Source organism: Helianthus annuus, chromosome 6, assembly GCF_002127325.2.
Source record: "Helianthus annuus cultivar XRQ/B chromosome 6, HanXRQr2.0-SUNRISE, whole genome shotgun sequence".
NCBI classification, from domain to species: domain Eukaryota; kingdom Viridiplantae; phylum Streptophyta; class Magnoliopsida; order Asterales; family Asteraceae; genus Helianthus; species Helianthus annuus.
This window is the reverse complement of record NC_035438.2, coordinates 18,488,776-18,560,573: the sequence shown is the minus strand read 5'-3', so window position 1 is coordinate 18,560,573 and position 71,798 is coordinate 18,488,776. Positions and strand designations below refer to the sequence as shown.

General features: G+C 38.1%; 3 protein-coding genes and 3 long non-coding RNA genes across 10 annotated transcripts; 4 read left to right on the top strand and 2 right to left on the bottom strand.

The window, feature by feature from the left end:
* The first annotated feature begins 26,287 nt into the window (after positions 1 to 26,287).
* On the top strand, positions 26,288 to 33,665 carry LOC110864851 (heat shock 70 kDa protein 17). 2 transcript variants are annotated; one of them, XM_022114015.2, is made up of 14 exons: positions 26,288 to 27,301; positions 28,090 to 28,322; positions 28,791 to 28,950; positions 29,177 to 29,422; positions 29,786 to 29,922; positions 30,006 to 30,345; positions 30,435 to 30,596; positions 30,683 to 30,757; positions 31,540 to 31,640; positions 31,710 to 31,779; positions 31,902 to 31,958; positions 32,033 to 32,094; positions 32,378 to 32,450; positions 33,234 to 33,665. In XM_022114015.2, the coding sequence occupies exons 1-14, from the start codon at positions 26,507 to 26,509 to the stop codon at positions 33,441 to 33,443; spliced, it is 2,721 nt and encodes a 906-aa protein (XP_021969707.1). In that variant the 5' UTR covers positions 26,288 to 26,506; the 3' UTR covers positions 33,444 to 33,665. The 2 variants fall into 2 exon arrangements, 1 of the variants encoding a protein (XP_021969707.1); XR_004860210.1 differs by lacking the exons at positions 32,378 to 32,450; positions 33,234 to 33,665 and having other exon boundaries at positions 26,467 to 27,301; positions 31,718 to 31,779; positions 32,033 to 32,054.
* Positions 33,666 to 33,814: 149 nt separating this feature from the next.
* LOC110864850 (DExH-box ATP-dependent RNA helicase DExH6) lies at positions 33,815 to 41,296 on the bottom strand. The gene is made up of 14 exons (XM_022114014.2): positions 40,935 to 41,296; positions 39,680 to 39,770; positions 39,228 to 39,546; positions 39,054 to 39,128; positions 38,930 to 38,974; positions 38,019 to 38,109; positions 37,856 to 37,914; positions 37,596 to 37,757; positions 37,299 to 37,351; positions 37,155 to 37,188; positions 36,957 to 37,046; positions 35,847 to 36,860; positions 34,406 to 35,479; positions 33,815 to 34,331 (listed from the first exon to the last, which is right to left on the bottom strand). The coding sequence occupies exons 1-14, from the start codon at positions 41,083 to 41,085 to the stop codon at positions 33,975 to 33,977; spliced, it is 3,615 nt and encodes a 1,204-aa protein (XP_021969706.1). The 5' UTR covers positions 41,086 to 41,296; the 3' UTR covers positions 33,815 to 33,974.
* A 1,255-nt stretch (positions 41,297 to 42,551) lies between these two features.
* On the top strand, positions 42,552 to 44,305 carry LOC110863793. Its single transcript, XR_002549370.2, has 3 exons — positions 42,552 to 42,688; positions 43,203 to 43,269; positions 44,071 to 44,305. It is a non-coding gene; the product is annotated as an uncharacterized LOC110863793 (long non-coding RNA).
* A 5,066-nt stretch (positions 44,306 to 49,371) lies between these two features.
* On the top strand, positions 49,372 to 51,119 carry LOC110863792. The gene is made up of 3 exons (XR_002549369.2): positions 49,372 to 49,508; positions 50,017 to 50,083; positions 50,885 to 51,119. It is a non-coding gene; the product is annotated as an uncharacterized LOC110863792 (long non-coding RNA).
* A 545-nt stretch (positions 51,120 to 51,664) lies between these two features.
* On the bottom strand, positions 51,665 to 55,093 carry LOC110864849 (succinate--CoA ligase [ADP-forming] subunit alpha-1, mitochondrial). The gene is made up of 7 exons (XM_022114013.2): positions 54,797 to 55,093; positions 54,079 to 54,288; positions 53,801 to 53,971; positions 53,368 to 53,491; positions 53,084 to 53,145; positions 52,718 to 52,799; positions 51,665 to 52,060 (listed from the first exon to the last, which is right to left on the bottom strand). Exons 1-7 carry the CDS (start codon positions 55,007 to 55,009, stop codon positions 51,924 to 51,926), a joined length of 999 nt encoding a protein of 332 aa, XP_021969705.1. The 5' UTR covers positions 55,010 to 55,093; the 3' UTR covers positions 51,665 to 51,923.
* A 581-nt stretch (positions 55,094 to 55,674) lies between these two features.
* LOC110864847 lies at positions 55,675 to 59,471 on the top strand. Of its 4 annotated transcripts, XR_004860208.1 has the most exons (8): positions 55,681 to 56,088; positions 56,205 to 56,301; positions 56,516 to 56,852; positions 56,991 to 57,072; positions 57,308 to 57,486; positions 57,836 to 57,946; positions 58,138 to 58,274; positions 59,411 to 59,471. It is a non-coding gene; the product is annotated as an uncharacterized LOC110864847 (long non-coding RNA). The 4 variants fall into 4 exon arrangements; XR_004860209.1 differs by lacking the exon at positions 59,411 to 59,471 and having other exon boundaries at positions 55,675 to 56,088; positions 56,429 to 56,852; positions 58,138 to 58,471; XR_002550114.2 differs by lacking the exon at positions 59,411 to 59,471 and having other exon boundaries at positions 56,988 to 57,072; positions 58,138 to 58,471.
* Positions 59,472 to 71,798: the final 12,327 nt, after the last annotated feature.

The following is a 71,798-nucleotide window of genomic DNA, read 5'->3' as shown; positions in this document are numbered from 1 at the left end:
TGAAATTGTATGTGATAATGGCTCCCAATTCATTGGAAGCAGAACCACTAACTTTTGTGACAGTTGGGGAATCAAGATGATAACATCAACACCAGTTCATCCACAAGCCAATGGTCAAGCAGAATCATCCAACAAGATCATCATCAACAATCTGAAGAAGAAGCTAGGATCCAAGAAGGGGAAATGGGCAGAGGAGTTACCTTATGTGCTATGGGCTGATAGAACAACTCCCAAGAATGCCACTGGTCAAACACCTTTCTCTTTAGTATTTGGGGCAGAAGCAGTGATCCCAACAGAAATGGTGATCCCAACTGCTAGAACAAGTACTCGTGATCCTGAAGAAAATGCTACAATTCTAGCTCAGGATTTGGACACTATTGAAGAAATCAGGGATCTAGCTAGGATAAGGATGGCAAGCTACCAACAAAGAATGGCTGGTGCCTACAACAAAAATGTCAGATTAAGGAAATTCCAAGTCGGAGATATGGTGTTGAGAAAAGCATTTCAAAATACTATCAATCCTGCTGACGGGAAGTTAGCACCAAAATGGGAAGGTCCCTACTTGATTGAAGCTTGTTAGGGCTGGATTTTTATTATAGGTGATCCTTACACATGATCCTAACCAGTGATCCTTGTTTCTTTGGCAGACAGTGATCCTCAGCAGAACTTCAGGATCAGGATCATGGGACATTATGGTGATCCTCATACTAACGACCACTTCCGCTTAATACAATATTGTTTTGCAGGAACATCTAGCAGGATATGCTCTAGACACCATGATCCAGGGACGCGTCTTCACAAATATGGCAAGAGCTTAATCGAAGAAAGACGTTGCACAGGATATGGAAACTAGGCTTGATTTATGGGCGGCTATTTAGGCTAGATTGTATCTCATTTCTAAAGGGGTAATGAGCTGAATATTAGTTTAGCTACCTAAAATAGGTCACCAACACATGTATAAATACCATTCTTCCTCATTCGGAAGAACACACACGAGACACACGACATACAACGCAACTCTCACACACTTAGACACCAAAAGCAATAGTGATCCTTGTACTCAGCTCATTATCATCCAAAGTTGTAATCATATTTTTGTTATATTGAAGTTGGTGATCGGTAGTTGCCATCACCCGAGGTTTTTTATGCCGGAGATCATTCATTGATCAAGGGCTTTTTCCTCGTATAAATCATTGTGTCTTTGCATCTTTTATCACGGAAGTGATCCTTAATTTTCATAATTAACCAAGCATCATACCCCGTTTACATAAAGTTTGGTTACATTATCCTTGTGTGATTTTTGACCAAAACAGTTTGGCGCCCACCGTGGGGCAATTGGTGCTTCATTCATAAGAAAATCTTTTGTTCGAAATCATTTCAAAGAGTTACATGGCTTCATCATTGAAGAACACGTCCACGGCGATGTCTGCAGTCACCTCATCACAGATCACCTTGCCTCCTCCACCGGCAGGATCTCAAAAAAATACTGAGAAGAGATCAACTCCCACTTCCTCTAAACCTCTATCTTCTTCTGCTATGAATTCTTCTATTCCCAGTATTAGTGATGTATTTGCTTTAATTTTGCAGATGAAGGATCGTATGCAGCGGAAAGATGAAACTAACGAAAGGATCCTCAGGGAAATTGGAGATCTCAAAAGACAAAAGAAAGCGGCAGAGGATCATTCTCCACTGATGCCCAAATCCTTGAGCTTCGATACTCCAATGATCACTTCCCAGCCATCAGGGATCCCCGACGTGCAAATCATAGGGGAGTCAAGAGGATCACGTCTCAACTCGGCAGCAATGACTCAGACATCAGATTCACATTTTCAGCCAATAGGATCCTATCCTCAATACATGGGATCCTTCATGAATCCGGGAGCCTATCCGGGGGCACAGCAGTTTCAAGGATCCTACTTTATTCCAGGATCATTCCAGGGCCAAGGATCCTCCTTTGTTCCAGGATCATCCCAGGTTCAAGGATCCTCCTTCATTCCAGGATCATCCCAGATACCAGGATCCTTACAGATGCCAGGATCCCTAAAAAGTTTGCAAACAGGAAGTCTAGATGTCCATCAAGGGGACTTCATTCCAATGCAGACCATTGCTTCCACTGGTCCCGCCGTTGTTCCAGAATCCCAGCAATATGGATTCCCTAACTTGAACCCAATGGGAGGTAACACTTTAAATAATTATCCTACCACTAACCTTGGATTCATGCAGGATACAGGTACCAATCATGCTATGGCCAGGGAATTACAGAAACTAAAGGACATGATCTCAAGTGTTCCAGGGGTAGTCAAGCCTATCCTAGAGATTGCAGATGGAAGCCACAAGGTATCTCGCTTTGCACCACCAATTTGTGATGCAGAGGTACCCAAAAGGTTCCATATCCCTACCATGAAGCTGTATGATGGCACAACGGATCCGGAGGAGCATATAGCACAATACAGGGAAAGGATGGAAATCAATCCTATCCCAGAAAAGTTGAAGGAAGCATGCCTATGTAAAGGATTTGGATCCACTCTAACTGGATCAGCTCTTAAGTGGCTGCTAAGTCTTCCCCCCTACTTTATTACTTCATTTGCTAATTTAGTTAATTTATTCAATAACCAATTCTCTTGTAGTAGAAAATTTGAAAAATTAACTAGCGATTTATACAGGATAACTCAAAATCATAACGAATCATTAAGGGATTATATAACTAAATTTAGTAAAGAATCCTTGGATATTCCCAACTTAGATATGGCTACGGCTGTTGAAGCCTTCAAAATGGGACTGCTTAAGGATTCATTATTCTATGATGATCTTGTTATGACACCATGCAGGAATTTAGATGAAGTAAGAACTCGAGCACTCAGGTTTATCCGGCTAGAGGATGACAAGAGGATCCAGGAAAGACAAGTAGGATCCTCAAAACAAGATAAGCAAGGATCCTCCTTCAAAAGCAACAAGTTCAAATCCTACCATAGAAACGAGAACAAGAATGTGCATGCTGTTGACCAAGAAGAGGATGATGAAGAATATCCTCCAATCTCAGAATATTGTTTTTCCGTCGATAATCATGAACTGATCCTTGCAATGCAGAATCTAGGTGAAAAAGCTAGATGGCCCAGGAAGAATGATAAACCATCCGGAACTAAAGATAAGTCCAAATGGTGTGCATACCATGAGGATTTCGGGCATCTAACTGAAGATTGCATAGCCTTAAGAAAAGAAATTGGATACCTGCTAAGCAAGGGGCATCTAAAAGAATTATTGGGGAGAAAAAAGCAAAGGACCCAGGATCCTGAAAGGATCCCTGAAAAGGCTCCAGCACCTCTGGCAGACGCACAAGTGATTAACTTTATATCCGGAGGATCAGACATTTGTGGTACATCCTTTTCAGCGGCCAAAAGACACGCAAAAGAATCAAAAATGGATAAAGGAGAAAGGCCTATTAGAACCTCAAGTGTCTCAGAAGGGAAGATGATAACATTTGATGAGGATGATCGCATTAACATTCAGGATCCTCACCATGATAGTTTAGTTATCACTCTCTTTATCTCTAACCATTTTGTCCGCAGGATCCTTATTGACGGGGGAGCTCAGTGAACATTATCCAGCTTGATGTCCTGAAGAAGATGGGAATCCCAGAATCAGACATCACACCAAGATCCTCCGTGCTTGTAGGATTCAGTGGGGAAACGAAGAAAACTCTGGGGGACATCAAACTCCCAATCTACGTGGAAGGATTACATAATTACCAAAAATTTTGTGTTATTGACTGTTTATCTTGTTGCAACGTTATCCTTGGCAGGCCTTGGATACATGACATGAAAGCAGTTCCATCTACCTACCATCAATGTGTGAAGCTTCCTAGCCCATGGGGGATAATCAAGATCGACAGTGATCAGCAAGAGGCTAAGGATTGCTATACCTCATCCATGAAGCCAACCTCGAAGCCAAGAGAGCAATAGCAATTACAGTATCCTCCGAGGAATGTCTTGGAGGCAAGGGAACAAGATGTGGACGAAATCCTCTTGGATCCTAGTGATCCTGAATCAAAAATCTATATTGGATCAGGGATCCTTGGCAAGATGAAAGAAGACATGATATCCTTCCTCAAGAGAAGAAAATCTACCTTTGCTTGGAAACATGAAGATATGACAGGTATATCTAAGGATATTATTACTCACAAACTTGGCATTGACAGGTCTATCAAACCAATCCATCAAAAAAGGAGGAAGTTTGCACCAGAAAGGAATGCCATTATCCAAGAAGAAGTAGAGAGATTACTTCGAGCAGGTATGATCAGAGAGGTAAAGTATCCAAAATGGTTAGCCAATGTGGTTGTTGTCCAAAAGAAAAACGGAAAGTGGAGGGTATGTGTCGATTTCACTGATTTGAATAAGGCATGTCCCAAGGATCCTTTCCCATTACCCCACATTGACTCCATGGTGGATGCAACAGCGGGGCATGAACTGTTAACCTTTATGGATGCATCATCCGGGTTCCAACAAATCCAGATGGAACCATCTGACCAAGAGGATACAGCCTTTATGACCCCAACCGGTTTATATTGTTATATTGCCATGCCTTTTGGACTAAGAAATGCAGGTGCAACATATCAAAGGCTGGTAAATATGATGTTCAAAGATCAAATTGGAAAAACTATGGAGGTGTACATAGATGATATGGTGGTCAAGTCAAAGAAAGCTGAGGATCACCTAAGGGACTTGGAAGAAGCATTCGATATCCTTGATAGTTACAACATGAAACTTAATCCTTCAAAATGCCATTTTGGTGTTAAGGCAGGAAAGTTCTTAGGATACATGGTAACCCAGAGGGGCATTGAAGCAAGCCCGGAACAAATCAAAGCATTAATAAATATCAAATCTCCTGCCAATGCCAAGGATGTTCAAAGATTGACAGGCAGGATAGCAGCATTGAACAGGTTCATATCGAAATCCTCAGAAAAATGCAAAGAATTCTACGATATCCTAAGGAAGAATAAGAAGTTTGAATGGACTGAGAAACATGAGAATGCTTTACAAGCCCTAAAAGAGTATATGTCCTCAGCACCAGCATTAGCAAAACCGGAAAAAGGAGATGTGTTATCCTTATATCTGGCGGTATCCTCAACCGCTGTAAGTGCTGTCCTTGTTAAGGATCACGAAGGTACACAATATCCTATCTACTATGTAAGTAAAAGTCTACTTGATGCCGAATCCAGGTACTCACACCTCGAAAAACTTATCCTTGCATTAATCATGGCATCGACTAAGTTAAGACACTATTTTGAAACCCATACTATTGTTGTTAGAACTAATTTTCCAATTAAGAATGTCCTCAGGAAACCAGATATGTCAGGGAGAATGGCTAAGTGGGCAGTGAAGCTTAGTGCCCATGATATAAGATACGAACCAAGAACAGCCATTAAATCTCAAGCACTAGCTGACTTTGTGGCTGATTTCAGTAGTGATCTACAAAAAGAAGCAGAACTGGAGGTCCAGCAGCTGGATGAAACCAAGGATCCTTGGATACTACACACTGACGGATCCTCAAATATCAAAGGCACAGGGCTAGGGATCCTACTAAAATCGCCACAGGGGGACATAATACCCCACTCCATAGCCTGTGAGTTCCAAGCAACTAACAATGAGGCTGAATATGAAGCCTTAATTGCTGGCTTACAGATTGCTAAGGATATGGGGGTAAGATATCTCGAAGTATATGTAGACTCATTATTGATCACCAATCACTTTAATGGATCCTATGCTGTTAAAGGTGAAAAACTAACCAAATATTTAGAAATAGTCAAAGAATTGGCACTCTCTTTTGTTTCTTTTAGCATAACACAGGTACCAAGGGAGGATAACACGGAAGCTGATGCATTGGCCAACCTAGGATCATCCTTAAAAATTCCAGAAGACATAAGTATCCCTATCATCCATATCCTGGCTCCTGCTATTGAAAATCAAGTAGCCATGGAAATAGAAGAGGATATTGCAGTAATCCCTAGTGAAGAAGCTCAATCCTATTCAGGATCATGGATCCCACCAATCGTGAAATATTTGCAAAACGGAGAGATCCCAATGGGAGAAAATCCTAGAGCTTTCAGGATCAAGGTATCTCAATTTACGATCTTAAATAATGTGCTATATAAACGATCCCTTGCAGGACCATATTTGAGATGTATTGAGGATCCTGAAATTGAAGAAGTGTTGAGAGACTTCCATGAAGGAGATTGTGGAAACCACACTGGGGGCAGGGCATTATTTTCAAGGATCCTTAGAACAGGATACTACTGGCCAACCATGAAAAAGGATGCTGTGGAGTATGCTAAGAGATGTGATCCTTGCCAAAGACATAGCAATATCCTTCACCAACCAGCTGAATTACTACACCCCATACCATCCTCTTGGCCATTCATGAGATGGGGAATGGATATAGTTGGCAAGCTCCCTAAAGCACCTGGTGGAAAAGTATTTATGCTTGCCATGACTGACTACTTCTCTAAATGGATAGAAGCTGAAGCCTTTGCTCAAGTCAGAGAAAAAGAAGTTATATCCTTTATCAAAAGAAATATTATAACTAGATTTGGCATTCCCTCTGAAATTGTATGTGATAATGGTTCCCAATTCATTGGAAGCAGAACCACTAACTTTTGTAACAGTTGGGGAATCAAGATGATAACATCAACACCAGTTCATCCACAAGCCAATGGTCAAGCAGAATCATCCAACAAGATCATCATCAACAATCTGAAGAAGAAGCTAGGATCCAAGAAAGGAAAATGGGCAGAGGAGTTACCTTATGTGCTATGGGCTGATAGGACAACTCCCAAGAATGCCACTGGTCAAACACCTTTCTCTTTAGTATTTGGGGCAGAAGCAGTGATCCCAACAGAGATGGTGATCCCAACTGCTAGAACAATTGCTCGTGATCCTGAAGAAAATGCTGCAATCCTAGCTCAGGATTTGGATACTATTGAAGAAATCAGGGATCTAGCTAGAATAAGGATGGCAAGCTACCAACAAAGAATGGCTGGTACCTACAACAAAAATGTCAGGATAAGGAAGTTCCAAGTCGGAGATATGGTGTTGAGAAAAGCATTTCAAAATACTATCAATCCTGCTGACGGGAAACTAGCACCAAAATGGGAAGGTCCCTACTTGATTGAAGCTGAAGCAGGAAAGGGGGCATATAGGTTGCTAACCATGGAAGGAAACTTGTTACCAAGAGCCTGGAATGCTGTTCACTTAAAGAAGTATTTCATGTGAACATGATCCTTCATGCATGTGATCCTTACATTGAAGTATCCTTGAAGGATCCCGGAGATATCAGTGATCCTTACTCTGGTAATATGCTTATCCTAAAATTATTGCATTTTCTTACTTGTTGCCTAAGGATAAGGATCATGTATCCTTCATCCTCTACTCACAAACCATTTGAGTTATGATAGTTCAGGTATCTTCAGCAAATCGTCGAAGATCTCCAAGAGCACCACAGATCCTTGGGTCCAACCCCAGTTATCCTTGGGATTATCCCCAGTTTCCGCCAGCAGCGCACGATGATCCTGGTATAGTTCACGTCTTTGGGACCAGTACCCACTTTCGGGGCTGACAACCTCATTGTACTGGCTATATTTAGGATCCTACGTATAATGGTAGACGTACCATACATCCGTTCCTAAGGTTTCTAACGTTTTCACGTTAGCTAAGGTTTTGACATTTTCATGTCACTAAGTTTGGATAGTTGCCAGAAAAGGGCCATACTCCAGTTTACATACGATCCTTTGGGCTTGTCCCCAGTTATCCTTTGGGCTTGTCCCCAGTGATCCTCCGGGATCATCCCCAGTTATCCTTTGGGCTTGTCCCCAGTGATCCTCTGGGATCATTCTCAGTTATCCTTTGGGCTTGTCCCCAGTTACTAACTTATCTTTTATATTGGCTTAGTCCCAAGTTATATTCCATTTTTTCAGGTTTTCGAAGTTAAACAATTAAGGATCCTTAATCCTTATTATCCATTAAAGTTTTACCTATGGTTGTTCCGATTAAAGGTTAGGATCCTAACTTGGATCCTCAGGTATGATCCTTAACTATTTTTTAATTTCATTATTCATTATCCTAACCAACCCTTATACTTTGACAACCAAACCTATGATCCTTGAACTAAAATACTTTGAATAATTTCAAATATCAGGATATTTGATCTAGGATCATATCCTAAATTTATTAAATATATTTTCAACTCTTGCAAATATATTACAAAGACAACTAAGAAACAATAAGATAAGGATAACAACACGAGATAAGCCACAAAAGTTAAAGTTATATTATTAAACAAAAGGATCATTAACCCTTTCAAGAAAGTTGTCAAAATTGCCAACCCACGTTTCTACCAGCAAAACGTGGCCCGTCCACATGGGTTGGCAAAAGGGTGTCCATTGTCTATGCGGTCTTAGCATTATGCAGGAAAATTAAAGCGGCAGGATCACAAAGGCTTCATCCCCCAAACAGAGGATCCCTCCACCTTTTGTAATCCTACCTATTGTTCAAAGGATCTAGGATCCTTAACCCTAAGAAACTATTGTTCAGAGATTACAAACCATAAATTGTCTCAAACCATCAACAACCACAAAAAACACTACCAAACCTAAAAAATTGGGCTCCGGCCTAGTCAACAATATCCATCATCGCCCAATCATGCAGCCTACTCCTTTGCTGCTCCATCACCACCGGCTGCTCCACCTTGATCCTTCTCAACATCACCTCCCTCCAGCATTGGGATATCTTCAGCCTCATCCTCGTCCTCCAGGTCTGCCAACCTTGCCTTCCAACCCTCAACATCCCACGAGCTTTTGTCAAAGGTAGGATCCTGAGCCTCCTCGGCCATCTGAAGTTGTATCTTATACATAGCAATTGCCGCGGACACCTTAGCATCTTGGGTGATCTCCTGCTTCTCGTTATCCATATCGATCAACCTCTGAGCAGCCTCAGCCTTCATGACCCGGAGTTCCTTCTCAAGATCTCCTATCTTGAGATCCTTTAACACACCCATTTGCTGGAGATCGGCAATTTGGCTCTCCTGGTCCTCAACATGGCCAAGATAGGTCTCAATCTCGGCAAGTTTCTGCAGCAGGAGAAAAAAGATAAGCTTAGGATCAGATGATCCTCAAGAAAAGCAGAATATACAAACAGGATATGCGAGACGGATAACCAACAGGGGCAGTGATCCTTACCTCATTCACGTAGTCGAGGAATTGCTGACGGAGGAGGGGAAATCCTTGGAGATCTTCAGAGGTTTTCCTCTTTTTTCCCTTGCCCCGGATAGACGCTTTGGGAGCTGATGCTGAAGGACTGGCAGCAGGAGCCTTCTTCTTCTTTGAAGACGTGACATTGGCAAGATCACTTATCCCAAATATGGAGGCAGATTTAACAGACCTGGCAGACTTTCCGGCACCTACACAATCAAAAAACAAGATAAGTTGCTTTATTAATCAAACAATCCTACATATAATTTATTTTCTGTAAGGATACTTACTTGACATAGTGGCAGATGCAGAGGATACTTCTTGAGAATCTTGGACGGTGACCTGGAAACTTCTGACTTCAGGTTTAAGCTTTTTAAAAGCTAGAACTCTCTCTTTTGCAGCAGGGCTTAACTTGAGATGAGCGATAGAAATAGCTGTATAAAAGACAAAGGAAAAAAGACATCAGTGATCCTCATCATATGAGACAGGACTGATAGTGATCCTTCGAGGATCCTCTACCCTACCATGAGTGGCCCATTCTTTGGGCAAATCCTTCCCGTCCGGGATGGAATCCCTTCTAACGAAGAAAAAACGACGCTTCCAGTTTGTATCATTCTTGGTGACCTTGAAGACAGGGTGATCCTCACCGGCTTTCCGTTTCAGCAGATACCGGTAAGAACCAAAAGTAGTAAGATCGTAAAACTCGGCCAACTCCGTCATCCCCAGATCAATCCCTCTCTGCTCAATGATCCTTTCGAAGGTGTACAGAACCCTCCAGATCATCGGCATAGCTTGGATGTAAGAGATGCCGGTTAGAGAAAAGAAGGATTGGGTGAAGGATGGAAAAGGATATGAATACCCTATGGTGAATGGAGTAGCAGGAAAAGCCACCCAGACATCTGAGACAAATTCGCTCAAAGCAGTAGGATCAAAGGATTTAAAAACGGCATTCGCCGGAAAGCAATGACGAATTTTGTCTACGTGAGCATCACTAAAGCAACATCTCTCCATAGGAGAATCCTTGATAATCCCCTGGCTTTTTAAGGGACTATCCTTCTTGGAATCTTTGTGCGGAGAATTCCGGAGCAACATGTTTGGAACAGAAACAAAGTAGAAATGGAAAACAGAGCAAAGAAAAGGAAGAAGGGAAAGAGAGAAGAAGAGGATACCTGAACAACCTTCGGTGCAGAATATAAGGGGAGTGTATCTTGAATTTAAATACAAACTGATCCTGACCCTATCTCCTATTTATAATGATGATTTGCAGGGATTGTCACATCTATGACGTAATGATCACAACGGCTAGTCCATGTGTAACGGCTAGTTATTCGGAATCGCCCGTTAGAGATAAGATCGAAACAAAATATAACTCGTCTATTTACAATTAACTCCTTATATTTTGGGGGCAATTGTTAGGGCTGGATTTTTATTATAGGTGATCCTTACACATGATCCTAACCAGTGATCCTTGTTTCTTTGGCAGACAGTGATCCTCAGCAGAACTTCAGGATCAGGATCATGGGACATTATGGTGATCCTCATACTAACGACCACTTCCGCTTAATACAATATTGTTTTGCAGGAACATCTAGCAGGATATGCTCTAGACACCATGATCCAGGGACGCGTCTTCACAAATATGGCAAGAGCTTAATCGAAGAAAGACGTTGCACAGGATATGGAAACTAGGCTTGATTTATGGGCGGCTATTTAGGCTAGATTGTATCTCATTTCTAAAGGGGTAATGAGCTGAATATTAGTTTAGCTACCTAAAATAGGTCACCAACACATGTATAAATACCATTCTTCCTCATTCGGAAGAACACACACGAGACACACGACATACAACGCAACTCTCACACACTTAGACACCAAAAGCAATAGTGATCCTTGTACTCAGCTCATTATCATCCAAAGTTGTAATCATATTTTTGTTATATTGAAGTTGGTGATCGGTAGTTGCCATCACCCGAGGTTTTTTATGCCGGAGATCATTCATTGATCAAGGGCTTTTTCCTCGTATAAATCATTGTGTCTTTGCATCTTTTATCACGGAAGTGATCCTTAATTTTCATAATTAACCAAGCATCATACCCCGTTTACATAAAGTTTGGTTACATTATCCTTGTGTGATTTTTGACCAAAACAAAGCGGAAGCAGGAAAGGGGGCATACAGGTTGCTAACCATGGAAGGAAACTTGTTGCCAAGAGCCTGGAATGCTGTTCACTTAAAGAAATATTTCATGTGAACATGATCCTCCGTGCACGTGATCCTTACATTGAAGTATCCTTAAAGGATCCCGGTGATATCAGTGATCCTTACTCTGGTAATATGCTTATCCTAGAAACTATTGCATTTTCTTACTTTTTACCTAAGGATAAGGATCATGTATCCTTCATCCTCTACTCACGAAACATTTGAGTTATGATAAGTTCAGGTATCTTCAGCATATCATCAAAGATCTTCAAAAGCACCGCAGATCCTTGGGTCCAACCCCAGTTATCCTTGGGATTATCCCAAGTTTCCGCCAGCAGCGCACGATGATCCTGATATAGTTCACGTCTTTGGGACCAGTACCCACTTCCGGGGCTGACAACCTCATCGTACTGGCTATATTTAGGATCCTACGTATAATGGTAGACGTACCATACATCCGTTCCTAAGGTTTCTAACGTTTTCACGTTAGCTAAGGTTTTGATATTTTCATGTCACTAAGTTTGGATAGTCGCCAGAAAGGGCCATACTCCAGTTTACATACGATCCTTTGGGCTTGTCCCCAGTTATCCTTTGGGCTTGTCCCCAGTGATCCTCTAGGATCATTCTCAGTTATCCTATGGGCTTGTCCCCAGTGATCCTTCGGGATCATCCTCAGTTATCCTTTGGGCATGTCCCCAGCTACTAATTTATCTCTTACATTGGCTTAGCCCCAAGATATGTTCCATTTTTCAGGTTCTCGAAGTTAAGCAAATAAGGATCCTTAATCCTTATCATCCATTAAAGTTTTACTTGTGGTTATCCCGATTAAAGGATAGGATCCTAACTTGGATCCTCAGGTATGATCCTTAACTATTTTTAATTTCATTATTCATTTGAAAAACCTTTAGACCTTGACAACTGAACCTATGATCCTTAAAATAAACTACCTTGAAAATTTTCGATTATAGGATATTTGATCCAGGAACATGGTTTGCTTAATTATTGATTACAAATATATTTCTAAAACAATTGGAAACTAAAAACAAAGGATAACAACACAGGATAAGCCAGAAAGATTAAGGTTATATTATTAGCAAAAGGATCTTTAACCCTTGCAAAAAGTTGTCAAAATTGCCAACCCACATTTCTACCAGCAAAACGTGGCCCGTCCACATGGGTTGGCAAAGGGTGTCCATTGTCTATGCGGTCTTAGCATTGTGCAGGAAATTAAAAGCGGCAGGATCACAAAGGCTTCATCCCCCAAACAGAGGATCCCTCCACCTTTTGTAATCCTACCTATTGTTCAAAGGATCCAGGATCCTTTACCCTAAAAACTATTGTTCAAAGATTACAGACCATAAATTGTTCACAAACCACCAACAACCACAAAAAAACCATTACCAAACCTAAAAAATTGGGCTCTGGCCTAGTCAAAAATATCCATCATCGCCCAATCCAGCAGCTCACACCTCTGCTGCTCCATCACCACCAGCATCTCCACCTTGATCCTTCTCAGCATCACCACCTTCCAGCATGGGGATCTCCTCAGCCTCATCCTCGTCCTCCAGGTCCGCCAGCCTTGCCTTCCAACCTTCAACGTCCCACGAGCTTTTGTCAAAGGAAGGATCCTGAGCCTCCGTAGCCATCTGCAGTTGTATCTTGTACATAGCTATCGCGGCAGAGACTTTAGCGTCCTGAGTAATGTCATGCTTCTCATAATCAAACTTGATCAATGCTTTGACAGCCTCATCCTTAACAGCCCGGATCTCCTTCTCAAGATCAGCGATCTTGAGATCCTTCAGCACACCCATCTGTTGAAGGTCGGCAATCTGGCGATCCTGATCTTCAACGTGGCTAACATAAGATTCTATTTCAGTAAGCTTCTGCAAAAACAACAGGATATGACGTCAGACACGGGTGATCCTCAAAAACCATCAGGATAACCAACAGGGGCAGTGATCCTAACCTCGTTGACAGAATCAAGAAACTGTTGGCGAATTAGGGGAAATCCTTGAAGATCCTCAGAAACCTTCCTCTTCTTTCCCTTACCCCTAATGGGTAATTTAGGGGCTGAAGCAGAAGGACTAGCAACAGAAGTCTTCTTCTTCGAAGACTTGACGTTGGCAAGATCATCAATCCCAAACAAGGAGGCAGACTTGGCAGACTTAGCAGATTTCCCAGCACCTACACAATCAAAACAAGATAAGTCCCCTAACTTATTTAATATTTTTACATAGAACTTACTTTTTGGTAAGGATACTTACTTGACATTGTGGCAGATGCGGAGGATACTTCTTGAGAATCTTGGATGGTGACTTGAAAACTTCTGATCTCAGGATCAAGCTTTTTAAAAGCTGACACTCTTTCTCTTGCAGCAGGGGTCAATTTTAGGTGAGCAACAAAAATAGCTGCACAAAAGACAAAGGAAAAAAGACATAAGTGATCTTCATCATATGAGACAAGACTGATAGTGATCCTTCGAGGATCCTCTACCCTACCATGAGTGGCCCACTCCTTGGGCAGATCATTCCCATTAGGGAGGGAATCCCTTCTCACAAAGAAGAAACGACGCTTCCAATTTGCGTCATTTTTGGTAACTTTCATAACAGGGTGATCCTCCCCGGCCTTCCGTTTCAACAAATATCGATGAGAACCAAACGTGGTAAGATCATAAAGCGCGGCCAGCTCTGCCATCCCTAAATCAATCCCCTCCTGCTCGATGATCCTCTCGAAGGTATACAAGACCCTCCAGATCATCGGCATAGCTTGGATATAAGATATGCCAGTCAAAGAAAAGAAAGATTGGGTGAAGGCCGGAAAAGGATACGAATATCCTATGGTAAATGGAGTTGCAGGAAAGATCACCCAGGTATCTGAAACGAAGTCACTCAAAGCAGTGGATGTGAAGGATTTGAAAACAGCATCCGCCGGGAAACAATGACGAATCCTATCTACATGAGCATCGGTAAAGCAACATCTCTCCGTAGGAGAATCCTTAATGATCCCTTGGCTTTTCGGGGGACTGCTCTTCTCGTGATCCTTATGGGGAAAGTTTCGTAGCAACATTCTCACAGCAGAAAAACAGAGCAAGAGAAGGAAGAATGAAAAGAGAAGAAAAGAGAATACCTGATCAATCTTCGGTGGAGAATATAAAGGGAGTATATCCTGAATTTAAATACAGACTGGTCCTCATCCTATCTCCTATTTATAATCATGATCTGCAGGGATTATCACATCTATGACGTAGTGATCGCAACGGCTAGTCCATGTGTAACGGCTAGTTATTCGGAGTCGCCCGTTGGAGATAAGATCGAAACAAAATATAACTCGTCAATTTACAATAAACTCCTTATATTTTGGGGGCAATTGTTAGGGCTGGATTTTTATTATAGGTGATCCTTACACGTGATCCTAACCAGTGATCCTTGTTTCTTTGGCAGACAGTGATCCTCAGCAGGACTTCAGGATCAGGATCATGGGACATTATAGGATCCTCATACTAACGATCATCTTCGCTTAATGCAATGTTATTTTGCAGGAATATCTAGCAGGATACGCTCTTAGCATCATGATCAAGGGACGCGTCTTCACAATTATGGCAAGAGCTTAATCGGAGATAGACGTTGCACAGGATATGGAAACATGGCTTGATTTATGGGCCGCAATTTAGGCTAGATTGTCTTTTATTTCTAAAAGGGTAATGAGCTGATAATTAGTCCTTTTACCTAAAATAGGTCACCTACACTTGTATAAATACCGCTCTCCATCATTTGGAAGAGAGGACACGACATACAACGCAACTCTCACACACTTAGACACTCGAAATAATAGTGATCCTTGTACTCAGCTCATTATCATCCGAAGTTGTAACCATTTTGTTCTTATATTGAAGTTTGGTGATCGGTAGTTGCCATCACCCGAGGTTTTTTATGCCGGAGATCATTGATCAAGGGCTTTTTCCTCGTATAAATCCTTGTGTCACTTGCATATTTTACTTTAAAGTGATCCTTTACTTTATTCAACAAACCAAGCATCATTCCCCGTTTACATAAAGTTTGGTTGCATTATCCTTGTGTGATTTTTGACCAAAACACTTTCAAGGTTTGTCAACTTTAGTCCTTTATTTATTATTTAATGCCACGTGTAAACTCATGACACATGTCAACACATTATTGGACACAAAATTTCGAGGTGTTACATCCTCACCCCCTTAAAATAAATCTCGACCCGAGATTTACTGAAATAAATAAGGGTATTTCTCTTTCATCGTGGCTTCAACCTCCCACGTGAATTCGGGACCTCTACGGGCATCCCATTTGACCTTAACAATAGGTACATGCTTCCTTCGAAGCTTCTTTACCTGTCGATCTTCAATCGACAAAGGTTTTTCCACAAATTTCAAGCTCTCATCTATATGCACATCTGTGTGTGGTATCACCAGTGATTCATCAGCAAAGCACTTCTTTAGATTGCAGATGTGGAACACATTGTGAATACCATTGAGCTCCTCCTGTAAGTTTAACTTGTAGGCAACTGACCCGACACGTTCGATAACCTCGAAAGGTCCTATGTATCTCGGGCTTAGTTTGCGGCATCACCCCCTTCCAGGGTGATACTTTAAGTAACACTTTTTCACCTACTTCGAAGTGAAAATCTTTACGCTTTGGATCTGCGTAACTCTTCTGCCTATCTCGGGCAGCTTTGAGACGGTCTCGAATCTGGACAATCTTGTCCGTCGTCTCGAAGACTATCTCTGGTCCTGATAATTGGACATCTCCAATTTCCGCCCAACAAATAGGCGATCTACACTTTCTACCGTATAACGCCTCGAAAGGCGCAGCCTTAATGCTGGTATGGTAGCTATTGTTGTAGGAGAATTCGATTAGTGGTAGGTTCTTATCCCAACTACCACCCAAATCGATAGCACATGCGCGTAGCATGTCTTCCAACGTTTGAATAGTACGCTCACTCTGACCGTCTGTCTGAGGATGGTAAGCCGTACTAAAATTCAAACGTGTGCCCAAAGATTGCTGGAAGCTTTTCCAGAAATGAGACGTGTATCTAGTATCTCTGTCGGAGATAATAGACACATGTATGCCATGTAAGGCTACAATCTTATCAACGTATAACTGGGCTAACATGTCGGAGCTATAAGTCTCCTTGATGGGTAAGAAATGAGCTGACTTAGTCAGTCTGTCGACTATAACCCATATTGTGTCATTTCCTTTCCTCGTCTTGGGTAACTTGGTAATAAAATCCATAGTTACACATTCCCACTTCCATTCGGGAAGTTCAGGCTGTTGTAGTAAGCCAGACGGCTTTTGATGCTCAGCTTTGACTTGCGTACAAGTCAAGCATTTGGCTACATAAGCGGCTACAGACTTTTTCAAGCCTATCCACCAATAATTTGCCTTTAGATCCTGATACATCTTATCAGCTCCCGGGTGAACAGAATATTTGGAACTATGGGCTTCCTGGAGGATAACATCTCATAGTCCTCCATAAATTGGAACCCATATTCGCCCATTCAATCGTAAAATTTCGTCCTTGCTAAGAGTTAACTGCTCCTCAGTTACTCCTAGCTTTTCCCTAGGATAGTTAGCTTCCAACACAGCTTCTCGCTGTGCAGCTAACAACCTTTCAATCAAATTATTCTTGACTTCAATGCTCTTGGCATTGATTCGGATGGGTTTCACCCTTTCCTTCCTACTTAAGGCATCAGCGACTACATTCGCCTTGCCGGGATGATATCTGATTTCACAATCATAATCATTTAAAGTCTCCATCCAACGGCGTTGCCTCATGTTTAATTCCTTCTGATTAAACAGATGTTGAAGGCTCTTATGATCAGAATAGATCACAAACTTGATACCATACAGATAATGCCTCCACAGCTTTAGTGCGAACACAACGGCACCCAGCTCCAAGTCATGGATGGTGTAATTCTTTTCGTGCACCTTTAACTGTCTCGAAGCATAGGCAATAACCTTGCCTTTCTGCATGAGCACACATCCCATGCCAGTGTGTGATGCGTCGCAGTAAATTACGAACTCCTCGGTACCTTCAGCCAATGTCAGTACAGGAGCGTTGCTCAACATTTGCTTCAGAATATCAAAGGACTCTTGCTTCTTAGGGCCCAAACAAATTTTATCTTCTTCTTGGTCAGGGAAGTTAAGGGCGCAACAATCCTTGAAAAGTTTTCAATGAATCGCCTGTAATATCCTGCTAACCCCAGGAAACTACGAATTTCTGTAGGCGTCTTTGGCTCTTGCCAATTCATGACAGCTTCAACTTTAGCGGGATCCACTTGGATACCACGCTCGCTGACAACATGTCCAAGAAATTGGACTTCTCTAAGCCAGAATTCGCACTTAGAGAATTTGGCATAGAGTTTCTCGTGATGTAGGAGTTTGAGAATACAACGAAGGTGTTTCTCATGGTCAGCTCGGTTCTTCGAGTAGATAAGAATGTCGTCGATGAAAACGATGACGAATTTATCTAAGTACGGTTTGCAAACGCGATTCATGAGATCCATGAACGCAGCCGGTGCATTAGTGAGCCCAAAAGGCATCACTAGGAACTCGTAGTGACCGTAACGAGTCCTAAATGCGGTTTTATGTACGTCTTCATCTCTGACTTTCAGTTGATGATAGCCTGACCTCAAGTCAATCTTCGAGAAATAACTTGCCCCTTGTAACTGATCGAACAAATCGTCGATCCTCGGCAAAGGATATCTATTCTTTATCGTGACCTTATTAAGCTCGCGATAATCGATGCACAGACGCATCGATCCGTCCTTCTTCTTTACAAACAGGACAGGTGCTCCCTAGGGAGACGAACTAGGTTTGATGAAACCTTTAGCTAGCAGTTCATCCAGCTGGGTCCTCAACTCCTTCATTTCGGTTGGTGCCAGCCTGTAAGGTGCTCTAGCAATAGGTGCTGCTCCAGGGATGATATCAATCCTGAATTCCACTTGCCTATCTGGTGGCAGACCAGGTAGATCTTCAGGGAAAACTTCTGGATATTCCGAAATGACAGGAATGTCTTCTATCTTCGGTTTAGGCTCTTCAAAAATCACCTGTGCCATGTAGATGACACAACCCTTCTTTAGACATTTTGAAGCCTTGAGCATAGTCACTTGCTCATGCAATCCGTACTGGGTATCTCCCCGAATGGTAAGCGATTCACCAGACGGAGTCTTTATCACCACTTGCTTTCTGTTGCAGACGATTTGGGCCTGGTTGTGAGATAACCAGTCCATACCCAATACTAGGTCAAAACCGGCCAATTTAAAGGGAAGTAGAGATAGAGGAAAAGAGTGGTTCTTAATGGATATCACACATCCATCTAACACAGTGGAGACGGTTTCTATGGTGCCATCTGCTAGCTCTACCTCGTAATTCACATTTAAGGTTTTGACAGGCATATTCAGCAATTTGCAAAATTTATGATCTACGAAAGACTTATCAGCGCCCGAATCAAAAAGTACTCTTACAAAGATATCATTTACGAGGAAAGTACCTGTGATCACGTTATCGTCTAGCACTGCTTCTTTCGCCTCCATCCTGAAGACTCTTGCATTGGTCTTCTTGGCTTCTTCAGGCTTCTTGGCATATTTAGGGCAGTTGCTTTTAATGTGCCCTTTCTCGTTGCAGCCGTAGCAGGTTGCATCCTTTATCTTTTTGCAATCCACAGTCTTGTGGTCCTTGGACTTGCATAACCCGCAAGCATACGACTTCGACTGAGTCTGCGAGTTTGATTCGAGTCTACACTTTCCAAAGTGATGTCTCTTGCAATTCTTGCACTAAGTCAATATGCTTTAAAGAGGTTGTGGTATCCATAGGATACCTTCCATAATGCCCGTAACGAGTTTAAGTTCATATTATGCCCCGTAGGGGTATTTCGGTCTTTTTAAAGATTATAAAAGAGGTTTCAGAGTTCTACAGGAAATCTGAGTTTCCCGAACAGTTTATAAAGTCTAAAATACTTTATTTAATAATTAAAATCAGTAGCAACTAGAATCGGGTCAAAAGACCTTGTAGAACTCAAGTTATGGCCGAAAAGGGTATATTCGGTATTTACCGAACCGTTGCCATAACCGCAGGTTATGAGCGGGTTAAAAATAATTAAAAATCTTTAAAAATCCCAAAATATTATTTTACATCAGTGCGTAAAAGGTTTGGTGTTGAAATCTGGGTTTAGATAGGCGTTATGCTAATTGCACTATTAAATTACTAAAGTTTCCATAATCGCTATTTAGCATAACTCCTATTCTGGACCTCGGATTGACGTGAAATTTTAGGGACATGCTTAGAAATCAGTAACTAAGGTTATGCTTCTTTCACATGTCTGAAATTCTCGTTTTAAATTAAAAAGGGCGTTACGGTCAACTTTTTAAGCATTTAACGGAAATGTGTAAAAGACTCGGACAAACAACGAACCGGTCACAGAGGGTTATACCATCATGTGACATGTTCCTAAGAGAGTCCTAAGGCATATCTAAATCAAACTTTAACGGGTCAGAACTGAAGTCAAAGCAAAAGTCAAAGCTTTTGCGACTTTCGGCTCCGAACCGGGTCAAAACAGTAAATGGTCGGATCAAACAAGCTTAGACTAGTTAATATACTTATTATCATGTTTTATAAGTGTTTAAACAGGTTACATATCATCTACATTATCGATTATGCAAGAAATCGCAAAATAGCATTTCTGTTGACTTTTTCTAAGCACGTTTGACTTGACTTTTGGACTAGTTAGAGTGGGAATCAGAGGGTGCCCTTTTAGAGGTTTAAAGCCCACATGATTACCAACATATAACTATCTTTGATTCGACAAACCACTGGACCATTTGTGATTTATCGCAAAGTCAATCGTTAATTACGACGGATTGACTTTTAAGCTAAACTATGCATAAACTAAGCCACAAAAGGGTAGACACACTTACAGAAGCTTGGTGCACGTCTAAGGATGATAGAAGAATGGTTTGGAGCTCCAGAGATGGATTAGAATGTAGATTTGAGGTGTGTTTCATTTGTGCACAATGCCTTGCCTTTTATAGTGAAAAATTGGCATAGGATCATTACAACTCAACCTACAAGGGATCATGGATGTTCAGCAGGTGGCCCTGGGTGCTAGGGGGCATGTAGAGGGCGCCCATGCTTCATTAATTGCCTCAATGATCGTTCACAAGCTCAAACAGCAAGTCTGTCCAAAGTTTCTGCATCTGGTGTCCTTACGCGGCCCGCATTAGGATTCAGGCATCATGGACGCGGGCCGCCTGAATCTTCATGTCAGTAAACGAATCAACAGGTGGCTCGCGGCCCGCATTAACTTGCTGGTTTCACTCACGCGGGCCGCCTGAGGCCTGAATTTCAAGATTTTCAAATCTTTTGTCATGATTAACCTGACCTTTCGGTTTCGAAGGGGTAACTTTGCGATTTGGCCCTCGATTATTTACAATTAAGGGCCTCGTGACTTTTACCCGCATTGTTAAGTCCCCGGTTAGTTTAATTACTATCCGAAAAGCCTTAACTTTTATTGTTGACGCTTTTAACCCCTCGCATACGAATTTGATCATAACTTTCTCGTTTTAAAACGGAACTTCGCGAAATTTATATAGTATATTCCAGTGAGCGTATTTTACTGTTACAAAGCCTCGGGCTCGTCAAAGGGTCACTCAGAGGTATAAATTAAACATGTTGACACAATTAACCCCTGTAGCTTGTAATCTCTCACTTTCTCCCGCGTTTCGCCCCGTATGATCCATGATTTATTCGTTTGAAGGTACGAGCATCGATTAGGGTTACTATACAGTATATTTACCCTTCGTTGACATTTATAACCCTCGAATTTACATACTTTCAAGGTTTGTCAACTTTAATCCTTTATTTATTATTTAATGCCACGTGTAAACTCATGACACATGTCAACACATTATTGGACACAAAATTTCGAGGTGTTACATAAGGAAGAGATGCGGACGAGATCCCCAATTATCATACGAGATCTCGTCGAACAGCAAGCGGCCGAACAGCGGTAACAAGTCTGCTTATGACTTTGTTACCCTACTTGTAAGACGGATAGAATAAACAAGGGTGGGCATTACCATGCCTATGACTATGTTTATTTGACCATTATCCAGATTCACATTGTTCGACCAAACATGGCCAACAATGACGCAAGTACCCAACATGGTTCCCACAACCGTGGCCAACAATGTCAAGCAACGAGGTAACCGCAAAGGATGTGCGGTTACTAGAGAGCTAATTGGAAGAACATGAACACCCCACAAAAGGGATCATCATTCGATGTCCAATCATGACAGAAGACAACTCTCTTCTTCATTCACCACCTCAAAGGTTGGTTCGAAGTTTGTGCACACCTTCAACCACCATCTCAGAGATTGGTTCGAAGTTTGTGCATCCGCCCGGCAAGGTCTCAAGGTTGGTTCGACACACCAACAGGTGGCACCCAACCCGAGGCTGAGAATTTCGCATCAGACGAAACATTCTCACCGGTACGGAAGAGGCATCAAATGACCCTTCCAGATCTCCAGCTTGATTTACAAAGAGCAAAGACCATCTACATGGCCTAGGATCTTCTCCAGACTCCAAACTACCTTTTAAACACCATAGTCCAGTACTCCTCCCACATGCAACTTGCATATGGCAGCAACACTAGACTAGGGGGACTTGAAGGGGTATGGTCCCAGATCTCGCGTCAACATCGACCGCGAGTGACCATTACCCTTATCAAAACCCCCACTAGCTAACAGCCTACTTATGTCCGTGCGGGAACGCATCGACACAGTGGTTGAATCCAATCTGTCCAGTGATGGAGGAGGACTTACCTGGAATATGAGAACGGTATAGCGATGCGGCTGACACCGCATCTGGTGTATGAAAACGGAAGTATTCACAGCGATGCGGCCTGGCATCACATCCAGTGAACACTTCTATCAATACAGAGAAGCTGGATAACAGCAACAGTCACCACGGCCGACGATGCGGCCTGGCACCGCATCTCGCGTATTTCTTGATCAGAAGAGTAGGACGCGGGAACATCTACAGTTACCGCAGACAGCGATGCGGCTTGCACCGCACCCTGTCTACTCATCAAGTGGGACTGACACCACAGAGCAAGTAGCACCAATGGCAGCCGCCTATCAGGACTACGTAAGCAGCAGACTGACGTGGCGTCGCCTCCCGGCCGACATGTCTGACACACCTGCAAAGGTGCAGTATGCCGTCAGTCTATCCATCTACCTCCTCCTTCATTCCTCGGCTATAAATACCAACCCTAAACCAGGTTTGAGGTATCTCTTCACAACTCTCTCACTACTACTACCATCATACTTTGCTTCCCAAGCAGACTACTGATTCTCACGCCGGAGAGTGGTAACAAGGAGCACCCCCCACCCCATCCTCCTTGTTACGAGTCACGGTTTGTTTCCTTGTGCAGGAGATCAACCCACCGGTGACCAGCCAGCGATCCTCGAGAGGAAGGGATTAACCCTTCTTGACGAGACCAGTGAGTTAACCCTGCCCGGTTAACCATTGTTTCATCAGGTCGGATAACAATATATATCACAATTAGCAACGGAAGAAAAAATAATAAAGTACAAGTATAAAACTTGACAATATTAAATAAAATTTATAGCGTTGTGCTCGGTACAAATATTTCACAAGGCAGGATCGAAATGAAAAGGGACTTTAGACATCATATGTCTTTAGCCACGGAGTCGTAAATTTCAAAGCGTTATGGCCGAACCGAATCCAGCATACTATTGAGGTTCGTCACCTAAGGTTAATCATTAAAAATAAGTCAATGTTCACTGATAAATACTATTAACCGACACATTTTAAAAAGATTTTTATTCAATAATCACTGGGATAATTTTTTGTTACCGAATTTAAGGCTTGTCGTACATTCGGGAACCGGTATTTGATCAATATACACACCAAAATATTTGTGTCTGTCAGGTGCATGCCTACACCCTGCAATTAAAGGCCATTACCATTAAATGAATCGGGACGCCCGGATGCGGTAGTATTAACCCACAAATGTTTAATATGTTAATCAAGCAAAACGGATTAAAACGAATACCAACATCTGTAAGCATTTGCCCATTTGCGATATCCTACCAAGTAGCATATGCCACATCCCAAGTTTTAATTAAAAAGTGACTAAAAGTATTTGGTTCTCGTAGCAAAGTCTTATTCAAAGTATACTAGGTTAGAACCCTCTGTATTCCACGGGTTGAATAAATATAATTTTATATATTAAATAATAAAAAGTTATATTTTTATAAACCCCGTATATTGTACGGGTTAAATAAATGTAATTTTATATATCAAATAATAAAAAAAGTTATATTTTTAAAAACCATGTGTATTACACAGATTAAATAAATGTAATTTTGTATACTAAATACTAAAAACGTCGTATCTTTAAAAAAACCCATGTATAATCGGGTTGAATAAATCTACCAAATAATTAAAAAAATTACATCCTTAAAAACCCCGTATGATCTAAAAAAGAGATATATCTTTAAAAACCATGTGTATTACACATATTAAATAAATGTAATTTTGTATATCAAATACTAAAAACGTCGTATCTTTAAAAACCCCGTGTATAGTTGGGTTGAAAATCTACCAAATAATAAAAACATTATATCCTTAAAAACTCTGTGTATTACACGTGTTGAATAAATCTAATTTTACATAGCAAATGATAAAAAGTTATATCTTTAAAAACTTCGTGTATTACACGGGTTATATAAATGTAACTTTGTATAGTAAACAATAAAAAAAAAGTTATATTTTTCAAAACACCGCATTTTACACTTGTTAAATAAATATAATTTTGTATGCCAAATGATAAAACAGTTATATTTTTAATAAATTAGGATAACATTTAATATTAATTTATTATTTATATATTTAATATAAGATAAGTAGGAAAGAGAGGTACCTGTTTTAAAAATATATTAAATTAACAATTTAGATTTAAGGATAATATTTTATTAAAGTATGATGAGATTTAATATTAATTTATTATTTATTTAGTTAATATAAGATAAGTATAAATTTGAGAATACCTTTAATGAATAACACGTGTCCAAAAGTTGGTTTTTTATTATAGTAGATAGATTCACTTAGGTGTGATTATCTGGAGGGCTCTATAGTCCGAATTAACATGATTATTATCCGTTAGAATGTCTACGGGTCATTGGTAAGTCTTTTGACTTTGACCCGTTAACGTAGAATTATGCTTGGTTCCTCTAGATTAAGCATTGACCGTATAGAATGTGGTTTATACTCATACGAGTGAGGAGTCTCGTATGATACGGTAAAGGTTTTGAAAATGTTTGACCTGATACGACTAGTTTATATGGTTTATGTCATTTTAAGTATTCGTGCGCGTAAATACAAGTTTGGGTGGTCAAAGGGGTTCGTGACAAGTCTGACATGTCAAAATATATTTAATAGTGGTATATAAATTGTTTTGGTGTCAAAACACTTTGTTATAATATTAAGAAGTTCATTTGTCGCAAATTGCATAAAGCCGCGTTTGACTTTTATTAATACACGTTTGACTCGTCACTTGATCCACTTGAATGTGGTGATAACGGGATATAATTGCAGAGAATTATACCTTATGTTATAATGATCACGTGGGAAATTTTAATTGAACTTTGACTTGATCAAAATGGTCAGAACCGAAAGTCAAAGCAAAAATCAAACTGCTTGACTTTCGGATAAAATTCAACTAAATCTGAAAATGACTAAAGAGAATACTTACTAGGATTTGAAGAAATGCTTAGACTCAGAGATGGAGACTTCTTATAAGCAGAAACCAGCTCAAAAGATATTTTAGAAGTGAAGTGTGAAGATGTGATGAACAACTGAGGTTCTAGTCTTATTTATACTAATATTAAAGTGTTAAGATCATGACAAGTGCTATAAGAGGTGTTAAGAATGAGATTAGTGTCACTCCAGGTTTTACCAAGGTGAGATCAGGTGGCAAGAATCGTGAGAGAGGTGGCACAAGAGCAAGCAGGCTGCTGCCAGCTTGCTGTTTGCTGTCAGCGCACCCCTGCGGACCACAGACGCGCAACAGGTTTAAACATCCTTGCGAACCACAAGGGTTTAAGTGTTGCGGTCTGCAAGGGACCTCCAGTGGCCAAATCATTCTCCTTTTTCACATTTTTAGTCCCTCGAGTATATCCTGACCGTATATATTTATTATGGTTAATTTTTCATTTTTTGTTTTAAAGGTAAAAAAAAAATAAGTGTGTATATACAAATGTGTGTGTGTATATATATATTATTTATAATTATACTTTTGTTTTTTGTTTAAAGATTAAAAGAAAAATTAAAAAATAAAAGAATAAATGGGTAAATTAAGATTAAAAGAAAAAATAAAAAATAAAAAAAATAAATGGGTAAATTGTCAAAATCGTCCATGAGATTTGGAAATTGTCAAAGTTAATGATATATTTTAATGAATTAATGATTTGAATAGAAATGACAACAAAAATAAAAACTTATGAGTCTAACCACAAAATGTTTCATTTTTAGGCTTAATTTTAAAAGTGACCAAAGTTAGGGACGATTTTAGCTGTAAAATAACAACTGCATTTCAGAAATTCCAATTCTTAATCATCTTTTAGCCTTTTATATAATTCAAATTCAAATTCAGAAACAAAAAAAAAAAAATTAGAAATAAAAAAAAAATTCAAAACCTATAAACAGAAACAACTGAATAGGAATTTAATCATCTTTTAGCCTTTTATATAATTCAAAACCTATAAACAGAAACAACTGAATAGGAATATTTGATGATCTTTGACTCAAGAACAACGCATCAGAGAGACCAAAAACCACCACGTGGCACTTTCGCCTACGTGGCAACCTCTTATAGGCAGAACTACCACTGACCACGTTGAGTCAACCTGACACGTCACTAAGTATCAATTACGCTAAAACCTTCTTAAACTCTTCTCTGCAACTCCAAATTCAATCTCACTTTCAGATTCACAGACGCATCTAGGGTTTGTAAACAATATGAACACACATTCATCAAATTATCGTCCTCAAATGCACAAAATGCTGTTCAAATTAGGTCTAATCTCGTTTTTGCTGTTATTAAACTCAATTCCGTCACAATCAGCGGTTTCGAGCATCGATCTAGGCTCCGAATGGATAAAAGTAGCAGTTGTGAATCTGAAACCAGGTCAATCTCCGATATCTATCGCCATTAACGAGATGAGTAAACGGAAATCGCCAGCACTGGTCGCGTTTCACGCTAACGATCGGCTGATTGGAGAAGAAGCAGCCGGACTTGTGGCTAGGTATCCTAATAAGGTATACTCTCAGGTTCGTGATTTAATCGGAAAACCGTTTGATTATGTGAAGAAGTTTCTAGATTCGTATTATTTGCCGTTCGATGTGGTGGAAGATTCTAGAGGCGGTGTGGGGATTAAGATTGATGACGGTGTGACGGTGTATTCGCCGGAGGAGTTGACGGCGATGGTTTTAGGTTATGGTATGAGATTAGCGGAGTTTCATAGTAAGGTGATGGTGAAGGATGCGGTGGTTACGGTGCCTCCGTATTTTGGACAGGTGGAGAGGAAGGGGCTGCTTCAGGCAGCTGAATTGGCTGGATTGAATGTGTTGGCTCTTGTTAATGAGCATTCAGGTGCTGCGCTGCAGTATGGGATTGATAAGGATTTTTCTAATGGTTCGAGATATGTTGTTTTTTATGATATGGGATCTAGTAGCACTTATGCTGCTCTTGTTTATTTCTCGGCGTATAATACGAAGGAGTATGGGAAGACGGTTTCGGTTAATCAGTTTCAGGTACTGACGTTCGGCATTATGTTGATCATTTATACTATATGTGTTGATTTATTAATTGGTGACTTGTAGTATATATTATGTGTTAGACTTGGTATAATTGTTTAGATAATAGGGCTTCTTAGTTCACACGCTAAACTGCACTAGGATTCTACCCTGGTTTACAGATTGTTAGGTGTATGATTGGCAAAACTTGAATCATATGCAAGCAAAGTTTAACCAATTGTAATGCATTGGAGACGATTTAATCAGTTGACTACTCCATTAAATTTATGCCTAACATAAGTAATTGATTTTTTTACTAGGATCATATTTTTTGTTTAAGTGAAAAGCTTGAACATACTGAGACGTTATGCATTAGCTAAATAGGCAGGAATTTGGTTGGGAGTAACTTAACCAACACCTACAACCGGAGTGAAAATACGAAACCACTACCAATAAGATGAGACTCATCCAACCCAGAGACTCATTACTGAGATTTCCTCCAATTGACAGTATTAAACTATACTGATAATGCAAATACCAAACAATTGCCGAGAATAGTGAAGAGAACTGTTAATAAAACTGAGACCTTAGTTGCCACCCAAACCATTGACCCAGCCAAGTGGCCAACTGAAACCTTAGTTGCCACCCAAACCATTGACACCAAACACATGTGTTCCTTGTGAATTGGATGCCTAATCCTCAATTTTCTAGTAGTTACCTATATCATGTTATGGTTTATGAGGATTCAAAACTTTTGGTGTATTAGTACTATCATGATATTGCTTGATAACACATGTGTGATGCAGGTCAAAGATGTTAGATGGGACCCTGAGCTTGGTGGTCAAAATATGGAAATGCGGTTAGTGGAATACTTTGCTGATGAGTTCAACAAACAGGTTGGAAATGGGATTGATGTGAGGCAGTTTCCCAAAGCAATGGCCAAGCTGAAGAAGCAGGTTAAGCGTACAAAAGAAATTCTTAGTGCAAATACTGCAGCACCAATATCAGTTGAATCACTTCTTGATGACCGTGATTTTAGGTACATGCCACACATCTTTTCTTGGTTCTTCATATTTTAGGCATTTGTGTTCTTCCTATGAAATCTGTGATGATGGCCTTTAATCCAATGATAGTTTTTTATTGGAGTAACTTACTTTCACCTTTTTGTCATAGTATGTAAGAAAAAAATGCTTCTTTTTCCCAATGTATGTAACATACTTCCACTCGCGTTCTTCCTATGAAATCTGTGATGATGGCCTTTAATCCAATGATAGTTTTTAATTGGAGTAACTTACTTTCACCTTTTTGTCATAGTATGTAAGAAAAAATTGTTTCTTTTCCCAATGTATGTAACATACTTCCACTAGCTTACCATTGTATGCAAATAATCTTCTATGCTGAAATGGTGACGTGACGCGGGGTTGTGCCACATCATTATTTATGAAAGTTTTGTTAACTCGCTGGACATTATATTATTCTCATGTATCATTTATGATTTTGTATCCAGGAGCACAATAACTCGTCAGAAGTTTGAAGAGATGTGTGAAGATCTGTGGGAAAGATCTATTATCCCTGTGAAAGAGTTGCTTAAGCACTCAGGTTTGAAGGCTGATGAAATATATGCTTTTGAGTTGATTGGAGGTGGCACTCGAGTACCAAAGTTGCAGGTATTTTGCTATTTCTGTTCCATTCTATCATACACATAATAGTTGTAGGCCGTAGATCTTTTTATAATTTCTGTTATTAACATTATATATATTTTTTTTGCAAAACCCTTCGTGAGGTATCCTCACTTGTTTGGGAATGATGAGAGGTCTTGATCTCGTTGCAATAGCTATCTTTCTTTTATTATTATTATTATTCATTAATTATTAATTAATGTGTGATTCACAGGCTAAGCTTCAAGAGTTTCTTGGGAAGAGTGATGTTGATAGACATCTAGATGCAGATGAGGCTACAGTTCTAGGTGCTTCGTTACATGCTGCAAATCTTAGTGATGGAATAAAATTGAACCGTAAGCTTGGTATGATTGATGGTTCTATGTATGGATTTATGATGGATCTAGATGGTCCTGAACTTGTAAAAGATGAAACCACCACACAATTACTTGTGCCACGGTTGAAGAAGTTGCCCATCAAGGTAAATATTGATCAATTTCTATTCTTTTACTTATGAATGGATCGATTTGGGTTGCTGTTTATCTCCAACGGGTCAAATTTTTAAAGAAGTTAGCTAAAAGTGAAACGATCAAACAGGTTAAAGTTGTCCTAAGTCATTCTTTAATACATACATCATTCAATCTTTTTGTTAATGCATTACATATTTATAGAAGGTGTACAAACCTGTTTGCTGGTCAATCCAGCCCGGCCCATTTTGACCCGTTTTAACCAAACTAGTTTGACCCATTAGTTGTTAGTGATAGTTTTATCTTAAAAAAACTATCAGACGACAAGAAAGCTACCAATAGTTGTTAGTGATAGTTTTATCTTAAAAATCTGACAGATGTACCGGTCAATCACTCACAACAAGGATTTTGATGTTTCACTTTTATATGAGAACGAGAATCTCTTGCCACCTGGCGTTACCTCACGTACATTTGCGAAATATGCAGTCTCTGGTCTTGCTGATGCTAGTGAAAAGTAAGTACTGTAAACTTAAATATTCATCTCATATTAATAAAATGTTTTTTGAATTTTATATCTCTTATTCTTTAATTCTTTAGGTACATGTCACGCAACCTTTCGTCCCCTGTCAAAGCAACTCTTCATTTTTCTCTTAGTAGAAGTGGCATACTTTCTTTGGATCGTGCAGATGCTGTCATCGAAATATCCGAATGGGTGGAAGTCCCGAAAAAGAATCAGACTCTGAATAATACTAATGCTTCTACTCCCCTCAACCAAACGGTTGAAGCCAATTCTACCAACTCAGCAGAAACTAGTGATGTTCCCAATCAAGATGATTTGACTACCAACTTGGTCAACTCCACAGAAAATAACCAAAATAGTGTAGATCTTGGTACAGAAAAGAAACTAAAGAAACGGACTTTTAGAATACCGTTAAAGGTTTGATTTCTGGGAAGTTACTAGATTCAACCCCACTGAAAAACAATCTCGATGATTTTGACTTTTGGATATTTTGTCAACTGCTGCAGATCTCTGAAAAGAGTGTGGGGTCAGTAGCACCACTCTCAGAAGATTCTCTTTATGACGGTAAACTTAGATTGGATGCACTAGATTCGAAGGATGCAGATAGGAGGAGGACAGCAGAATTGAAGAATGATCTGGAAGGTTACATATATGCTACCAAAGAAAAGGTTTGAATTCCTGTTTGAAATTTATGTGTGTGTGTGTGTGCATATTAGTTTTTGTTTCTCGTGTTGATTCTGTGGTGATGTGGCAGCTTGATTATTTGGATGATTTGCAAAAAGTTTCTTCTAGTGAGCAACGCCAATCGTTCATCGAAAAGCTTGACGAGGTCAGTCTGTCTCTCTCAATGCACACATGTGCAGTATATGTATTATAATAGTAGAAATCCACTTAAGTTGTAATAGTCAGATAACCAGTTGTTTTAAGTGTTTGGAAAATTCTTGATAATTTAAGAAATTAATACATAAAATGACCAATGATAATCTTGTGAAAAAAAGGAGATTCATCTTGTGAGATGGGAGTAAAAGTCTCCAATTAGGTTATAAAGAAGGGGTAATAAGATAGTTTATTTCTCTTCTATACCATAGTTATTAATAGCGCTCATAGCAAGCGCTAAGTGAATAGTGTAGCGTAGCACACATGTGTCGCTATTTGATTTTGGCGCCTCCATAGCGGCAAATAGCGGGATTTTAGGTTTTTTGTTTTTTATTGCTTTAATATCAATAGCGGGATTTAATAGGTATAAAATAGCAGGATTTTAGTTTTTTTTCTGTTAAGCATACATATACAACAGCGTACAAAACAGCTTATTTGGATATAAAATACATATAAAATATTTCTAAAATTTTCTCCTAGTGTGTTGCTAAACATAAAATAGCGCCCGCTATTTCATCGTTGTCGCTATGTAGCGTATAGGTAGCTTGTCGCTATCGTCCGCAATTCGCTATCAATAACTATGTTCTATACACACGTGTATGTAAATATATATGCTTATCTAGACTACAAGTATAATTAGATAAACCCCCTTATAAATATAGTATATGTTGACTTTTTTTGTTGGCGAAATGAATGTTCATTGGTCATCAGCAACTAATGTATATACTCTTTTAGGTACAAGACTGGCTGTACACTGATGGGGAAGATGCTTCAGCTACTCAGTTTCAAGAACGCTTGGACCAATTGAAAGCTATTGGCGACCCTATTTTCTTCAGGTGTGCAATGAACGCAAGTTTTATTTCTATTTCCATATTACGAAACTTATATTCGTCAAAATATTATAGATACAAAGAGCTCACAGCAAGGCCAGAAGCATCAGAAACTGCTAAACAGTATTTCAGTGAGCTGCAAGAGGTAAATAAGATCCAATCACGTTGTTTCAAGTTGTGGAACCCCGTATTGTTATGTCTCGTCTGTCTATAATTTATGAACTTTTGGGTGCAAAACATATGACCTATCACTTGATTTTTATGCAGATTGTTAGTGGGTGGGAATCGAAAAAACCATGGATTTCAAAAGAGAAAATTGATCAGGTGAGAATTTCTTGCACTTTTCAAACATTGCTGTTGTTGACCTTTTTAATCATTCTCAACGAAATCATTTTCAGGTATTACGCGAGGCAGATGATCTCAAAAAGTGGTTAGATGACAAGGAGGCTGAGCAACAAAAGTGAGTTCAACATGAATCTTTACATGATATTATATGTTTTACTTTCCTTTTCCTTTTTGGACCTTAAAAGTGTCGATCTGTACAAAAAACTCAAATGGTGAAACATATGTTAATTTAGAAATATAATAGTAAGAAAAAATCAGGCTCTTTTTATATAAAATGTAGCGTTCTTCTTACAAGATATGCTTGAAAAGACCTGTATTCGTATCGGTGAACATTACATAAACAGTGTTATTCGTGCTTCTACACCCCTAATTGTTTAAAATCAAAATTCCCTTAACAGGTTATCTGCATCCAGCACCCCTGCTTATACTTCTCAAGAGGTTATGGACAAGCTGCTAGATCTTAAAGACAAGGTATGTTTGAATATCTTATGAATATTTCTTTCTGTCTTTCCTCTCAACCAGAGGTGATCTGGCCTGGCCATAGTTGTCAATAGCAAATAGCGACATAGCGACAAGGCACCTATAGGCTACGTAGCGAATAGCGACAGCTATTTTCTAAATAGTTGACTAACATCCTGTTTTATCTCCAAAGTGGTACGCGTAAAAGGAATAATCGGTCGAAAGTGGCCAAAGTGTATTTTCAAAGTGAAACCTCATAAATTATTGATAGAGGTGATCTGGCCTGGCTATAGTTGTCGATAGCGAATAGCGACAAGGCACCTATAGGCTACGTAGCGAATAGCGATAAATAGCGACAGCTATTTTCTAAATATCGATTACACTAGAAAAAGAATTTTGAAAATTTTTATATGTATGTTACATCAAAATACCCTTGTATATATGCTATTTTACATGTATATTTAACAAAAACCTATAAATCCAGCTATTTTATAGCTATATCTAATTGATATTAACATTAAAAAAAAAACCTAACTGTCGCTAAGTTAGCTATTGATGGCTAAGACCCATATAGCGACACGTGGTCGCATGGCTACATAGCGTGCTATAGCGGTCGCTATAGCCGCTATTAACAACTATGGGCCTGGCCAACCTCTTTTGACCCGTAACAAAAAGTTGCTTTTTATAACCCGACTATTTGGCCACCTTTAGTTTTTATATTAATTATTTTTGTTTTTTCCACCTTTTTTTTCCTTCTTCTTTGCTGACAAGTGACTGTCATATAATAATTACCAGGTATCAAGCACAAATCGAATCCCGAAGCCAAAACCAAAAGTCGAGAAACCAACTGTGAAGAATAATGATTCCAAACAAGAGGAAACAGTCGAGAAACCAACCGAGAGTCAAACAGACGAGTCAAAAAGTTATAGTTCCTCTAAAGATGACAATAACGATTCCAAACAACAGGAAACAGTTGGGGAATCAACCGAACATGATGAGCTGTGAGTTAACCTAACATACAAAATGAGTGGTTAGATTCTGGTTTCTATAGGAAAGATAGGGGAGAGGTAGTTAAACTAATATATATATATATCATAAAATCATTCAGACAGTTTTTTTGCATATTCCATTATTTGGGTCTGTTTTTGTCCCATTTCCAGGTATCAATTTTTGTACCCTCAACAATTTCTGATATTGTGATGTATAATGTTAGTATATATTGATGCATTTTTTGGTTGTTAATTGTTACTTTGGGTTTATAACTGATAACAAAATACTGAATTTTAAAAAAAGTAAGAAAATCTTATAACAATAAGGAAATTTTTTATGCATATTGATTTACAACTATACTAAACCATTAAAACATTTTCTATATATTGATGCAATTTTGGCTATTAATTTGGATTTATAACTGATAACATAATACTGAGTTTCAAAAAAGTAAGAAAATCTTACAACATTAAAGATCACATCACAACAATATAGAGCTTTCATTGATATTGACTTGTACTATACTACTTAACCATCAAAACACTTTCAAGCTCGATGGCGTTTGTGAGTTTCACCCTTCGGAGCATTAGACCCGTTCCCCTGATTTTGATGTCGGTTTTGTGGTGCCGAATTATATTGACGATGAACCTGATGTTTGAACCCTACCCCTTGTTTCTGGGAGTAGTGTTGTGAACCGTTCGATAAAAGTGATCTAAGAAAGTTATTTGATCCCCTCACTGCCCCTGGCTGGCCAATATTAGTCTCTCGAACCATTGAAGTCAACGAGTCAACCGATTCCAATGGCCCGTTAATCCCAGAAAGTCCATCGTAAGATAACACATTGGCTATTGCATGTATAGAGGCAGCAAGTAGTTCAGGAAGATCTTTTCCAGGGTGTGTGATCTGCACAATATTAAAAAATCGGTTTTAAAACACAAATCCAACATGCGATAATAAAAAGAGATCAAAACAAGTACCTTAAACATGACTGCAGCAGACAATCTTTCTCTCAAACAATAAATCTGAGCAACGTCAAGAGCCGTTGACTCGAAACAAAGCCACCTGTCGGCAATAACTTTAACCACATTCTCCGGATTCGACATAATTTTATCGTCACATCTTTCATCGTTACCATTACCGTCTTCATCACTATCTTCATAAACCGTCTCGTCATCATCTTCACTATCATCATCCTCATCATCAAGAGGAGCAACCGCAATCTCCGTTGCTAGCAATAATACAGGAAGCGGGCCGATAATACTACAATTCTTAATATTCAAACCCCCGTCATCACGTGTTATTTCATCATAAATCACCAAAGGGTTGACGTCTTTTTTCTTAAAACTTAACCTAGAATTAACCGAATGAGGGTGCAGCCGAACCTTATCATCGTTAGCATTCTCTATAACAATCCGTTTCGCGTTCTTTCTAGGTGGATGTAATCTTCCCACCATCGGATACAAACCCGCAACAAGAACCGCATGAATTATACCAATATCATGAGAATTTTCACTAAACCTAGATGAATTTTCCGGAATAAACCCGTTCCTATATAGTTCATGTTGAAGTTGCTTACGCATTCCGAATAACATATTCATAACACCACCGGATACAAAATACTGAGAACAAAACCGCGCTTCTTGACCCTTCTGTTTGGCGTTTTTCCAGCATTCAAAGGCTGCTATTACCGCTAGTTGATCACCATGGCTGCCATATAAAGAAGCCAACTCACATTTAGCAGCGGTCGCTTTCTTTTTATCGTTAGGTAACATAGGGAGGGTGAACGGGTCTCGATAGTCATTTGCACAAGCTAAAGTCAAAGCCGGGTCAAGGCAGTTCATTGATATAGCAAAAAGGAGCATCTTGCTTGTTAACGGGTGAACGGGAATCGAACCAAGTTTCTCCCCGAGCTCAGTGAGTTCTTCATCTGGTGATAAGGCTCCGATATCTTGAAGAATAGTGATTGCATTTTGAATCGATTCGGAGACCGGGGGGTCTAATGTTTTTTTCAAGAAATCTTCTATTTTGCAACTTGGGTCAAGAAGCTTCACCTATATTAGGAATATTATATATTTACTTCATAATAAAAATTCAAGGAACAACATTTCTGTATGAAAATGCCATTTTCTTCCCAGAGGTTTGGCCAGTTTTTCGACTTTCTTCCAAAGGTTTTTCCGCATCTGGATCCAAAAGGTTTGAAATCTTGTCATTTTCATCCAGCTCGTTAACTCCATCCATTTTTCTCCGTTAAGTCAAGGGTATCTGTCTTTTTTGTTAACTTAAAGGGCAATTCGGTCTTTTTCACCTTTTGGATCCAGATGCAGAAAACCAAACATTTGGACGAATGTTGCAAAACTGGCCAGACGAAAATGGCATTTTACTCTAAAACTAATTATACATGTTAGAGATGATGATTACCTGCAAACATAGTTCTTCAATAGGCGTTCTTTTGATCTCGGGCACTTGAAACTCAAGCAGTGAAGCTGCCCGAAGTTTCGAATAAAGATGGTAACATATTCCAGCTTGGCACCGCCCTGCCCGTCCTTCCCGCTGCTTTGCACTTGCTTTCGAAATCCAAGAAGACTGTAAGGTCGAAACTTTATTATATGGGTCGTAACTTTTTTCTTTCATTCTTCCACTATCTATTACAAAAACAACATCATCAATCGTGACAGCTGTTTCCGCTATATTTGTCGAAAGAATAATCTTTCTGCAACCGTGAGGTGGTCTTTTAAAAACTTTCTTTTGTTCTGAAGACGGGACCATAGAATGAAGCGCTAATATCAAAAACTTAGAAGTGTCTTTAAAAAAACTACTTGAAGTTAACTTATCTCGTGCTTTGTTTATATCGTCCCATCCCGGAAGAAAAACGAGTATAGCACCTTCTTCGGATTCCGTACATATTTTTCTGAGTAATTGTTCTATGAGGATAACGTCAATTAACTCTGGGTCGACATCTTGCAAATACCGATCGAGTAAAAGTTTTTCTTCTTTTGGATCTACTGATGTTTTGTTTAAATGTTTTCTTAAAATCTCGGAAGTTTCTTTCTGATTTTCGTGTTCTGCCCATGAAAGTGCGGTTTTTCCTTCGTTGTCTTGTAAATGACAATCGGCACCGAAGGAAAGAAGCATGCACATATCGCCGACTCTTCCTTTTCTAGCAAAGACCATTAATGGTGTGACACCTGTCACCGAATGCTGATAATTGAGAACGTTTAATCCTTCACCAACTGAAACGATATCTAATAAGGAATCCATCTCGTCACTTGACCACGCTATATTAATAGCCTCATCAAGGGCAACTTTATAATCTTCGGTTAATTCCGAATCGTCGTCTATGTTTGTTTTTGTAGTGCGGTCGTCACGATGACCGACTTTTGTTGACTTTGATTTCAAAAGCAAAAGTACATCCTCTAGATAGAGCTTTTTCACCTATAACATTAATGCAACAAACATCACAATAGCAAATTAGAATTATATTTATAAATACCAAATATAACAAAATCAGGGTACAGAAAAGAAATATACATCGTAAGTGAACCCCGGAACGCGTATAATTGGGCAACCTCCGAAGTACTGAGAAAAGCGTTCCGCGTCGAGTGTAGCACTCATCAATACCTTTCAAAATTAGATTTCGGTCAATAACTTAAAAAGTTTCTTTTTCCGTTTCCTTTGAAGTATAAAAGTTTAAAGATTTAAGGAACAGTGGAAGATACTCGTACTAACCACACGTAGATGAGGGTACAAAGGAAGCATATCTCTACAAAAAAAAAAAAAAAAAAAAAAAACAGCTTAGTTAGAACAAGAGTGTACACATGTGAGTGTGAGTTGATCAAAGCTAAAGTAAAAAACGTTTAAAGTAAAAGACACCTGATGATTGTCAGCATAAAATCAGAAAATCGGTCCCTTTCATGAATTTCATCCTGCAAAAATTTGTAGCGGTATATCAATTATATTATACAATGTTAAAATGTGAAAATAAAAGCAGAGTGCATTAAAATTTATAAACGAGTTACACACGTTAAAAGATTTATAAATGACGTGCTTAAAAATAATATGTATTTGTTAAAACTTTCATTTCATTCTCTACGATGAAATACACTATTAAAAAAAAACCTCAATACATGACAACAAATTATCTTTCAGTAATTAAAAAAAAAATTGTACCACAATGATGTGGGTGATGTCTGGAAATGCATCTTTGACCATCTTTGTTGACTTTTCTTTACCGGCCCTACTGTTGCCAGCTTTAACTAAAACCCTCAACAAGACCCCATTTGTGCAAAACACAATGGATGAATGTCTTCCACCTTTGTTCTCCAACCTTATCTAGGGTTTTCACCATAATATAATAAACAAATGTAAGAACATAAAACAAAAATGCAATAACATAAAAAGAAAGATGTGCGACAAAAAGCAACAAACACCTTGTATCCAACACTCTCTCCGATATTTTCACCTCTTTCAAACGATATTCTTTCAGCCACTACAAAGAACATAACATTAGATAAACTTTACAGAGTTACAAAAACAATTTACTGGATGTTTTGTAAGGATACAAGTGTACAGATAAAACCGGAAGATCGATACCTGATATTGCAGAGATTCTCCGTGGTTGGGTGCAGACTATTTTACATGCATCGCCTTTACTCCACATAGAATCCAGCAAATATTGAGGTACCTGGACCAAAATTTATTATTAATTACATAGTTGCACCAAAATTTATTATAAATTATAGAAATTTTAAAAATTTAAACAAAAAAAGTCACATAATATTATTATAACAAAAGAGGGTGTCTTAGGAATAGTACCTAAGGCACAACATCTATTATTTTATTGTTATTCTTTGTTAAATTTACAAAAATGCCATCCAATGTTTTTTTTTTGTGTATTCAACCCTTCAACTTTTAGCATTGCCACTTACACCCCGTCAACTTTCTAAAAACTTTGTAAAATATCATTTTGATCCCTCGAGTTTTCCGTGTTTATTTTATGTACGTGGGTCAAATATAATACGTTTTCATGCTTATTTTTATGTACGTTTTTTGGTTGGTATACGTATTGTTCGGAAACGAGTCGGGTCAAATATAATATGATTTCGCCAGGCGGTACAAATTCGAGTTACTTTACGTTTCGACTCCGCCACAATGTGTGGTACCATTCTTTAACGTAAAAAACATTATTTTCTTACGTGCTTATTTTTAAGTACGTTTGGTTATAAATCCAAGTTGGTTTACGTTTTGATGTAAATTTTCTTGGTAATGAGTCAGGTCATCAAATATAATACTTTTTCGTGCTTATTTTCATGTGCGTTTTCAATTGGTCTATGTTTTGACGTAACTTTTGTTCAAAAACGAGTCGGGTCAAATATTTAACGGTATAAGTTCGAGTTACTTTAACTTTCGCCACCGCCGCAGGAGAGGGGGGGGGGGGGGGTAATACTAGTTTATTGTTATTTTACAAAGCTCGGTGATCTATTTGTAGGAAAACGGATCCTAACCTGCGTTGTCTTTCCACAACCGGTTTCACCAGATATGAGGACCACCTGAAGCAAAGCACAAAAAAAAGATTATTTTCGTCTTCAATATCCAACAAAATAAAAATATAAAACCGAATTGTGAAACCTGATTAGATTCTATAGTTGATGTAATCATGTCTTTAAAGGATGCAATTGGAAGTTTAAACCTATCTTCAGTAATCTGCAAGGTAAAAATACATATAATATATATAATGCAATTCATGTTGATAATTAGAAGAAAGCTTCTTGCGTTGAAAACGACATCAGCAGTTCAGAACACCTGTTTTAACTTGACGTCCGATTGCGATCTGGCAACAAGTGATTCAACCTTCTTTGCAATTTCTGCCTTTTTCATCAAAGGTTTGCTGAGAATATCGTCTGTTTTTGTTCGTGTGTTATCGGTATTTTTACTAGATGTGGCTGAAATATTTTCAGCCTCCCGATGATCACCAGGTGGATAATGAGAGAAAAAATCTCTTAAAACTGTTTTCCCCTCTTCTGAAAATGTAAAAGATGTGAGATTTGACTTCTCCTTTGTATCGTTTGACTTTTTCTTGAACTTGTAAACTGAAACACGCCTATTATTCCCCGTTTTAGACCTAAACAATATCCGGTTTATTAGAGACTATCGTTAAATTAAGTTATTAACAATCAAACAAGTGAACTATGTATATAAAACAAATCTGAGAAAAGCTTTAAAATTTGTTTTGATACACAACGAACAATACTCACCCGGAGCTTGCCGACTTCATACCCATTTTTCTGCACAACTTGTGCACCTCAGCACGTTCAAAGTTTGTAAGGTTGGCTTCAAATGTGTACACTGAAATCATAAAACACGGATGCTTCATGAATTTCAACCATGTAGTAAGTAACATTAATAGCAAATACACTATGCGGTCAAACATTATAGCAAAAAAAAAAAAAAAAAAAAACAAGCACGTAAAAAAATAACTTATATCATAAATTCATAATGTCTCATTGTTGTCCATTTGAGGGACAGACGGCTTTCGAAGAAAACGCTACATCATATGCACAACCTAAACAACCGTAAGAATACAAATACCTACTCCCATCAACCATCCCCAAAATAAGTGCAAAACCATAACAAGATATAACTGGAAACTCAAAAGATGGTAACATCACTTATCAAGCAAAGAACTTTTTTTATAACTTTAAAAGAAGAGCAGGAGCATACATGTGGCAGACGGGTTAGGTTCATTAGAAAACCATTAAAAACTTGAAAACCGAGAAAACTACTACCAACCAATCAATTTTTTTATTTTTACTTTTCTTTCTTTTAAGTGAAAGGTTAGTACTGTAGAAAGAAAAAAGAAATATTAACAGATATATGTGGATTGATGAGCTACAATTTAGTGGTGAAGCTTGAGATTTTCGACCGGGGGGGGGGGGGGGGGGGGGGAGTCACCGACCTAAAAATTTCTATAAAACTGGGGGGTCGAAAACGTATATACCCAAAAATTTCTATACGAAAACTACATACTCTCCACTACTGAGCGCAAAGTTCGGGGGGTCGACCGCCCCCTCCCGCCTCTTAAAAGCTTCGCCCATACATATTTGTAGCTTGTGAAGGTACACATACTAGGTATGTGTGTATATACGTGGTTCACGAGCTACATAGCTCGTCCATGTACATAATTTTCTTAATTTCTACGAATAATAGTATCATATAATAAGAATTAAAAACAATCTTGTGTAAAATTGGTTTTCTCATAGTTTTCTAGTATCTTGTTTTTTCTAATGATTTGTATGTAAATTCTACCAAAAGGTCCAAAAACCACTAAATTGATCTAAAGCATGTTAATAACATCATTCAAATCTTAATTCTAACTCCAAACAGAACAGAATTTAAAAAAAAAAAAAAAAACACCTTAATATGAATCATTAACAACCAAATTAAACAATCAGCCTAAATTAATTAAAATAAGTAAAGCAAGATTCTTGTGAATCAATCACACTATCTTACCATCTTCATCAGAAGCCCTAAACTCTTCAAGGGTTCGTCGAATATGAATCCGGGTACCCTCCGCAACCGCAACCGGTTGCTGCCGCTGCTGTTGTTGGTGTTGACCTCCGCCTCTGTTTCGCCTTTTTTTGGTGGATGAATTTGGCATCATTTTTCTTCGTGAATGTTGAATCTTGTTAATTGGAAGATGTATGGGGCGAATGTGGGTGTGAAATTGCAGTTGTTTTGTGTGGAATTGGACCCGATTGGAGTGTGTTTGCGTCCTCAATTTGTAGGTTTGAAAATTGAAACCCTATTTTTGGTTCTGAATCTACCACATAAACATATCACAGGGAGGGGTGGTGTGTCCTGTTTTCAAAGTTGTCATGATGAGTAACTACTTTTAAATAGTTGAGTTAATTTCGTTTTTATTTATCTTTTTTTTGCAGATTTTTTTTTTTTTTTTAATTTATCTAAAGTCATGATTTAACAACAAGACTTGTATAATGATTATCATAACTGCAAGAAAATTAACAATTACTAATTAGAGAGAGCATATGTAATGCTACAGTTTTTTATATACCATACGTCACGTTAGCTGTCACTATTATATTTCAAACAATAAACACTCGTTTTTCTGTACGCTAATGACTTGATATTTTAAACACCCACTTTTTATTATTAAATTAATATTGTTTGTGTGTGTGTTGAGTCCACTACGTCGTTTGGAATGGGTTTGGATTCGGGAAAAAGCAAGCGCACGAGAGCCACACGGGGGAAGTTTGGAAATGGTTTGATTTTGGTTTGGAAGTTTGGATTGTGCCACGTAGGCATCGTTGTAGATGCTCTTACCATTATACTTATACTTTGTAACATAGTCCTTTGGTTATCAACTTAACGAAAGAAAGTAATACGTCTTATTTTAATACGTTTGGATATACTAGCTGATTAAAAACTTTGCAAGGTAAAATTAGGTGATACTTCATGACTGATAAATACTCGCAAAGACGAATTTTAATGCAAGTTCAGATTATTTTAGCCTTGGTATTACTTTGTGAAACGTATGTTTGTAGCAATAGTTACAATTTTGATGAAAGGTTCTATGGATTGTATGTCTATGTTATTGAATTTACAAAGTTAATATCATGAAAATTTTAAAAGAAGCAAAACTTATGCACACTCAAGTAAAATTTTATTAACCATGTTATTTCGGAATAAACAAGGTTGAAACTTGACTAAAATAAAATTTTAGCAAATGAAGAAGTCATGTGGAATCGAGATAAAAAGATGGGATCGATCTTCAAGGTGTCCTGTGGCCAAAAAAAGGAACATTTTTTTTTGTTCAATTGTGAGTTATTTTCAGAAGAGCGAAAGAGTAGAAACAAAGGTACGCCCTCTGTAACACCCCGAAAATATAAATCTTTATATAAGAATATAAGGATTTCATAAACAAGAAATAAACATGTAGAAACTTTAACCTAGTTAAAGTTTACAAGTCTTGAAAATAACTTACACTTAGTTAAAACTCTAGTATTTAAAAAGAAATGGTAGTTAAGGGACTAATCTTGCCAAGAATCAAAAATTAATTGTTAATTGTAACAAAATTAAACCAAACACACCAAATTAGTGTGTCTGGTCGACAGAAGCAAGGCAAGGGGCGACCCCCATTGTTCCAAAACCCTAAAGTCACAATTTCTTGCAATTGGAGGCTCAAATCATAACCAAAACGAAATCCAAGCTTAGAATTGTGTCCCTCATCGCAAGAGGATTAAGAGGTATGTAAAATTTTGTGAGAATTCACTACTTGAAATTCTCATGAATCTAGCAAATCTGAAATTTTGTTGATGCATGATAGTAATTAGTTAGATTAAAGATGATATAGTGTCTAGGATTAAAACCTAGACAACTATATGTGAAATCATGCCCTAATTCAGGAAAATTCCATGAATCCATAGATGTTAAGTTATGGGTTTTGTATGTTGATGATGAATATTAGGATTTTGAGTGTAATCCTAGTATAAATTTCATTATAAGAAGTAATTCCAGTGATATTGATACTAAATGTATGCAAAAATTGCTATTATAGTGATATTTGATGTCAAATCATAAAGTCATGAACTTGGTAACGATTGTAGGAAAATCTGACCCGCTAGGTGTTTGTTGAAATGCCAAAGTGAGAACTTAAATGTTAAAATTTGGATAAAAACGCAGATTTGAAAATGGTCCATAATGATGTGATTATGGTCATGAAAGGAGTTCTAAACATGTTGTGAAAACTGAATTTTCTAGGCAAAGAGTCCGGTTCATCTAGCGGACAAGTCGAGTGGAATTCACGAGGAAAAGGCGCGCTTTAAAGGTACGAAATTTATTGTTTCGATACATTGTACTTAATTGCTAGTTTAGGTAATAAATTCTGAAACATGATAATCAAGGTTACCAAAATGCCATGAAAATGATTAGTGACCTAAACAAGCGAAATGGGTCAAAACAAGCGACAAACATGGATATTTACATGCCCTGAATGGTGCTTGATTTAGCAACCAAACGGGTCAAAACAAGTCTCGTACTAAACATGAAATTAGACACTATCGCTTAACGCTTGGATATATCCTTTATGTAAGTCGTAATTTAGACATGCCATGATAGTTGTAAAGTTTAAATTCCTTATATAGGGGTTGTAATCTTGATTGAAAATTGTGAATAGTTGTGTAGATGGTAAATACGAAAGTCGGATATAGTCATATATAGATTGATGAGGGAGTTTTCCCTTTTGGGATAGCGAAAGTGATAACGGGTATTAGTCCTAAATTGGGTAATTAACCTTGGGTGGGTAATAAACCTGTCCGGGGTCACTTTGCTGCAAAATGGAACCTGAATGCTCAAGGTCAAAAAGCAAGAAAACAAGTGCAGGGCTCACCGTAAATTACGGTGGCACCGTAATTTACGGTGGCCATTAAAATGCTACGGTGGGAACCTCCTGGTTTACGGTAGGTACCCCAAATGCCCAGAACCCACAGTAATTTACGGTGATACCGTAAATTACGGTGGAGCCCAATTTTGCTGAATTTTTCACTTTTGATTTGGGATAAGTTACCAATCCTAATCCAATACGTGTATTCCCATCGTTAATAATACTAATGCCTGTTTAAAACATTAGTTTTTCAGGTACTCAAGTGAAGGATGATGATCAAGCAGTTGATTTGGACCGAACACCTAACTTTACGCTTCCGCACTTGAACCTCGTTTTGTTATTTTGTAAACTCTAGTAGTTTATCTTGGAACATTGTTGTAGTTTAAACATGTAAATGTTTTATCAAATGGGTTAAAAATCTTGAAAATTTTTGTAAGGACTACTTTTTGTGTATTATGTAAAGCTTATTTGCTAGTTAAAATGGGTATTTTAATACGGGTCTTACAAGTTGGTAATCAGAGCTTAAGGTTGCCAATAAGTGTTCGGTTCAAGCTTGATCAACATCCGGTAAGAGTTATTGCTTAAGTAAAAATTTAGAAGTATAGAAATAATTCACGAACGAATATACATGGAAGAGAGTGTATAAACACACTCAAACACAAGAAAAGCATGAAACAAGAATAATAGAATCAAGAGTGTGTAAGCACACTCAAACACGAGAAAAGCATGAGACAAGAATGATTGAGTCAAGTTGCGAACTTGATCAAATCAAAACAAGTAAAACATGTATTACAAATGAAATGTTTAACAATATATGTAAATATTTCAGTATCAAAGATGGCAAGCGGAGGTGACGGAGATGCGGTGCCAAGAGTCACCGAACAGATGAAAATAGTGATTGCCGAAGAAGTTGGAAAGGCGATCGAAAACAGCTTGTCGAACTTCATTGATAAAATCCAAAATACGGTTTTATCAGTGGTAGAAGAAAGAATCAAGAAGCTAGAAGATAATTCAAATCTAGCAAGGGAGAAATCCGGGGAACGAAAACCTTGTTCATACAAGGAATTCATAGCTTGTAAACCGCCTATCTATAATGGGGAAGTTGATCCAATCGTGTGTCAGCGATGGATAGGCGATATCGAGGGAGTGTTCGAGAGAACACATTGTGATGAAAATGACTACGTAGCTTATGGTACGGGTCAGTTAAGAGGTCAAGCGAAGGATTGGTGGGATAATAAGAAGAAAGAGATTGGAAACGAAGCGGCTAAGGCCATGACGTGGGAGGAGTTTAAGACGCCGTTTCTTAAACACCATAGCCCCAAAGCGGTTATAAACAAGATCAAGGAAGAGTTCATGCAACTCAGACACAAGGGTGAATCCATAGACAAGATCACGGGGGTGTTTATGGACAAAATGAAGTTCTGTGACGATCTGATCACGAACGAAGAACAAAAAGTCTATTACTACCATAACATGCTGAGTGCTGAATATAGGGAGTTCATAACCCCTTCAAAGTATGAGACCCTTACCGAGATTGTCAATGCTGCTCGGGAAAGGGAGATTGAGTTGAAGAAGAGTATAGAGCGGGGTGAACGAAGGGCACAGGATATAAATCCAAGCCCTACCAAGAAAGCAAGAACGAATGAAACGTCAAAGAAATCAGATGCAAAGGGCGGTACACCAAGTTGTAAAATCTGCGGCAAGAATCATAAGGGTGAATGTCGCTTCAAAGATAAACCTTGTCCTATATGTCGAAAAACGGGACATATGGCTATATCATGCCCGGAAAAAGTGACCGTTTGTTACAACTGTTACCGAACGGGTCATAAAAGATCGGAGTGCCCAGAATTGGCGGAAAAGAAAGAAGGGCAAGACTCAAAAGGTGAAGCCGCAAAAGCCAAAGCAAGATCCTTTCAATTGACCGCTGCTGAAGCAAAGGTCGAACCTGACGTGGTCTCAGGTATATTCACTATAAATTCAATTCCCGCACGTGTGTTATTTGATACTGGTGCGAATAAATCCTTTGTTTCATATGGGTTTATTCGACACCCATCATTTGTTCTAACAAAATTACCTATGCCTTTAGAGGTAGAGATAGGTAATAATAAAAGCTTTATTGTCTGTGATGTATGTAAAAACTGCACAATGAATATTGATGACGAGGAATATGCAATAGACTTGATCCCGATGTCGATGGGAGAATTCCAAGTGGTAGTGGGAATGGATTGGCTATCCCGTTACCACGCAAAAGTGGTTTGTTTCCGAAAGGAAATAAAACTAACTTCTCCTAGCGGAAAGCAAGTTACAATATATGGAGAAAAGGGAGGTAACCCGGTGATATGCTCAATGCTAGAAGCTCGCAAACTCATGAAACATGGATGCAAGGCCTTTATGGTATATGCGAGCGAAACGGAAAAGGAACTCCTCAAAATTGGGGATGTACCAGTCGTGCGAGATTACGAAGACGTGTTTCCGGAAGAACTACCGGGGATACCGCCGGAACGGGAGGTAGAGTTCGGAATCGAGTTGATTCCGGGCGCGAAACCCGTGGCCAAGGCGCCATACCGGCTTGCACCGTCGGAGTTACAAGAATTGATGTCTCAAATTCAGGAATTTCTTGACAAGGGATTTATCCGACCGAGTGTGTCTCCGTGGGGCGCACCAGTCTTATTCGTGAAAAAGAAAGATGGCAGTATGCGCATGTGTATCGATTACCGGGAGTTAAACAAACTCACGGTGAAGAATCGATACCCACTTCCAAGAATTGACGATTTATTCGACCAACTGCAAGGAGCAAGTTGGTTTTCCAAAATTGATCTCCGATCCGGTTATCACCAATTGAAAGTCAAGGAGGAGGACGTACCCAAAACGGCTTTCCGTACGAGGTACGGGCATTATGAATTCCTTGTAATGCCTTTTGGATTGACCAATGCGCCCGCGGCTTTTATGGACCTCATGAACCGGGTTTGCAAACCCATGCTAAATAAGTCGGTAATTGTATTTATCGACGACATTCTGGTATATTCAAAGAGTGAAGCCGAGCACGTGTGTCATTTGCGGGAAATATTAGACACACTTAGACGAGAGAAGCTATATGCAAAATTCACGAAGTGTGCTTTCTGGTTACGGGAAGTACAGTTTCTTGGGCATCTTATTAGTGCTGATGGAGTACTAGTAGATCCGTCAAAGATAGAAGCTGTGACGAAATGGAACCCTCCAAGAAATCCCTCGGAAATCCGAAGCTTTTTAGGGCTTGCGGGATATTATCGGAGATTCATACAGGATTTCTCCAAAATTGCCTTGCCCTTGACCAAATTAACTCGTAAGGAGGAAAAGTTCGTGTGGGGCATTAAGCAAGAGGAAGCTTTCCAAACGCTTAAGGAAAAGTTGACCCACGCTCCGGTACTGACCTTACCGGAAGGGACTGAAGACATGGTGGTTTACTCGGACGCTTCTCAATTGGGGCTCGGATGCGTGTTAATGCAACGAGGCAAGGTCATCGCCTACGCCTCGAGGCAATTGAAGATTCATGAAAATAAATATCCGGTTCACGACTTAGAATTGGCAGCGGTGGTGTTTGCCTTAAAGATATGGAGACATTACTTATACGGAGTAAAGTTTACAATCTTTACCGGGCATAAAAGCTTGAAATATTTCTTCGACCAGAAGGAATTAAACATGCGGCAAAGGCGGTGGTTAGAAACCGTCAAGGACTTTGATTGCGAAATACATTACCACCCCGGTAAGGCCAATGTAGTTGCCGATGCGCTGAGTCGCAAAACAGATTATGCCCCGATTCGGGTACGATCAATGCAACTGGTTGTGACTTCAAGTTTACTAGAACGAATTCGAGAAGCACAAGATGAAGCTGTAAAGGCGGAAAACTGGAAAAAGGAAAGAATTATTGGTCAAGTTAAAGACCTTGAAGTGGGCAGTCACGGCCTAAGAACTCGTTTTAATAGAATCTGGGTTCCCAACACATGTGGTGTTAAGAAGCTTCTACTTGATGAAGCTCATAAATCCCGTTATTCCATTCACCCGGGGGCGACCAAAATGTATCATGACTTGAAGCAAAACTATTGGTGGCCCGGAATGAAGCGAGACACTGTGAAATACGTGGAAAAATGCTTGACATGCCTACAAGTCAAGGCGGAACACCAAAAGCCGTATGGTAAACTCCAACCGTTAGAAATTCCGGTTTGGAAATGGGAGCAAATCACGATGGACCTATTGACTAAACTACCTAAAACAAGTCGTGGTTTTGACGCTATTTGGGTGGTCGTGGATAGGTTAACTAAAAGCGCCCACTTTATTCCGATACGTGAAACCTATACATCTGAGAAAATGTCGGAGGTATATACCAATGAAATCATAGCAAGGCATGGGGTACCGATATCCATTGTATCAGACAGAGATACTCGGTTTACCTCGAAATTATGGCGTGAATTCCAAGAACAGATGGGAACTTAATTGTTCCTTAGCACTGCTTATCATCCACAAATGGATGGGCAGAGCGAAAGAACAATACAAACATTGGGTGATATGCTACGGGCTTGCATTATTGACTTTGGGGGTAGTTGGGATGTCCATTTACCCTTGGTCGAATTCGCATATAATAATAGCTATCACGCGAGCATTAAAATGGCCCCGTATGAGCTATTATATGGCAGAAAGTGTCGGACTCCGGTATGTTGGGGAGAGGTGGGCCCGCGAGGGCTAGCACCAACTGATGTAATCCGAGCTACAAATGCGAAAATTGACATAGTTCGGATACATTTGAAAGCGGCTCAAGACCGACAAAAGGCATACGCAGACAAAAGAAATAGGCCAATCGAATTTCAGGTTGACGATATGGTCATGCTAAAGGTTTCCCCATGGAAGGGTATTATTAGATTCAGAAAAAGAGGAAAGTTAAGCCCGAGATTCATTGGGCCATTTAGAATCATTGAACGGGTTGGTAAGGTAGCTTATCGACTTGAATTACCCGAAGAGTTGAGCGGAATTCATAGCACATTCCACGTATCACATCTTCGAAAATGTTTGGCCGACGAAACTGCTCATATCCACTACGACGATTTCGAAGTGGATAACAGCCTCAACTATGCAGTAAAACCAATTGCGATTTTAGATCGTAAGGAGAAAAGTTTGAGGAACAAAGTGATAACCCAAGTCAAGGTCAAGTGGGAGCACAGAAAAGGGTCAGACACTACATGGGAATCCGAAGAGGAAATGCGACGTCTACACCCGACATTATTTGGTACGTAATTCGGTTTTGGGGACGAAACCCTTTTTAAGGGGGGTGGACTTGTAACACCCCGAAAATATAAATCTTTATATAAGAATATAAGGATTTCATAAACATGAAATAAACATGTAGAAACTTTAACCTAGTTAAAGTTTACAAGTCTTGAAAATAACTTACACTTAGTTAAAACTCTAGTATTTAAAAAGAAATGGTAGTTAAGGGACTAATCTTGCCAAGAATCAAAAATTAATTGTTAATTGTAACAAAATTAAACCAAACACACCAAATTAGTGTGTCTGGTCGACAGAAGCAAGGCAAGGGGCGACCCCCATTGTTCCAAAACCCTAAAGTCACAATTTCTTGCAATTGGAGGCTCAAATCATAACCAAAACGAAATCCAAGCTTAGAATTGTGTCCCTCATCGCAAGAGGATTAAGAGGTATGTAAAATTTTGTGAGAATTCACTACTTGAAATTCTCATGAATCTAGCAAATCTGAAATTTTGTTGATGCATGATAGTAATTAGTTAGATTAAAGATGATATAGTGTCTAGGATTAAAACCTAGACAACTATATGTGAAATCATGCCCTAATTCAGGAAAATTCCATGAATCCATAGATGTTAAGTTATGGGTTTTGTATGTTGATGATGAATATTAGGATTTTGAGTGTAATCCTAGTATAAATTTCATTATAAGAAGTAATTCCAGTGATATTGATACTAAATGTATGCAAAAATTGCTATTATAGTGATATTTGATGTCAAATCATAAAGTCATGAACTTGGTAACGATTGTAGGAAAATCTGACCCGCTAGGTGTTTGTTGAAATGCCAAAGTGAGAACTTAAATGTTAAAATTTGGATAAAAACGCAGATTTGAAAATGGTCCATAATGATGTGGTCATGAAAGGAGTTCTAAACATGTTGTGAAAACTGAATTTTCTAGGCAAAGAGTCCGGTTCATCTAGCGGACAAGTCGAGGGGAATTCACGAGGAAAAGGCGCGCTTTAAAGGTACGAAATTTATTGTTTCGATACATTGTACTTAATTGCTAGTTTAGGTAATAAATTCTGAAACATGATAATCAAGGTTACCAAAATGCCATGAAAATGATTAGTGACCTAAACAAGCGAAATGGTTCAAAACAAGCGACAAACATGGATATTTACATGCCCTGAATGGTGCTTGATTTAGCAACCAAACGGGTCAAAACAAGTCTCGTACTAAACATGAAATTAGACACTATCGCTTAACGCTTGGATATATCCTTTATGTAAGTCGTAATTTAGACATGCCATGATAGTTGTAAAGTTTAAATTCCTTATATAGGGGTTGTAATCTTGATTGAAAATTGTGAATAGTTGTGTAGATGGTAAATACGAAAGTCGGATATAGTCATATATAGATTGATGAGGGAGTTTTCCCTTTTGGGATAGCGAAAGTGATAACGGGTATTAGTCCTAAATTGGGTAATTAACCTTGGGTGGGTAATAAACCTGTCCGGGGTCACTTTGCTGCAAAATGGAACCTGAATGCTCAAGGTCAAAAAGCAAGAAAACAAGTGCAGGGCTCACCGTAAATTACGGTGGCACCGTAATTTACGGTGGCCATTAAAATGCTACGGTGGGAACCTCCTGGTTTACGGTAGGTACCCCAAATGCCCAGAACCCACAGTAATTTACGGTGATACCGTAAATTACGGTGGAGCCCAATTTTGCTGAATTTTTCACTTTTGATTTGGGATAAGTTACCAATCCTAATCCAATACGTGTATTCCCATCGTTAATAATACTAATGCCTGTTTAAAACATTAGTTTTTCAGGTACTCAAGTGAAGGATGATGATCAAGCAGTTGATTTGGACCGAACACCTAACTTTACGCTTCCGCACTTGAACCTCGTTTTGTTATTTTGTAAACTCTAGTAGTTTATCTTGGAACATTGTTGTAGTTTAAACATGTAAATGTTTTATCAAATGGGTTAAAAATCTTGAAAATTTTTGTAAGGACTACTTTTTGTGTATTATGTAAAGCTTATTTGCTAGTTAAAATGGGTATTTTAATACGGGTCTTACACCCTCTAGAAGATTCGTTCGGAGCTATTCACTTTCACTTGGTCGACTGGTTGCGAGGGCAAGAGTGGAAGCATCCGAGAGAGCGCTTTACTTAGTCCGTACTATAAGAGACGGGATTATTGAAATGCAATATTCATCCTTCAAAAAAGAAACTCCAACCTTCTACTTTCTACTCGCACCATAACTTCTACTTCTTTGGTGCTTGGTTTTTGCAATACTGGTGCCCTTTTAAAGTTCTCCACTTAATGACAACCGGAAGGTCAGGTGGAAAGTGTTGCTTAACATCTGGTTTGAGGCAATCAACATAGCTCAATGCAATTTATTCATGATTCTGGATTTTCACATGTTATAAGTACAAAAGTTGTCCATGTATTGGTGTTTGACACATAATCTTGACCGGTTTGATCAGAGTAACATCAGCCTTCGGCAATAAGTAGTTTATGGAATTAAACCACCAAAGCTTACCAGATGTCTACAGATATCCGGTTTGATCATTTATAAATTTTTGAGCTCACATTGTAAAAATAGACAAAAAAAAAGGTTCTGTTCCATTGCACTTAACTGATCATAACTTGGTATTTGAATTCCAAATACCTCTATTTTTTTCCAACTTTGAATTTGCAAAACTAAAAAAACAACGCCATAACACTTGGCTTTTTCATAAAAAAAATTGCTAAAAATGCTCAAAACGTAAATATTTCAAATCATATAAAGCTCGCCTGGATGTTTTAATCATGGTTATTGTGAGGACGGAAAATGGTCTTTAATACGAAAGTGGAATCATACAAGACCCCTCTGTTTGAACACCTCAAACATTGCAGATCCAATCTTTGCTGGTGATTCCACAACTGTCACACCAGCTTCCTTGAGGGTCATGATTTTGTCTTGTGCAGTACCCTTTCCGCCTGATACTATGGCTGCAAATTCAAAGGGGAATTACTTGAGCTAAAAGCAACCCTTTACACGGTATTAAACATCAACACAAATGGGTATTTGCTTAAAAACTAACAAAATAAGTTCAGGTGATTTCGAGAACAAGAATATGGAATAAGTAAAATGCCGTTTTCGTCTTTTGAGGTCTTGGCCAGTTTTGCGACTTTCGTCCAAAGGTTTGTTTTTCTGCATCTAGATCCAAAAGGTTTGAAATCTTGCCATTTTCATCCGGCTCATTAACTCCATCCGTTTTTCTCCGTTAAGTCAAGAATTTTTTCGTCGTTTTTGTTAACTTAAAGGGCAGTTCGGTCTTTTTTTACTTTATGTACAAGCATTTAGAATAATGTACAAGTATTCAAAAGACCGAATTGCCCTTTAAGTTAACAAAAACGACGAAAATATCCCTGCCGTAATGGAGAAAAATGGATGGAGTTAATGAGCCGTATGAAAATGGCAAGATATCAAACTTTTTGGATCCAGATGCGAAAAAACAAACCTTTGGACGAAAGTTTCAAAACTGACCAAACCTCAGGGACGAAAATGCCATTTTACTCATTTGGATAACTTAATCAACGTAAAAGGGTAAAACTGTTAATGATGAAGCATGATCATAAAAAGTACTGTTATAATAGATTGAGTACCTCCAGCATGACCCATACGTCGACCAGGCGGAGCAGTAAGTCCAGCAATGAAGCCAACGATAGGCTTTTCGGTCCCACTTTCCTGTTTTCATATAATAAAAATAAAGGGATCATAAGACACTTGCACCACAAGTTTCTGCAACTAAACCTTATCATAAGCAGCATATTTCTTTATGAAGCACACCCAATGCAATTGTTTTAATGTTATCATGCTATAGCTATAGGACTTGCCAAAATCAGCACGCATAAATATAAGAACATCCTAGTATAAAACAAGTTTGTTTCTATTCATTGTTACGGTTAGGGTTAACAAGAGATTTCATCATTACAAGATTATGCCAGCTGAACAAGTGTACCAAATCTTACCTTTATAAGGGCAGCTGCATCTTCTTCTGCAGTACCACCAATCTCACCAATCAAAACAATACCTGAAATTACACATAGCCCAAGTTTCAAATTACGAATTAGAAAAATTAAAATAATTACATATTGGACCTTTAGAATAGAATAGCAGATATTCAAAACTGATAAAGTTGACTTTTTAAAAAAAAAAAAAAACCTCAATTAAAATTCATATTTGGATAGTACTTTGTAGTTTGTAACACGAAGTTAAGATAGCTATAGACTAGATAAAAAGTAGATTAAGTTACCTTCTGTCTGAGGATCATCAATGAATTTTTTCATACAGTCAACAAAGTTGGTCCCGTTGAAAGGATCCCCACCAATGCCTACACAAGTGGATTGGCCTAAGCCAACAACAGTTGTTTGGTAAACCTGTAACAAATTAAGACAAACCATTCAAGAAAGCTGCATAAAAGTTGTTTATACTTTAAACTAATGTAACTTATAAGATAAGCTATATGATATCAAGAATATGCGAACACAAAAACTTTTGACCCAGGCTTTTAAGTGAATATTTTACACCAAGAAATAGATAAAAATGCACAAAAGGGATGAGCAGCACACAGCCTATACAATTTTTTTACGCCTATAGGGTTTTCAAGTGCTAACGTGAGCCTTGTAAGCATCAAAAAAGTGAAAAACATAAGTTAATGGAGTAATGACAACTCAAACAAATCTTACTGCTTCGTAAGTTAGCGTGCCGGACCGAGATACAATACCAATGCGTCCTGGTTTGTGAATATAACCAGGCATAATTCCAATCTTGCATTCTCCAGGCTTAATGATACCAGGGCAGTTAGGTCCAATTAACCGAGTTTTTGACTGTTGAAGAAGAGCAGCCTTTACCCTAACCTGTACGCATAACATTTTAAATCGATAAACAGTTAGTATTATTTTTACAGCAAAAGCACATGCAAATATTTGTATCAGACAGCTTTAATAAAATAAATGCAGGTTACCATATCATGTTGTGGTATTCCTTCTGTAATGCAAACGATCAAATCCAGTTCAGCCTCCAACGCCTCCATGATCGCTGCTGCAGCAAAAGGCGGAGGCACATAAATTACGGACGCATTCGCCTTGGTTTCAGCTTTTGCATCTGCAACCGAGTTGAAAACAGGTAGCCCCAAATGCTCTGTTCCACCCTTCTTCGGAGTAACTCCACCAACCTACAAAACATTCAAAAATATTCACCCCCTGCAAACGTCATATACCAAAAAAGTCTCGATCCAACAAACTAAAAAAGCATTTAGACCAAACACAGACTACGAGTTATGGTAGCCGACAGTTGAAATATCAAACGGATACATAAGAACATCCGTAACATATAACTTTCTAAGCAAGTATCCTGTTGAAAAGCACACATGCTATAATAATAATAATGTATGACAATTTCAGAATTCCCCATTGATTTTCATAAATACACATTTCCAATATAAACTCTAAAAACACTTATTTAGTTATTTTGTTCACAAGTTTATTGTGATTAACTGTATTGCTTAGGTTATTAGTCCAACAGTATGTTACCACCTTATTAACCTAACCAGTGTCATTTTCGTAATTAACAATACAAAACCAAACAACCATGTTACAGATCACACTCACAATCTAAACCCTAGATCCAAACAAAATGATATCGTGACAAAAACATCAAGGTATATATATGTATATAATTACCATCTTAGTGCCGTATTCAATTGCTTGTTCGGTGTGAAAGGTGCCGTTTTTCCCGGTGATTCCTTGACATATGACGCGAGTGTTTTTGTCAACGAAGACAGCCGGTGGTGGAGGAGCAGTGGCGAATGAACGCGAGTGAGAGATGGAATTGGAAGATGAAGATGTGAGTTTTGATGAGAGATTAGCGATGAATCTAGCTGCTTGACGAGACATCTTGGCTGGCTGCGAATCCCTCTTCGTCAAAAACCTTTACGGAGAGAGACGACTAATACAATACGCTGCAAGAAGAATCCAAAAAGGGCAACCAACATATTTGGGAAAGCTACTAATCGGGTCGGGTTGAATCGGATCCACTTGTCTTACAATTCGGGTCGCACTGCAACAAGGGAATCCGGTTGGTATCGGTTCGTTGCATTATAGTAAGTACCGAACCGACACACAATATAGCAATCGAAAAAGAAAATTAGAAAAAGAAAAGGTTGTTATACAGACAAAAGGATGTAAATACATGTTTTACATTGATCTAAAACTAAAAGACGAATATTGGTAACGATTTACGGTAGAAAAAAAGTATTCTATTGCGATAAGTTGAGAAAATTATAAGAAAAAATAATGTACTGGTATTGATTTTGTTTGAACGGTATTGGTTAGGTTCGTCACAGTAAAGAACAAAAAACACCAACTATATTTAACCTTGTTTGAATTAAACTTTTATCGAATCAAGAATAAAGAATAAGTATGTTGCAATGGTATCTATATACTATATATAAGCATTTCCCATGTCTAAAATTGTAATTTCCCTTGCAATTTGTAAGATGGCATATGAAAGGCCAAGTTAAAATGCCTATTTTTTAACCATTTTGTTCCATTTCTACCCCTACTCTCTTCGTAACTCAACAACTCAATAGATGCCTACATCTCGACTCCTCTCCCACATTGAAAAAAACTCTTCGCCACTACCATAATTGAAAGCAATGAATGCCATCAATGTAAATTTCCTAATTAAAATAATTTCCTCCTCTGCCCTCGAGAAAGAAACCTAATCGACTGATCGATCGACATCCTCAAAATCAAAGCATTCTTCACATGATTGAATGCTTCAGTTTCTTTACATCAACCGTCGCCCCATTCATTCAATTTAATTAGGAATTCTGAAGATTTTCGTCTTTGTTTTTCTCTTCTCAAAACCACCCGTTGCCTTACATCACGAATTAGGTCAGTCGATGATGAAGACGCGGTTAGTGATGTCGCAAATGAAGATGAAAGCCTTTTAAGATTGTTACATTCCAACAGTAAGTTTTCATCACTAACACACCTTTTCAATTAATGGATGTGTTTTCTTTACACTCATTTGATTTGGGTTGAGGTTGAATTCAAAAGATTATATTATTTGCCCCTTTGGTTGCAGAAAAAATACTAAAATTTACAACATTGAAAGTTGATGCATCATTGCAACAAAGCATTAGAGAAAAAACTAAACCATCCAATCGATTGCAACAATCAAGGTAATTGATGGTGTAGTTATTTTCATGCCATTGATTTTGATTTTAGAATATGGTTACTACTGAAAATATGTTTATATGTTCTTAAAGATGAATATGGTTACTGAAAATTATTTATATCTTCTTACAGAAATATGACTATGGGTTGGGAAGTGCTGATTATGTTCTTATATTTTTATTATTTAGAGGTGGTAATTTTGACCCTTGTGCTTTTCAGTTGGTTAAATTGGGCAGTGGATGATGGAAAATAGTGTATAGTTAAAACACACGGAGCTCCTTTTTTTCTTGGTTTTGCAATTATCCTCTATGTACTACACTGTTTTCAATCATTCAACTATGGAGGCATCAATTTTGACCCGTTTACAAATAGTATGGCATATGGGTCGGGATTTGGGGTTGCTTTTATCTCAAACAAGTCAAAAAAGAAAAATGAGCTATATGGGAAATGAGCTATATCTTCACTTGAAAACGGGCAATCTCCAAGTTGGGTCCAGAGCACCCGACATGTCAGTGTGCTTTCAACACCTTCGGTTGACATTAACCAATCTGCAGAGGTAATCATAGGTTTAATATTCATATGACATTCGGATCTATTAACTGTAAAATGTGGAGGAACAAAATTGACATGAGTTTGTTAGTGTTTTTGTATTTTTTCTAATCATTTTCCCACACATAATTCGTGTTTCTAGCAGGAGAAAACAAAATCTGAAGAACCCGAATCTTCAAATGTCAATGAATCGAGCTCATCTCACAAGCAGCTCATTCAACATCCAGGTCTATCTCTCAATTTCTTTTATAGTTTTTGTCATGTAAGAAAATAAATAATCTAAAAATTTGCAGCTTTTTTTGTGTAAATAGAGTGATGTTATATGAATGGCGTTTTTTGATGTTATATTTTTAACATTCAATTGAATTTGACAATATTGAGAGATCTACATTTTGTGCTCTATTAATCTATTATTATATAGCTTTGCTAATATGTTGTACGAATGTCGTGAAAAAAATGCAGGGAATACTTCAGTCGCTGGGAAGAGTTTTAGAGTTTTGAAGAAGATGCGATTTATGCCTTCATCCTTCTAATTCTCATAGATTGTTGACTGCACTTGTTGACTCACAGCATAAAAAGGTAGGGTCAAAAAAACTGTCACTGACATTGACCCTGAGAGGGAGAAGGAGCAAAAGGAGAAGGTTAGATGATTAAAGTATCTATATATAAATTCTTATTAAAATCCATGGTTTAGAAATTCTGTTAATCAAGTTACTGGTGTTCAGGCTGAAAGTCAAACAATTAGGGTCAATGAACTTCTTTGTAAGAAAAAGGAAAAAGTTAACCGAAAGTAAACACAAACTATGCGTAGGGAGCGCCAACTTTCACCCGGTTTCTTGGATGATGCACTTGATGAGGCTTAATTCTAATGATTTTATTATCATTTAAGCCTATGAACATGTTTTATAGTTTATGAACACATGTACCCATATGGAATCGAAATTGCCACATCTAATTATTGTAATTGAAGTTCATAGCTCTGATTATCAGGACGATGAACAAGATTATTACGATTCTTGGTGTTCTGGTGCTCGACGCCACTTTGAAGAAGACTTGGAAATGGAAGCTCGGACCGAAAAACGTATTATAAATGCCAAGAAGGTATATAAGCGTAAAAACATAAAAAAATAAAAACTTCCCTTTTCTTTGATATTGAGGAAGCACTGGCTGATAAAGCATCAGAAGAGGAAACATCATGCATTACTCTTTTTTGACATCATGTCTATTAAGAACTCTAGATTTTTCAAAATACCTCATTTTCTCTTTTAACGAAATATTTTTTGGAGTTGAAGCATAAAGCTTCTGGAGGCAGTCTCAAGAGCCATGAGATTGAATCAGATGAGGAGTCTCCCCAAGAAAGGCAGCTGCCGCATCTCATCGTCGAAAGGCACTTGTTTATGATAGCGAAGAGTAAAATATATGCGAGTTGGTAAGTAAACGTCATCTATTCAAAAAATTTATGTTTTATATATTGCATTAGTAGAGCTCTAATGAAATTATAGTTTGACCGTATTTAGATTTTGTAAAATTCTGAATTCTAAATTATTGTTGGAATTATCGGGATTGATCTCGGGACTACGTATTCATGTGTTGGTAGTGATTTGCATATTAAAGTGATCCTTATAAGTCGACTTGTTTGTACCGAAAATCTTTGAAGTTTAGAAAGGCTTGTTGACTGTTAAATTATGTTTGGCTTATGTGGGAATCAGTTTATTTAGTTTTTTTTCTACTGTTCTATAGTTTCTATAAAATAACCTGCCCGTGTTTCGATCATTGTTGTAAACGGTAAGTGCTGGTGGGAAGTTGGTGATTTGATCATGTCTCACGTTATTGACTCCGCCGCAACGCGCGGGTCTCCCACTAGTATTTGGAAGTTTACGACATGTTATATTATATTACTAAAATCACCAAAAGAGTAAATAACTTCACTTTATAAAAAATTGGAGAGACAACTTTGAAGACATGTACATTTATACGTAAATTACTAGTACATTACTATTCAAAACTCAAATTTTAGTAAAATTTATACCTAGACGTAGATAGGTATAAGCACGGAGCAAAGGTATAATCAAAATTTTTATAAACATTGTATATACAAGTTATAAGCGAAGAACAAAATATTCATAAACGTAACACGAAATTGCATAAATCAACCTTTATGTTATACCTAAACTACACTTATACCTTTCACTATGAAATCGGCAAAACTCAACCTTTATGTTCATATTTTGTAACATTCTATAACCTTTACAACTAACGTCGTCCAAAAACTCGGTTAAGTTACCTCACATGCTTTGCATGTGAGGGTACTATGGTCTTTTATAACATAAATGTTGATTTGTGTAAAAAGATTATTTATAACATTAAGGTTGATTTGTACAAAATGTTATTATATATAGAGTTAATTGCCTGGATAGTCCCTGTGGTTTTATGTTTTTTTTCATGTTAGTCCTTGATGTGTGTAAAATGCAACATATAAATTACATCAAATGAGGCATAAAACTAACCCTTTTTAAGTACTAATGTTGGAAAAAGTGTGTTTTTGTCTTCCTTTTGTATTTTCAGGATTAAATGAGCTCAAATTAACAAAAGAAGCAAAAAGGCAGCTAAATCTAACATAAATACAAGAAAAGGAACAAAAGTGGATTGCCCGACCCCTCGACAGCATCCTCCCAAGCAAAACAGAGAAGGCAGAAGACTGAACACGCCCCGTGCTCAGCGAGCACGGGGCCGTGCCCAAGAAGCAGCAGAAAAACCAACCTGTAGAAGCTTCTATTGCTCACCACGGGGGCGTGCCCAGTGAACACGGGGGCGTGCCCAAAGTACTGCAGGCGCATTAATTGTAATTGCGAATTACAATTAATGAGGAGAGATAGTGTCAGACAGGCACGGGGCCGTGCCCAGGCCTCTGTTCAGTCTATAAATAGGAGTGTTTGGCTTCATTGCAACTCATCCCTTGGCACACCACCTCTCTCACACTTCATCCACCACCCACCACCATCCACCACCATCATCCATTGTCCATCATAGAGTGTGTGAGTCGTATCGGGATCCAAGATTGATCGTAAGAGTTCTTGACAATCAAGGCCATGTTTGCCTAAGTCTCTTACATCACTTGGTGAAGACAAGTGTTTAGTATAATACTTTTTATTTTTAATCTTTTGCACTTTTTATTTGGTTTTGTATTAATGACTTTAATAACTAGTTGCTTATGTTGAAGGTGACTTTTCCTTATCGTTTGTCCGTGGTGTCTTGGCATTATTTTACTGTCTATATAAAATAAAAGATTTTCACCATTCATATCTCCATGGTCTATATGGAGGTATGTTGGCTGTCTGGTCGGGGGTTAAGGGAACGGTTTGGTAAGGGTCTTGCCCTTGTTCAGCGTTTAGAGGTCCTGCAAGGGACCTGGGTCAAATTTAGTAGGATATCCTTCAATACCCAAAGGTATTGGATGGCGGGGATCCAAACTCTTTGACCCCCTCATAAGTTAACTACTATTAATACTATAACCCGACTATTTAGGACTGTATCCCTCCTGACTCAGACTACTTAGTCGAGGGTAACGTCACCTCCAAAAGAGGGGCCTACCATAATTTGCATTAATAACTTAATTCATTATCTTTCAATAATCCGACCCTTTAGGATTGTATCCTTGCTGACTCAAACTACTGGGTTGAGGGTAACGTCACCTTCAAAAGAGGGGCCTACTACAATAACTAAGATAATCTCTTAAACAAGTGCAAAAGTGCGAAAATAATCAAAGGTTATACTAATACACGAGTCGTATCCAAGTGATTCATCTTGTCTATCTGTTTTTTTTATTTTTATTTTATTTTTCAGCATTTAGTTAGTTTTATTTTCTTAGTTTAAAAATCTTTTCTAACATTTTGATTTGATTAGACGTTGAGGATAAACCGGTACTAAAAGCTCTTGTGTCCTTGGACGACCTCGGTATTTTACCAACACTATACTACATCCACGATGGGTGCACTTGCCCATATCTGTGTTTAGTGTTAGTAAATATCGTGTTTTATAAATTTAAAACTTGGCTAAAAAGAGTAAAAAGGGCTTAAAATATATACCAAAAATATATTACACTACACGCACATCAAGTTTTTGGCGTCATTGCCGGGGATACAAGGATTTTAAGAAAGTTAGGAATCAACGGCCTAACCATTTTTTTATTTTCTTTTTAATTTTTTAGGATTTTCTTAGTTTTTCAGCCTCTACAGAGCTCAGCACGGGCCGTGCCTGCTGAACACGCCCCCGTGCTCAATCATTGGAACTGGCAATCTTGTTTTAAGTCAGACAGTAAGCTGAACACGGGGCCGTGTTCACTCAACACGCCCCCGCGCCCAAGATTCAGTTACTGAAAACAGAACCGTTAGATCTCGGCGGTTGGTAATTTCTGACACAAACATGAGTGATGGTAATTCTTTTTACTTTCGGCACTCTTATGGTACGTGGTGTCAATTATGTGGAGGCAAACATAAAGAATTAGAATGTTACTTTCTAAATTATAAGCCCCACTATATAGACCCACCGTCTCCCTATAACCTTAAGAGGGGGGAAAGTAAAATAATCACTATCTCTCCCTCGAATACGCCCAGCCAGATATTCTGGGAGAAATGCTCCTTGACGAGTTATTTCAACTAGAAAATCTAATTTTAAATTGGTTAAAAGAGCTTAGGAAGGATTTCATTAATCCATCCCAAGACGACGACCATGAAGAAATGTTGGGATCGCATTCCAACAACCTTGTTGCTCCCAAAAATACCTTCAGTTCTAGCGAAGACTTGGACGATAGCCGTCCCTGTGCCGATTGTGCCGTGAAGGACTCTCCATCGACTTCGTTCGGTGCATACATAGACCTGAGCGATTCGGCATATACCTTCTTTAACGAGAGCCCGGGAAAGGGTTGGACTTGTCCACCTAGAATAAAAATAGGAATTACCCTCACCGACAACCTCTTGCGTTCTCGCCTTAGTCTAGGACAATTAAGGTATCTTAGGCACTTTGGGGTTGTTCCAACCAGTAAGGAACCACCCGATATCAATAAGTTCCTTAGAAATTAAAGAAACTCCATAGGACAGCTTCCAGACACGGGGTCGTGTCCAGGTCAGCACGCCCCCGTGCCCACCTAAAAGATTCTCTGCTGATTTCGTCAGAATACGGACAAAATGTGTCAGGATTTTTACTGCACACAGGGCCGTGTCCAACCAACATGGGGCCGTGTCCAGTGCGCTGTCGTTTTCTTTAAACGCAGCCTGATTCCTGCTCATTTTTTACCACTTCAAAAGACAGAGATTCCTGGGATCTTCACTCATACTATCCTAGGTAAGCTCTAAAAGAAGGTTCCAAAGAACCCTCTTGTCTTTTCCACTTCCATTCATTGCCTTCTTTTTCAATTTTTCATAACATCTCTTCCACTAAAGCTTGGAAACTCCATGATTCCAGCCTTTGGTGTGAAGTTTGTAAGGTTGTTATCCAAGGGATCTTACTCAAAGTAAGTTATATAACTTTGTTTTAAATTATCTGTGCTTAAAACTCGAATAAAAACCATAAAAATAATTTAAAACTCCAAGATTCCTTGATCTCAAAACCTGAAGACAACTGGACACGGGGCCGTGCTCAGCGAGCACGGGGCCGTGTCCGAGGTTCTGTTTCATAAAAATTGAACTCTCTTCGGTCTATTTCCCAGAAATGGCAAGCAGAACTAGCGGAGCATCTTCATCAAGAAATAACCGACAGGGGAGGAGATCATCAACGGCAGAAGACTCTCTTGTAAACTATGTTTACGCCCTAAGAGAGGCTATTGATGAAATGACGGGGGTGGAGGAAGCATTGGTCGACCGTATCAACCATCTAACGGTGGGACTGGAGGGATGTCTCCGAGAGGTAAACCTCTTGCACCAGAGGTTAAACCTCCTCGCCTCTTTTCCTTTGGTTCCTATAATAACCCAAAGGGCGTGGAACGTGGTCCCCAAAGTCATCATACCCGCCGAGTGGTACGCCATACACCCGGAACCTCCGCAAGGGATAGTGCAAGGAGTCCCGGTGGTTGTTCCCCCTCCTCCACAAGATGTTGAGGAAAATGAAGCCGCCTTCTTCCTCCCAAGGGAAATAGAGGAATGGCTTTAGCAACATTTAGGAAGAGAAACCATCGGCCGAGAGTCCTACTACATCGGGAAACTATTCCCGAAATTTTCCAAACAAACAGTAGAACTCTTTATGATAACTTTGTGTACCTTCTGACCTAATTAGTTAAGATTTTTCTTTTGTTTCTTTTTATTTTTCTTTTTTTTAGGAACATTATGTAAGATCTCTCTATGATTTTAATGGAACGATGGTTTTAATGTTTGAATGATGTTGTAAGGAATAAAACACACTCATGGTGGTCAAGGATGAAAAGGGAAACGAGAAACATGGCCCCATGCACAAAAACAAAGCCACCCGACAACAATTTCTCCATTACAGTAAGTTCAGCACGAGCCGTGCCCAGCCAACACGGCCCCGTGCTAAACACCCTGCAGACAAATGCCCAGTTCAAGTAACTGGACACGGGCCGTGTTCACCGAACACGCCCCCGTGTCCAGGCTTCTGTTTCTTTTCTTTAATTATTGTTACTGGCACCTGAACACGGGGCCGTACCCGGTCCCCACGGGGTCGTGCCCAGACTGCTAGTAACATAAATTTTTGCTTTAACACAATGTTACACATTCAGTCAACCTAAAAATCTATTTTTGGGACCCATTGAGGACAATGTGTAATTTAAGTGGGGGGGGGGGGATGCTAAAACCTTGAATATTGCAAGTCCTAATAACAAGCCTTACACAAAACTCTATTGGAGCCGCTAATCACCCCAAATTTTTTTCAAATTTTTTTTATTTTTTTTTACTTGTCTAAAGTTTAAGTTGGGAATTCTAAGATTAACAAGGTTATATTTTTACAAGTTTACAACCGATAGCGTCGTGATAAAAAGAACCAACATAAGAAAATTATGAAACGGCATGACAAGCCTAGTTAAAATTCGATTATATATACTTGATCACATAAAAACCCATTCCCACAAAAGTGAGTTTTGAGCCTTTATTGAGCATACAAATATACATCTTTACGCTAAATGCTCATTTTTCGTTTCTTGTGTGATTAGCCGCTTGGTTCTTACGACTCTAGAACTTGCCACGACAATTCATTCCCGGTCCTTACCAACTTATACCCAAGTAAGTAAATGATGGAGGCATTAGGACTAACCTTTTTTCTTTCAAAACCATTATTTTTATTTTTCTTTTCACCTACCAAAAAAAAAAAAAAAAAAAAAACTCCCCCTAGTTAGCCCCTTTGAGCCTAAACCTTTTCATTTCTTAACCCAAAACCCTTTTTACCCACCAAAAAAAAAAACCCTTTTTATTTTTACCCTTTATTTTAGTAACAAGCTCGGTTTTCGTGTGACTAAAAAAAAATTTACAATGAAGTTAGAAATAAACAAACAAAGCTCCTCAAACAAAAGCTTGTTTGAAGAAATACTTCATTAAAAATAAAAAAAAAAGTCACAAAAACAAAATGTTTTACGAAAACCGACGTTTTTTACGACTTTCGCCCTTTTCTACTAACCACTAAGCCAACTACCCACCTTTAGTCCAAACCTAACCCTTCATCCAAAAAGTCCTCTTGATATTTACAAAGGTATAAAGTTAAAAATGAGGAGGATTGATTGCTTGGCAAGCTTATGGTAGGAATAAGTTCCATGCCACTCTCGAGTGATTCACTAAAAATACACCTTCGGCCGAGTGTGAGTGATTTCTCCCGTGAGGTATGTGAACTTGTATATAAATGGAATTTTAGAAAGGTATGTTATGCCTTAATAAATAATTTACCTAATGAAAAGTTTTTAATAAATCATGACGAATAGGATTGTAAATAAATAAAAGTAAAACCCAATAAAGATCTTGGATTCCCGACACTCTATGACAAGCCAAAACCTTCTCTTCTACCCATTCCATTTGGGAGTGTAAGCCACATATTAAAGAGTTTTGCTTGAGGACAAGCAAAAGTTCAAGTGTGGGGATATTTGATGTGTGTAAAATGCAACATATAAATTACATCAAATGAGGCATAAAACTAACCCTTTTTAAGTACTAATGTTGGAAAAAGTGTGTTTTTGTCTTCCTTTTGTATTTTCAGGATTAAATGAGCTCAAATTACCAAAAGAAGCAAAAAGACAGCTAAATCTAACATAAGTACAAGAAAAGGAACAAAAGTGGATTGCCCGACCCCTCGACAGCATCCTCCCAAGCAAAACAGAGAAGGCAGAAGACTGAACACGCCCCGTGCTCAGCGAGCACAGGGCCGTTCCCAAGAAGCAGCAGAAAAGACAAATCTGTAGAAGCTTCTATTGCTCACCACGGGGGCGTGCCCAGTGAACACGGGGGCGTGCCCAAAGTACTGCAGGCGCATTAATTGTAATTGCGAATTACAATTAATGAGGAGAGATAGTGTTAGACAAGCACGGGGCCGTGCCCAGGCCTCTGTTCAGCCTATAAATAGGAGTGCTTGGCTTCATTGCAACTCATCCCTTGGCACACCACCTCTCTCACACTACATCCACCACCCACCACCATCACAACACCATCATCCACCACCATCATCCATTGTCCATCATAGAGTGTGTGAGTCGTCTCGGGATCCAAGATTGATCGTAAGAGTTCTTGATAATCAAGGCCATGTTTGCCTAAGTCTCTTACATCACTTGGTGAAGACAAGTGCTTAGTATAATACTTTTTATTTTTAATCTTTTGCACTTTTTATTTGGTTTTGTATTAATGACTTTAATAACTAGTTGCTTATGTTGAAGGTGACTTTTCCTTATCGTTTGTCCGTGGTGTCTTGGCATTATTTTACTGTCTATATAAAATAAAAGATTTTCACCATTCATATCTCCACGGTCTATATGGAGGTATGTTGGCTACCTGGTCGGGGGTTAAGGGAACGGTTTGGTAAGGGTCTTGCCCTTGTTCAGCGTTTAGAGGTCCTACAAGGGACCTGGGTCAAATTTAGTAGGATCTCCTTCAATACCCAAAGGTATTGGATGGCGGGGATCCAAACTCTTTGACCCCCTCATAAGTTAACTACTATTAATACTATAACCCGGCTATTTAGGACTGTATCCCTGCTGACTCAGACTACTTAGTTGAGGGTAACGTTACCTCCAAAAGAGGGGCCTACCATAATTTGCATTAATAACTTAATCCGACCCTTTAGGATTGTATCCTTGCTGACTCAAACTACTGGGTTGAGGGTAACGTCGCCTTCAAAAGAGGGGCCTACTACAATAACTAAGATAATCTCTTAAACAAGTGCAAAAGTGCGAAAATAATCAAAGGTTATACTAATACACGAGTCGGATCCAAGTGATTCATCTTGTCTATCTGTTTTTTTATTTTTATTTTATTTTTCAGCATTTAGTTAGTTTTATTTTCTTAGTTTAAAAATCTTTTCTAACATTTTGATTTGATTAGACGTTGAGGATAAATCGGTACTAAAAGCTCTTGTGTCCTTGGACGACCTCGGTATCTTACCAACACTATACTACGTCCACGATGGGTGCACTTGCCCATATGTGTGTTTAGTGTTAGTAAATATCGTGTTTTATAAATTTAAAACTTGGCTAAAAAGTGTAAAAAGGGCTTAAAATATATACAAAAAATATATTACACTACACGCACATCAGTCCTCAACTTTTGGAAATAGCAGTTGTGCTCCCTGTAGTTTGTTTCTTTGTTACTCGGATAGTCCCCGGGCCTAACAGACGTTTGTTTTAAACGTTAAGTCCCATAACGTGGTTTTACGTTTTTGTTACTCGTAATGACGAAAATACCCTCACGTGAGGGACACGTGAGGGGATTTAACGTTTAAAACAAACGTCTGTTAGGCCCAGGGACTATCCGAGTAACAAAACAACAAACCACAGGGAGCACAGATGCTATTTCCAAAAGTTGGGGACTAAACATGAAAAAACATAAAACCACAGGGACTATCCGGGCAATTAACTCTTATATACATAGTAAAATATTTTTTTACATATTATATATTTAGAATTTGTTTACTGGAGTTTATTAAAGATTATTTTAAACGTCAAATTAATTTAGTAGTTTCTGTTATCAGTATAAATTATCTAATATTTTGTTTTTATAAACATATACATAAAAAAATACCTTTTAGTTTGAGTAGTTTTAAAACATCCGGTATAATTATAAAAATATTTCGGATATTACAATAACTTTATTTTTAAAGAACTTTTTGTTTTATTTATACTTTATATAAAAAATAATTTATCTTGTCATTATTATTTACTTTATAAAAATATTAAAATCAAAATTTTTATAAAATAAATTTAAAACTGATTTTTTATATATATAAATATATAATTATTAACAAATAATAATGTGTTTTCAAAAAAAAATATTTACTATATACAATAACAATTTTTGCAAAAATCAATTGTTATAAATAATCTTTTTGCACAAATCAACCTTTATGTAATCAAAGACCATAGTACCCTCACATGCAAATCATGTGAGTTAACTTAACTGAGTTCTTTGTAAAGGTTATAGAGCGTCACAAAACATGAACATAAAGGTTAGGTTTTGCCGATTTCATAGTAAAAGGTATGAAGTGCAGTTTAGGTATAACATAAAGGTTGATTTATGCAATTTAGTCTAAAGGTAATTATAATAATAGAATATTATAAAAAATAAATATAAAAAAATTGAGCTACATGCCTACTACTATTCATGATCACTTCTAAACTGTATATAGTACTAGTTGATGCATCGCTCGCGTTGTGTGCTGGTAAGTCAAATATTTCTTAACCAATTAAAAAAACTACCATAGTTTTGCTAGAAAAAAAAAAAAACTAAAACGATAGCAAGACCATAATTTTGATGTCTTTGGCAAAACTGTAATTTGTCAGGATTAATGAGCAAGTGTTAGACAGCTCCTTGACACGGATAAAAAATTAAATCGAGTCAACCAATAAACACAACACTTCTATAGTTTTGCTAAAAAAACTAAAACAATGGCAATACTGTAATTTTGTACTGAGGACAAAATTATATTTTTTTGACTGCGGGTAAAATCGTAATTTTCCAAAAACTATAGCGGCAACAATACTTTAACTTTGAAGAGGGGCAAAGCCGTAATTTTGAACTGGGGTTAAAATCGTAGCACGCCCAGGCCAATGGGGGAGTGTCATGCAGCAGCCTGGCACTATTCCCCCACACACCCTTAAAAAAAAACAAAACAATGGCTATACTGTAATTTTCAACTGGGAGCAAAATTGTAATTTTGAGCTATAGTAAAACTGTAATTTGGCAAAAGCTAAAGCGATGTCATTACTGTAATTTTAACCAGGGGCAAAATCGTAACTTTGAAAAGGGGCAAATTTGTAATTTTGAGTTAGGGGTAAAATCGTAATAAACCTGGACCAATTGGGGAGTGTCAGGCAGTTGTCTGACACTATTCCCTCCATTGGTTTCGTATATATATAAAATACATAATAACTAGTGATAAATTGCCTATACTTTGCAGTGGGTTCTACATACGGTGGGGGTTAGTTTCAACAAATTTTACATCGGTATTAACCTTGTGTACATAATTCGCGTCGAAGTGTTAATAAATGTAGATGTATGAATGTTCACAGTTCGGTTTCAAATCGTGAAACCATCTAAACCGGTCATCAGTTTGGTTTCATGGGTGGTTTTTCACTCAACTTTTTGTTGGTCAGTTTCAATATTTTTTAAACCGTGGCGAACCGTTTAGTTTACGTATATACCAATACTAACCGTCAGGGGCGTAGGTTAGTAGGTGCCCGGGGGTGCACCCGCCCCCTCCAATGTTTCGGTTAGAAGTGTATAATTTTCGATTTTTCATATGGAAATTTTAAAATTATATAAGATCGCCCCTCCAATTATTTTGCCTAAATATTTACACAATATATAAGCTCTTCACCACCACCACTCCTGCCGCCGACCACCACCACCGCCCTAGCATCACCATCGTAAGCACCATCACCGCCTAACATTCTCACTCCACGTCTCTCTTTTCTTGGTCGATTGCAGCGGTGGAGTGATGTCAGAGGGTGTGACAAGATTCCAGATTTGCAAAATCGTAGATCTGCAAAATCGAAGTGTGAGAGGCTGGTGGAATGGTGCAGTTTGCTCGATTCAGAGGTTGGATCAAATGCTTGCTTCTATTCATAGTGCAAGGTTAATTATTACATCCCATTTGATTTCTGAACTGGGTTTTGTTAAAAATTGAATCTTTTTTAACTTTTTTTAAGATTTCCCCTTTTTAACTTGTGGAACAGTGTTGAAGAAGTACATGCATCTCACTTGTATAGTTATAAACATGGGTTTATAGGGTTTGTAGTGGCTGTCACAGTGGTGGTGGTGGGAGTTGGTTGGAGAGAGAAAACTGATATCGAGATAAAGAGAGATTTGTGATGGTTATGGTGGATAGTGGTGGTGGTGAAAAAAGAAGGGGAAAGAATGAAAAAGGTAAGAGACAGAAGTGGGTTTTTAAAATTAGGCTTTAGTTTTCTTTAATTAAGTTGGTAAAATGACTAAAATACCCTTAACAGGTTAGATTTAACTGAAAATTTTAACTTGGTTAGTGCTAAAGGACGAAAGATGTAATGAGTTTTTCGGATAAAGGATTGTAACTGTAATTATTGAAGTTAAAGGCTATCCATTGCAATCCGATACAAACATAAAGGACGAAAAATGTAATTTACCCTATAGAAACAACTATATAATAAGGAGTGGCTTTTTCATCTGCTGGATCCATGAAACTTTCACTTTATTATTCCTATTTACGATCTACAAATACAAAAACTGAACGAATATATTAAAAATTTAAACTGTAGCGAACAATTTATTTTATGGTTTATACCAATAGTAACCGTACCGTATATAATTGAACCATAAAAATTTTGCGTAGGAGCTTTTAGATAGCTCATATAATATATATATATATATATATATATATATATATATATATATATATATATATATATATATAGGGGACCGCTAGAATGAGAACCACTCCGAGTTGTAAGAACCGCGAGAACCACACCATCCGAGTCGCCGTTTACCACGATTTTTTTACAACTAGATGTGTGTATTATAAACACATCCGTAAAAAAAAAATTTTAAACGCCGCGCCCGAGGGGGTAGTTTTTTACACCACAAGTTTGGTGTTTTTATTTTTTTTTCTTTTTTTTTACACCAAACTTGTGGTGTAAAAAACTACCCCATCGGGCGCGGCGTTTAAAATTTTTTTTTACGGATGTGTTTATAATACACACATCTAGTTGTAAAAAAAAATCGTGGTAAACGGCGACCCGAATGGTGTGGTTCTCGCGGTTCTTACAACTCAGGGTGGTTCTCATTTTAGCGCAATTCTATATATATATATATATATATATATATATATATATATATATATATATATATATATATATATATATATATAGGGGAAGGTTCTATGCAGAACACAAAATATTGCGAGAACACGCAGAACACAATGAATCACCTATTTTTTACAATCCTAAAAACCTAAAAAGTAAATGAAAATGTTGCAAATGTAATATTTATTGTTTCTTACACTAGAATTTAAAACAAAATATGAAAAATTTTCACTTTTTTGTATAACCTACACATATGTAGGTTATGTGTAGGTTAAATTACCAACACGTATGTAAGCTACGTGTAGGTAAAGAAATATGGTTTTTTTATGTATATATAATACACATATGAATGTAAGAAACATAAATTTTAAAAAAATATGAAACTTAAATCCCAAAATGTAGTATTTTCGAGTTGTTCTTTTTGTTTTCGCAATAGTTAGTGTTCTGTAATGATCCCCATCCTATATATATATATATATATATATATATATATATATATATATATATATATATATATATAGGGTAAAGTTCATGCGAGAACCCCCCAACAAAAAAAAAAAAAAAACGAACCCCCCCCCCCAAGCTAAATGCTAAAAACTAAAACCCCCAAAAAAACCTAAAAAAAAACTAATCCCCCCCCACCCAAAAAAAAAAAAAAAAAAAACGTAAACCCCCCCCCACCCCCCAAAAACCTAACCCCCCCCCCCCCAAGCTAAAATGCTAAAAACTAAACCCCCAAAAAACCTTAAAAAAATCTAAAAAAATAAAAAAAAAATCTAATTTTTTTAATATTTTTTATGTTAAAATCGCTACTTTTAGTAGCCAAAAAAATTTTTTTTTCCTACTAAAAGTAGCGATTTTTTATTAAAAATATTAAATTTTTTTTTGTTTTTTAGCTATTTTTAGGCATTTTTGGTTGTGTTTACATTGGTTCTCTCGGTTATCGCAATAAAGGGTGGTTCCTAACGGATCTTTGTCATATATATATATGTTTAACCTCCCGCTGCGTTGCGACAGGGTCTCTAAGCGAACATGTTTCAAGCATATATTACGACAGAGATGTCACATGAAGATAATTTTATACCGGACGTTATTGACACGCGCTCTAACAACTAAAAAAATCCAATAAACAAAGTTGAGAGATGCTTTTTTATTTATTTAAAAAATAATTATAGCAGTGTATAAAGTTGAGAGAAGCATTTATTTAAAAAGGCTGAAACTATTTGGACACCCTCCCTGCCTATTTTCACACTTTTTGTGCCCTAGACGCCTCGTATAGGGCTATACGAGGCGTCTAAGCACTGAATTCAATGGGGTCTCAGAGGGTGTCAGGCACAAAGTTTAAGAAACCCTATACGAAGAGTACACCCCTATACGAGACGTCTTAAGCTTGGGTGTTTTTTTGGCTGAAATAAGGGGTGTTTTGGTGGGTTTTGGTATGGTTTTTTTTATAGTTTTTGAAGATGTGTTTTTTGGTTGAAA

What these genes read in the sequence shown, in the direction of transcription:
- LOC110864850 (XM_022114014.2), bottom strand. Translation starts at nt 41,085, where the DNA reads ATGATGCCAAATTCATCCACCAAAAAAAGGCGAAACAGAGGCGGAGGT. An exon ending in CAACTATAGAATCTAATCAG is followed by an intron (nt 38,975 to 39,053) that starts GTTTCACAATTC and finishes GCTTTGCTTCAG; the next exon opens with GTGGTCCTCATATCTGGTGA. An exon ending in TTTATGCTGACAATCATCAG is followed by an intron (nt 37,189 to 37,298) that starts GTGTCTTTTACT and finishes TTTTTTTTGTAG; the next exon opens with AGATATGCTTCCTTTGTACC.
- LOC110864849 (XM_022114013.2), bottom strand. Translation starts at nt 55,009, where the DNA reads ATGTCTCGTCAAGCAGCTAGATTCATCGCTAATCTCTCATCAAAACTC. An exon ending in TTGAATACGGCACTAAGATG is followed by an intron (nt 54,289 to 54,796) that starts GTAATTATATAC and finishes AATGTTTTGTAG; the next exon opens with GTTGGTGGAGTTACTCCGAA. An exon ending in GCACGCTAACTTACGAAGCA is followed by an intron (nt 53,492 to 53,800) that starts GTAAGATTTGTT and finishes AATTTGTTACAG; the next exon opens with GTTTACCAAACAACTGTTGT.
- LOC110864851 (XM_022114015.2), top strand. Translation starts at nt 26,507, where the DNA reads ATGAACACACATTCATCAAATTATCGTCCTCAAATGCACAAAATGCTG. An exon ending in CTTGCTGATGCTAGTGAAAA is followed by an intron (nt 29,923 to 30,005) that starts GTAAGTACTGTA and finishes TTAATTCTTTAG; the next exon opens with GTACATGTCACGCAACCTTT. An exon ending in TCATCGAAAAGCTTGACGAG is followed by an intron (nt 30,758 to 31,539) that starts GTCAGTCTGTCT and finishes ATACTCTTTTAG; the next exon opens with GTACAAGACTGGCTGTACAC.